Below are 60,948 nucleotides of genomic sequence, written 5' to 3' on the forward strand. Positions count from 1 at the left end.
ATTTCACCGGACAGACCAGGGTGTCATTTATTGTCCATACGTATGTATTATTGTAAATTGATGTGAGAATTCACAGATGTATGTTGTTTGTATATTGAACAGTTGATGAAATTTTCACTCATCAGTTGTATATTGTAAGCACTTGCACTTTATTACATTTTCCACAATATAATTTACCTTCCCTGGAGACTAGTGAGTCTCTCTTTTTCTCAGGTATCTTCTGAGATCTGACAAGATCAGGCTTGCCTGGGCTATCCTGGTCAGGGCACTCATTAGACCACCATCTGCTAATTCTCCTGTCAGGATCTGACAAGAGGACAACAGAAATTGTGGCTAAACGTATCTTATGGGCCCTGAAATTGATTAAGTCCTAAAACCAACTCGACTGATCAGATTCTGTGGACCTCAAGTCTAGAACTGAAGCAGAGAGTAGGAGTTTGCAGAGAAGGGAACCAACTTCTCCAGACGTAGGCAAAGAAAACCATTCATAATCTCAGCTTCCAAATGATCTAAAAACAAATTTTGGATGCAACAGATGGAGTTTTGTCTACAGATGATATGATGGGCATTCTTGGTTGGAATACTCTGCTTCAAATGACAGAGCTTTCTCTTTCCCATGAAAAAAATTTCTAAGGATACAGGAAGAGAGGTTATATTTACAGTTTTTGGTTTCCATTACTGGAGGGCTGTTTCCGGTGTGTGGTGTGTGTGTGTGTGCTTCTAGAGCATTACTTATATAAAACTCACTTAATGGCAAAGTCTCAGTGGTAAGAACAAATGACTCAGAACTAGAAAAGAGATTCATGCTATGTTGAAGCCAAAAGCAGCTAATGAAAAATAGGCATTCTATCTGCAGTATTTCAGAAATTATCCAGTTCCTAGCTGTCAATGAGCTGTCTTTTGTGATCATGGCGCCATCAATAAAAAAGTAGAAAATTACAAAGCAAGCCCTCTCTCTTTCATTATACCATACTAGTAACAATTGTGGGAAAATATACAACGGGCTCTAGAAAGGGGAGGGCAGGCAAGCAGGCATTGCCTCCTCCTCTGTGACTGATCCCGGACGGGTGAAGAGGGAGGCGGGCATTGCCTCATGCTCTGCTCCTAATCCCGACCAATGAAGGGAGGTGAGCGTTGCCTCCTGCTCCACGCATGATTCCAGCAGGGTGAAGGCAGGGAATGGGCACTGCTGCCTGCTCTGCTCCTGATCATGGACAGGTGAAGATGGGTTGGACATTGCCACCTGCTCCACTGCTGATCCCAGCTGATTGAAGGGGAGCAGGAACTGCCACTTGCTCCAGTCTTGATTCTAGCTGGGGAAGGGGTGGGTGGGCATTGTCCCCTGCTCTGTTCGTGATCCCTGCTGGGTGAAAGTGGCAGGCAGGCATCACCACCTGCTTCCCTCCTGATCACAGCTGGGTGAAGGTGGCAGGCGGGCATTGCCACCTTCTCCGGCCCTGATCCCTGCTAGGAGAAGGCAGGGGAGGGCATTGCCACCTGCTCTGTGCCTGATCTCAGCTGGGTGAAGGTGGCGGTGGGCATTGCCACCTTCTCCTCTCCTGATCCCAGCTGGGTGAAGGGGGGTGGGCATTACTAGCTGCTGTGCCTCTGATCCCAGCTGGGTGAAAGCAAGGGGTGGGTATTGCCCCCTGCTCTGCTCCTGATCCCAGCTTGGTGAAGGTGGGGGCAGGCATTTCCATCTACTCCATTCTTGGTCACTGCTAGGTGAAGGCACGGGGAGGGTATCGCCACCTGCTCCATGCCTGGTCCCTGCTGAGTGAAGAGGGGTGGGCATTACCAGCTGCTCCACTCCTGATCCCACCTGGGTGAATGGGGCGGGCATTGCCAACTGCTCAGCTCCTGATTCCAGCTGGGTGAAGGCGGGGGGAGGCATTGCCACCTGATACGCTCCTGATCCCAGCTGGGTGAAGGTAATTGGATGGCATTGCCACCTGCTCTGGTCCTGATCCCTGCTGGGAGAAGGAGGGGAGGGCATTACTACCTGCTCTGTGCCTGATCTCAGCTGGGTGAAGGTGGCAGCGGGCATTCCCACCTGCTCCTCTTCTGATTTCAGCTGGGTGAAGGGGGGTGGGCATTACTGGCTAATGCACCTCTGATCCTGGCTGGGTGAAGGCAGGGGGTGGGTATTGCTACCTGCTCCGCTCCTGATCCCAGCTTGGTGAAAGTGTAGGTAGGCATTGCCATCTACTCCATTCCTGATCCCTGCTGGGTGAAGGCAGGGGGAGGGTATTGCCACGTGCTCTGTGCCTGATCACAGTTGGGGGGAAAGGGGCAGGTATTGTCTCCTGCTCCATGCCTGATTCTGGCCAGGTGAAGGGGGCAAGCATTGCTGCCTGCTTCGCTCCTAATCCCGACCAGTGAAGGGGGCGGGCGTTGCATCCTCCTCTGCACCTGATTCCAGAAAGATGAAGGCGGGGAATGGGCACTGCCACCTGCTCCACTCCTGATCATGGACGGGTGAAGAGGGGTTGGACATTGCATCCTGTTCCATGCCTGATCCCAGCAAGGTGAAGGTGGGAGGCAAGCATTGCCACCTGCTCCATGCCTGGTTCCTGCTGAGTGAAGAGGGGCGGGCATTGCCACCTGCTCCTCTCCTGATCCCAGCTCAGTGAAGGGGGTGGGTGGGCATTACTGGCTGCTGCGCCTCTGATCCTGGCTGGGTGAAAGCAGGGGGTGGGTATTGCCACCTGCTCCACTCCTGATTCCGGCTGGGTGAAGGCGGTTTGCTGGCATTGTCACCTGCTTTGCTCCTGATCCCAGCTGGCTGAAGGTGTGCGGCAGGCATTGCCACCTGCTCCCCTCCTGATCCCAGCTGGGAGAGGAGGGTGGGCATTGCCACCTGCTCCGCTCCTTATCCCAGCTGGGTGAAGGTGATTGGACGGCATTGCCACCTGCTCTGAATCTGATCCCAGCCTGAGCTTCCCACCACAGCGCACTTTCTGGATGGACAGGCTGCTTTGCCTGGTCTTCCCTCCACAGCAGTGCCTTCTGGTGGCACTGTGTTCTCTGGAACACGCTTAACCTTTAATATAATAGGATAGAAAGATGCCAAAGTGACAGAACGTTTCCGAGTATACCTGCCAAAGCATATTTTACAGCCCCAGATACACCAAATTGAAGTAATTTCTATTCTGCAGTCAATGGTTATTGAAGAAATTGCTTTCCTTTGCAGAAACAGTAAAGTAGATTTCTACTGATGAGTGGTGATGGAAATCTATCAGTTGCAATCAGATTTGTAAAACACTGCAGACCAGTTGAATATCTTTTGTGGTTGCATACACTTTCGAATTTAATAACAAACTCTGTACCTGATCTTCTGGTTCAAGTTCTTTCTCTCTGTGGGTTTAATCCTGAGCAGCTCATAGCACAATTCTATGATAGTGAAAGCATCATGTTTGGCAACTCAGGTAGAGTTCAAAGAAGATTCCAAGATAAACTTGGTGAGACTATCACCTGTTTGTAAAGTGCTGTCAAGTAACAGCTGACTTATGGCAACCCTGCTGGGGTTTTCAAGGCAAGAGACATTCAGAGGTGGTTTGCCACTGCCTACCTCTGCATAGTAACTGTGGATTTTCTTGGTTATCTCTCAGCCAAGTACTAACCAGGGCCAACCGTGCCTAAGCTTCCAAGATGTAGCTAGCCTGGGGCATTCATACATACACTGTTACAATCACCAATTACATCTTGTGGTTCTTAAAGACTGCTCAAAAATACTACTTGTGAAACAGTATTTGAGATGTGTAAAAACTTGTACAACTTTACCATAAATCTTTGGATTAGCCCATTATATTCAAGTACTCAACTAGATCACAGGTGGACTGGACACTTAGCCACTGCAAGGACCATAAATGATAACTTTAGTGAGGAGCTTATTGCTCTCAGGCAATTTGCATATCCTGAACGGAAAGCAGAAGTTCCTCAGACTTGTGTGTGATCCCTCCCTTTTTGCCTTTTATATTAATGACCTGATCAGCCACCTGGGGTTAGTGGATACCCACCCTCCCTCTTTAGCGGACTGTCACCTGACCGCCTTACTTTACCGTTCCTGCTGTCCAGGACACCAGTTGGCCTGAAAAGGGCACTAAAGCAATTTGGCTCATATTGCGATTCAAATCACCTGGAGATTAATGACCACAAAACAAAAATAATGGCCTTTGGCCCAAAACCTAAGGTTAGGAAAGGAAGCATAAAATGTCATTGTCTTCAACAAGTAACATAAATATCTTGGGGTCATAGTTAAATCCTCGGAGAGAAAAAGGCCCACCGTGAGTATGCCACAAACTCAGGCCATAAATCTACTCATGGTTTTATTAGATTCTTCCATGTAAAAGTGGGGGCAATATATACCAGTGACCCTCAAACTGTTTCTTGCCAAGACTTTACCACAACTCCTGTATGGGGTGACGTTGGGTCCAGGTCCATCAAATTTCTCCTCTATTGAAAGAATCCAGTCCAAATTCCTGCGAGCCATATTCCAGTTCCCAAAAAGAGTTTCCAATGCACTTCTGCGCTGGGAAACGTTACTGATAAGAATAGAGGTGAGAATAACTCTTGCCTCAATTATTACATGGCTTAGACTTAGCCACTGTCCAGCGGACATCACTTCTTTAATTTTGAAGGATGAGTACAATTCATGCTGGATTAGGGCTACACATCAGCAGCTGTCTATGCTTGGCTTCTCTCCCAAGTCTTTACAGATAAAAGCCGTGAACCAAGCCAGGGCCTTAGTTAAACAGAGGCTACTAGATGTAGAGAGGCAGAATGATATTTCCAAGGCTTCGAATTTTCTAGCCCCCCTCCAAAAATATATATATATATAGTCTCTGAAGCTCCATAATTATCGAATGTGGAAATCCCATCCCACCGAAGGGTCTTTTCATTGGCCCATTGTAACATTTTCCCCTCAGAGGTTGTAGCAGGCCGTTAGAGAAAGGTACCAATGGCAGAATGACTTTGTCCGTGCAGTACCAGTGAAGTAGAAATGATCAAACATATTTTACTTGGCTGTGGGTTTTATCACCAAATACAAGCTAGATTTATCTGCCCCATACAGGAAAGACTATCAGGTCTCTCAGATTCTGATATAAGTAAGATATATTGTCGAAGGCTTTCACGGCCGGAGAACGATGGTTGTTGTGGGTTTTCCGGGCTGTATTGCCATGGTCTTGGCATTGTAGTTCCTGACGTTTCGCCAGCAGCTGTGGCTGGCATCTTCAGAGGTGTAGCATCAAAAGTCTTTTGGTGCTACACCTCTGAAGATGCCAGCCACAGCTGCTGGCGAAACGTCAGGAACTACAATGCCAAGACCACAGCAATACAGCCCGGAAAACCCACAACAACCATAAGTAAGATACTTCTACTTGATTCTAATCCCCAGGTTACATTGGCTTGCACCAAATTTTTGGCAGCAGCCTTTAGGATATGCAGAGAATATGTAAAGACATGACATGCATGACTCTCAAGTTAATCTGTCCTATGTTAACATTTTGGGAATGATTCAGCTTCTGGTTTTAGACTGGAACCTAAATATTTATATTACCATGGTTGTATTTCTGTCTGCTTTGTGCTGGTTTACGAACAGAGATGGGCACGAACAGCAATACAAACAAAAAAAAAAGCCATGAATGGCCCAATCTGCTGTTTGCGAACAAGCTGTTCGTGAGGCCCCATTCTAAATGAACAGGTGGTCGTTGCAAGCCTCGTTTATTGCTGTTTGTCAAGCCAGACAGTCTGGCACCTGCAATCAATTCCCTTGGCTACTTAGGCAGGGATTGTCTGAACTCTGAACTCCTGCTGTTGCCCTGGAAACCCAAATCTAAGCCCAATTTAGCTTGATAGGCAGGTCTTCCTTTCAAGTCTGGAGTTCCAAATTTGTTACAAGGGAGCAAAGATCAGGGGGGAGGGGGGCTCCCAGCTCTGGCTTTGCAGACAGTGGAGAGGTAGAGACAGCGGCTGTTGGCATTTTGATAGAGAGAGTGCATTGGAGCTTGAATTTTCTTTGTGTGTGGTGGGATAGGGATCTGTCAGGGCTTGCAGCGGCCGCCACTGGGCGGGGCGCTGGGCGGTCTGCTCCTGACATCAAAGCGGGGCCAGGGATTCTGCAGGACCCTGCTCTGTGGAAGGAGGGGCAGTATACATCACCCAGACTCCCTCTCAATCCACTCACTGGCCTGCTCAACCTGTGCCACTCACCCTCTTTGGCCTCTGCCATCTCCTCCTCCTCCTTCATCCACTCTCCTCCTTGCCTTTGCTCGCGCACTGCTCTGCTCTCACTCTACGCCATCACTCCTTACTCACACCCACCACCTCAGAGCTCTTCCTAGCCACCTTATATAGGGTTTCCTTTCCCCGCCCCGCCCTCCTTCTAGGCTTGGTCCCTCTCCTGACTTGGCCCAGCTGTGCCTCCCCTCAGGTGTTTCCCTCTTACCACTAATCCCTTCTTGGCTTCCTTGCTTTGCTGGCAGGGTGGGGTTGGATGTGAGCCATCCCCAGCTGAGGTCTCCTTGGCCTTGCTCACAAGGAGCTGCCCCAGTAGGCCTTTGAACTGCTGAGCTTGCCTGGCCTTGCTCACGAGGAACTGCCCCAGCCAGCTTCTGTGCTGCTGAGCATGCATGGCCTTGCTCGCAAGGAGCTGCCCCAGCCGGCTTCTGTGCTGCTGAGCTTGCCTGGCCTTGCTCGCGAGGAATTGCCCTGGCCAGCTTCTGGACTGCCTGCTCATTGATGCTGGGTGGGGCTGCCCATCTCCTCCCCCAGAATGCCTGTACCAGCTCCACCTGGAGGGGCTTGGATCCTAGCAACTCCTGAGCCAGACTACTGTCCTCTAGCCCGGGTGTGGCTCTGGGCTGTAGTGGCAGCTTCTCCTCCTTGGCTGGTAAGGGCTTTGTTTGGGCTGCTGCTGGGTCCCTATTCCCCCTGCCTTGGCCCTTTTCCTCTGTCCTGCTTAGCTCCCTCTCTTCCCCCTGGAGGGTGGGACTGGCTGGTCCCTCCCTGCTCCCTCCAGCCCTCTGAGGCTTTGGCCTTTCGCTCCTTCCCCCTGGAGTGGGCAGGTTCTGGACCTGGTTGCTGGCTGGGGTGGTAGGGCCACTGCCTCCCGGTTGCCTCCCACTGCTCCCTCCTGGCAAGTCTGGGGGCTGGGACTCAGACCCCGGACAGGATCTACCCCTTCAGATTCCAGGGCTCCTGCCAGTCTCTGGGCCAAGCTATTATTTATTATTGGTACCTTTCCTGGTGCCTGCTCAGGTCAGGATTCTGGGAGTGGTGCAGTAGGGATCTTGACAAAACTTGGATGATGGCTGGAGGAGAGCCTGCTGCCCCCCCCCCCCCCCGAACATCCAACCACGAACATGTCCGTGAACAGGTCATGCTCGTAAACGTTTGTGAATCCCTGTTCGTGGATGGCAACGAACAATGAACATCATGTTCATTTTTTTTCGTGCCCATCTCTATTTACGAACTGCAATAAACTTTGACTGACTGACTTGTGTGTGGAGGCAAAAAATCTGCATGGCACATGTTCATATGTGAGGTTTGCATTGTTCGCACTCCCGATGAAAGAGGTGTTGTCTGTCTTTGAGCCAGGAAATGCAGCACTCCAGAGCAAAGCAATGCATTTGGGGAAAGCCGCTGAATGTGTGAATGTTTATTTCTGCCTTTAAAGAGAAAAGTAATGCAGGTCTGTTGCTTGCTGTCAGCCATGACAGCCCAAATCAGTCTGACATACTAACTGATGTAACACACTTGTTCATATGGTCCATGTATTTTCAGTATTAAAGCTTAAGGAAAGTGCCTATTAAAACCATTAAATTGAAACTCAATTGTAGAGGGGTGTGTGAAAACTTGTACTTTGGTATGATACTTTAGCTGTCAAATTGGTTTTATATTTTTATGATGTTTGAATTGTATATTTTCTGTTGTAAGCTGCCCTGAGGTTGTTCTCAGGGAGGGCGGGGTATAAATTGAATAAAATAAATAAATAAATATTTCTAAATATTAAAGTATGAAGTATTATAATTTATTACGATTTGACTTTTAACGTGATCTGTATTGAGGATGACTGGCATTGATTCTGAAAAGACACTCAAAAAACTGTCAAAAAACTGCAGGAGTATACCGTATACCCTGCAGCTGTGGACAAGTTTACATCAGGACCACAAAGCGTAGCATCCAGACAAGAATAAAAGAACATGAAAGACACTGCAGACTTGGACAACCTGAAAAATCAGCAGTGGCTGAACATAGCCTAACTCAAACAGGGCACAGTATCTTATTCCAGGACACCAAAATACTGGACAACACTTCCAACTACTTTGTCAGACTGCACAGGGAAGCCATTGAAATTCACCAGCATAAGCAAAACTTCAACAGGAAAGAAGAAACCTTAAGAATGAACAGAGCATGGTTTCCAGTTCTGAAAAACACCAGGCTAACAAAACACTCTACACCCGACAATAGCCCTGCAGAGAAGATTAGCACATCAAGCACCAATCCATATGCAAAAGAACCTCCTCAGGATACAGTGAAGCCTCCCGCCATTAGCATTCCACACCCTGGGAAACTCTTACAGGATGACTCAGCTCAACCCCACCCCTCCTGAGTAGATACAAATGACCTGCCAACATCTTTTCCACACTGTGACACTGAGAGATCTCTGTCTTTTGGTGCTACACCTCTGAAGATGCCAGCCACAGCTGCTGGCGAAACGTCAGGAACTACAATGCCAAGACCACGGCAATACAGCCCGGAAAACCCACAACAACCAACTGTCTTTTCACTACTCTGTCTCCACCCACGGGACGGAAAGTCTTTTCTCTGCTCTGAGACACTTTGATGCTGCTGCTGCAGATGGTATCCATGGGGGCCACCCTCATGAATACAGGCTGAGAATGAGACTTTCCTTACTGTTGCACCAAGCATAATGGTAAGTATGAACTTACAATTGTACAAAGGAGGAGAAGGTGGTCCATTTATCCTGAAGGAATGAACAGGATTAGCGTGTGACAATAAATTTCCCATAAGCTAATGTGAGACACATCTAACTTCTTTGGATCAACTGCCCTGACAGTTCAGGAAGATTATACCAGGAGGTACCCTGGAAATTCCTAATGCAGCACTGCAATGCCGACTAAGGATCCTGTATTCCTGGGACTCAGAGAATTATACCATGCGCATACAAGCAGGGCTTTTTTTCAGCAGGAACGCGGTGGAACAGAGTTCCGAAACCTCTTGAAAATGGTCACATGGCCGGTGGCCCCGCCCCCTGATCTCCAGTCAGGGGGGAGTTGAGATCGCTGAGTGGTGCGGAGGGCAATCTAAACTCCCCTCTGTTTGGAGATCAGGGGGCGGGGCCACCGGCCATGTGACCATTTTCTCCAAGGGCAACCCACTGAGTTCCACCACCTCTTTTCCCAGAAGAAAACCCCTGCATACAAGAATCCCTTTCTGGACTATTGTCCTTGGCTGCTGGGTTTGGCTATCCAGGGGTGTTCAGTGATGGAGCACGGGGCTCAGATTCCTTCAAAAGACATTAAAACCTCTTAGAGGCAATGGATCCGTAACACATGCAAATCGTGCTAGCTACCTTCTTTCTCCTAGGTGTGATGGACATAGACCAGGGCTCTGAAGATGCTGGTTTGAGCCTGGGGGAGGATGGCGAGCTGCATCTGCTTCTAGGGGAGCTACAGGAAGCAGGTCCTTCCATATATTCCAACAACCCCCTACAGGGCATGCTTGCCAACTGTCCCGCCAGCTCAGCCAGAGGGTGAATTCTTTGACAATTGAACGACACATTCCTCTTTTGCACTGTGTGATTGTACAGGACATATAGCACAACACTGCAAAATGCTGATACACTCTTTCCAGCAAACCCAAGAACCTGTGTGTAGTTTGCTGTGGACATGTTTTCCTACTTCTCGCAGTGACGAGCGTCTCCTACCTGAAGTTCTCTTTTGCATCGTGGCATCACTTTCATTCCACACACGAGCACTGCCATGACACTGCTGTTTCAGAGCTCAGTGCTGAGTGACTGACAGATACCTTCCATGGCAAAAAATGACAGATAAAGAAGAATTAGAATTCACCTGCTTTGCCAAGCAGGTAAGATAATTTGTGGTAATGCAAGGGCCCCCATAAGGCAGAGGCCATGGTGTTGTGTGGCATGCCAGATTTGCAAAAGCCACTGGAGCCCACACCAACTGCTAGTGCAGGGCCAGCACTATATATGGGCCAGCACTATATATGGGGTATGTTATCAACCCAAGCAAGGCCCAGGCCCAGGAGAGGATGTCAGGCCTCTCTCATACTTCTAGGATTGCCAGGTCTGAGCTTGGAAATTCCTGGCTATTTGAGGGTGGGATTTGGGAAAGGGCCTCAGCCTGCTCTAATTCCATAGAGCCCACCCTCCAACGCAGCCATTTTCTCCAGGGGAACTGACCTCTGTGGCCTGGAAATCAGTTGTAATTCTGGGACATCTCCCGGCCCCACATGGAGGGTGGCAACCCACATACTGCTCGAGGCCAGGACTGAGCCGAGGACCTGCGGTGCTTTGGCACGTTTCTCACTATGTGGCTCTCAAGCAGTCAATCAGGTGGCTTAATAACCAGCCCTGGCTAGACCAAGATTCACAAAGCAGATATATGGATTGGGGAGATATTAAGCTATAATGTTGACTTTTATATTTTATCTTCTCTTGTGACCCACCCTGAGCCCACTTGCGGGGAGAGCGGGATATAAATATAACAACAACAACAAAAAAAACAAAAATAAAAATAAAAGGGCTGATGTTATTCTGGTCTTATTATGCTCTTATGAAGGCAGCACGATATTGTACTAAAGGGAAGATATCAAAATGGGAACAAAACTTTTCTTAACAGTCACAAACTCCCCATCCTGGTCCCGGCAGCTCACCTGGTACTGAAAGCGAATCACTCCGTTTTGCAACTGTATTGCCATCACTTAAAGAGCCCTGCCTCTTCTGCATGCAGTTCTAACTGTAGATAAAGAATGAATGTTCCTTAAATGTCTCCTTCCTTTGCACTAGAAAAGCAATAGACCCACTTCCCTGTTAAAGACAGTCTCTGGAAGCAAAACCCTCCCTTTGGTGAATGAGCAGCAACATGCGCGCACACACACCACACACACAGAGACACCAACCACTGTTTTTCCTCCCCACATATGATTGGCCAGTTAGCAAAGCACTAGTTACAGAGAGCAGGTGTGGAATATGTTGGTGTTCTCGGGAAGAGCAAAGGGGATGGTTTGGTACGCAGAGCAGCTGCTACTTTTTAGGGAAGGAGAAGAAGAGCGATTCACATATTTCCTCTGATCACAAGATCACAATTGGGCAATTTCCGAAGCAGCCGGGATGATCAGCGAATGTCAATGCATTGCCTGGCAGCAGGTACGTAAAGAAACGAAATTCAACATAGAATTAATGTTATGTCTGTCATGGGACTGTTGTCAGCTGAGCTACAATTTTGCATAATGTCACGTTGAAGTGGTTGTAGAACTGATGGCACAAAGCTGAGGATGTCCCCAGAGCTTAGAAACACTAGATGCTCTTCTCCTGCGGCTTCTAGTACCGCATGAGACCCAGAACCCATGTATTGGTGTGCTGATTTCAGCCAATGAGAGTTTGCAATGGCCAAAAGTTCCTTAGACCTCTGGATGCATCTCCGTTCTGTACCATTTCTAGTTAGGGGTAATTTTGTTTTGATTGTGCAGGACTGGAATTTTGCCACTTTGCAAACTCTTGTTCAAAGGGTGTTTTTGAACCATTCAGCGTGATGCTGGCTGCTGTGTCTTGGGCTTCTGTGTCTGCTGCAGAAATGGGCTCGCCAGAGTGTGACAGCAGCATCCATGGGATTGGTCCGTGGTTTTAGGGATCTGCAAGAGAGATCTCAGAGTCTATTTGAGAGAGAGAGGGATATGAAACAGACTCTGAAAAAGAGTACTTTGGCCAGTTCCTAAAACTAAGAGGAGTTTGCAGATGTTGCTGTCGGTGTGAAGTTTTCTTTTGATTGGTTTATTGGACTTTTATCCTACCTTTCTTTCAAGGAGCTCAGGGACACATATGTTGCCCCCCTTCCTCCATTTTACCCTCACAACATCCCTGTGAGGCACATTAGCCGGAAAGATAGTGACTGGCCCAAGGTCACTCAGTAAATTTAACAGTGAGGGGCAATTTTAACCCAGTCTCCCCAGTTCCCACCCCACACTCTAACACAGTCAGGAAGCTCAGGAGTCTCCAACAAGGTGCCCACTGACACTTTTCCTGATGCCCACCCAAGTGTTTTCAGAAAGTGGATGCGGGCAAGTGGGCACCTGCGTCTGGTTTGCTACTGGAGATCCACTTGGCTGGGCCAATGAAAATAACAGTGGCAACTGCCACCAGATGTTGGTTTTCTTCTCTCTCTCTCTCTCCTCTTTCCCAGTATATTTTTTTAAAAATTACCTCCCTGCACCTGGGCTTCCTCTCTGTGCATGGCTCTGCCTCCTGTGGCAGCCATTTTTTGTTTATGCCCACCAAGCAGTGCCAGAATTCCAAGGGTACCCACAGGCTCAAAAAGATGGATGGACCCCCTGCTCCTGTACAACACTGGGACAGGCTTTTCTTCTGGGGATATAAACCAAATGATAATCCTTAACCACAAATCTTTGGAAGGCAAACTTTATGGTACTTGGAAGTCCGACACAAACATGTCCAAATGGCCACTGTGGCTGTGTGTACATAAAGCTCAACTGAGTATGTGGCCAGAAAAGTGTGGGTCACCCCACCTGCTATCCGTATGATTAGAGCTGCCACAGGAGAAGTATGAACAAAAAGTACACACTATAAAGAGGGTCTTCTAGCCACACTCCATGTGATTTGCTCCCAATTTATTCTCATAGATCAGTGGTTTCAGACCATGCCGAAGGAGAGCCCCAAGGCTCTGCAGAAACTGCTTCTCAATGGCAGGCAAGCTCCTCTCTGCTTCCCAAGCACAGTTGTAGGAGACTGCAGGACGAAATGCAGGTGCCTTTCTACTTGAGCAGGGCCAGTGTTAAAATCTAGCAGTGTAGAGTGAGAGAAGTTCCCAAGAGCTTTCCATTAACACCCAGGAGTTCTTGGCAGATGCATCCACCTTGCAAAGAAAAGTAAGGGGGAAAGTGAAAATAAAAATAAACAGGAAATTACAAACAAATCAAGAGAGGCTAAGGAGTTGGAAAACTGCTGACCTAGATAATTAGCTTGTCTATGCATAATTTAGCTTTAATAATTCTGCACTTAATGTAGAATTTCATTACCTTAGTTCAAGGCTGACAAGAACAGAGAGGAAGCATAATTTGGGTACAGAATCACAAGAGTTGGAAGGGGCCATACAGACCTTCTAGTCCAACCCCCTGCCCAATGCAGGATGAGCCTAAAGCATCCCTGACAAAGATTCATCCAGCCTCTTCTTGAAAACTGCCAGGGAAGGGGAGCTCACCACCTCCTTAGGTGAAGTTCCAAGAATTGCCCTTTTCTGTATGCAAGCTGCAACATGTGCACAAATGTGTGTGTTTCTTTGCAGGGTCACATCAGTCCTTGCCATATTTTAACTCTATGACTGCCTGAACTGTGCAAGTCACAAGGCAGCACAATGGGAGTCACCCATGAGAAACCTAACAAAGTCTACACTCATTCTGACGAGGCAGCACAACATGACTGTAAAGGAACATAAAGAAAAGGATAGGGCTCAAAAACCCAGCCGGTTGAGGACTGAGCACAGAATAGCTGAGAACAGCTGAGAATCAGTTCAAGGAGAAAGAGGGGGGGATTATCATTCTCAAGCCCCTGCAATCTACTTGAGGAGACAGAGCAGATTTCCAAATCGTTTTCACCTTTTTTTGCATCTCCATGCAGGCCTCCAGCTTCCAATCACAAACACCCATCCCATCCCATCTCAAATTTAACTTTGAATGCTCCCCAGTACGGCCTTTGCCCATTCCCTTCTAAAATGGGTCCTCTGCTGGTCACCCAACTGTGAAAACAAGAGTTGAAAGAACTATTCCCTCTGTACTATACTGAAGGAGAGAATGAATGCAGGAAGCAAACAGGGGAATAAATGGACATGTGCCAGTTAAGATTTCCAGTTCAAGCAGCCTGAAGATACTTGTGGATTAATTAATACCAATATTTATGCATCTTGTGGCTTGCTTGCCTTAATGTCTTCACACAGAAATCTCTGCTGCATAGAAAGATAAGTGCTGACATAAATTCAGTTACCATGGCCAGGGAGAGATTTTGCAAATATAATATTCTTGTACAGTCCACCTCACAATCCAGTGCGCTCTCTCTCTCTCTCTCTCTCTCTGAGTGTGTGTGTGTGTGTGTGAGAGAGAGAGAGAGAGAGAGAGAGAGAGAGAGAATGCTCAGTGTGGTCATTTGAGAAGAACTTTCCAAAATAACAGCACATTTCATGGCAAATAAGAGTAAATGGCTCGAGAAAGAAAAAGACGATGGCGCATAACTGCAGCAAAACGCCTGCATCATAGGACATTCCCCAAAGAGGAAAGCCTAGAAGGGCAAAGGACAACAAAACAGAATTCAAAACGGGGACAAGTTAAAACTCAGTGTTATGTGAACATGTGAGCTTGCTTAGGTTCCTTTGTGCAGGTAGTATTATCCAATGTTATTAACGTTCTTTTTTCCTTTTGTGCATACCCTCCCATTATCTTTCAGCATGCAATATGAACTGCCTGGCATCTCCCAGTCAAGAGCTTTCCTGGCTGTGTCGCAAAAATATTTATTGCCCCTCCAGGCTTCTTTCTACTTGGATATTCAAAGGCTGCTGCACAGTGTGCTGACTGTATCCCCTCTGAGTTCCCTCTGGGGCAATCCATCCATCTCACTTGCTGGAACAAACAGCCACTGGCCACTGTGCTTGTATCCATCCATGCAAAGTATAATTTGGCCGGAAGCTACAACATCTCCTACGCTCCTGTCACTGCTGCCATATTCCCCTTCCTTCTTAGGCACTCTGGAGGAGCTGAACCACAATAGTTCTTTGGCCAAGCTCCTGTTACTCTACCAGGCTAGCAACGGGACATCATTCAACTGGACAGACAGCCGGATTGTTGAGTGGGAGAAGTTTGCTGAACTGGCGAAGTACGAGCCAGAGTCACAGAAACCCACCGTGAAGGCTCTCCTCATTGTGGCCTACACAGTCATCATTGTTCTCTCTCTCTTTGGGAACTTGCTGGTCTGCCACGTGGTGATCAAGAACAAGAGGATGCACTCAGTCACCAGCCTCTTCATCGTTAATTTGGCCGTGTCAGACCTCATGATCACCCTGCTTAACACGCCCTTCACATTGGTAAGTACTAAGCCACACTTACCTAAGCCACTCCCAGCACAGCAAGAGAGGCCACGACGTGGGCTGTGTGGCTAATTTCTTTGAGGAAATGGCTTGTTTCTTCTAACTGTAGGTGATCAGGAGCCCAGACATTACCAATCCAGGTTCAGAAGATTCAGAAAGCAATGAGGTGAAAGAGAAATGTGATAGTGGACAAGCAGAGGACTTCATGGGCAGGGAAAGGAGAGGGGACAAGTTTAACTGTAGATATTGATAATGGTTTAGTGGCAGTAGCTCCTATGGATGGAGATAAAGGAATAAGAGTGAGCGGGAAGACAGCCAGTATGAGTGGGATGCAGCAAGAAATAGTTATGGCCTTACAGTGCCTTGCTCCGGGCTACTGACTTTTATAAGCATACACAATAGCCCGAATGTGCCTGGCTCACATGGGAGCTCTCTGGAAGATGGATGAGGCCTTGTATGCAAAGAATAAATTCTCATTAGCTCTGGCTTGACAGCTATGATTCTTTTTGCCTTGTTGATGGCCCCATTGGTTTTCCACAGGTTCGATTTGTTAACAGCACATGGGTCTTCGGGAAAACTATGTGTCATCTCAGCCGCTTTGTGCAGTACTGCTCCCTCCATGTATCCACACTGACCTTGACAGCCATAGCTCTGGACCGACATCAGGTATGGTATCCCTACATCATTCCAGGAAGACTTGGGGGACGGGTGCTCTGAAATCAGCAGGGTTTTCACTGGAAGGTGGTAGGGAAATGCAGCTCTCAAAGGCAGAAGGTCTTTGCTTAAGGCTTCATCCTGTAGACTGGAGCTGTGCTCAGACTCATCTGTGCACTCATCTGTATTTGTTCCATGGCCAGTGTCAGACTGTGGGATCCCAGTTATCTAGAGTTCGTCTCCCCCCTTCTGCAAGAAGCACAAGGTCTCTTGGTTTCAAAAGGTTTATTGGAAGATTATGCTCAGGATACAGGGGTCCACGATCCAAGGACTTGAGGCCCTTGGCTGAACCAAAGCTTTGTTGAGAATGACACATAAAACGAAAGTAACAACACTTCAGACACCCATTCCCAGCCTCCCCCATTAGTCCTGTCTAGAGAGCCTGGGAAGGCGAGGACGTCAAGGTCGGCCAGAACTGGGTGATAAGAGAAGTCTTCGCTCCCATGGATATAGGCGGCCTGGACAGCACCTGGGCCTGGAGGGAGAGAACTAAACAGCTACAGATTATAACATGAGAACATGGCGTAGCTATGGCTCGAGAACTGAACAGCAAACTGACACTCTGACAGCCAGTTCATATGACCTCTCTGGCCCAAGGGCAGCTGCCTTTGAAAATCCACACATGACAGATCTTCAGTCCTCATGAATAGAAGGCCTGCACAAATTATGATCTAGCAAGCATTCATAAATTCACAAATAAATATGCATATTTTGTTTAAAAGCTCACAGAAACACCAACTGTTTGGGATCAAATTTTTAATAAAGTTGGAAGCAGGATTTGTGGTTAATGGTTAGAATCTTTAGTGGTTAGAATTAACTGATGGAATTCTAAAGTCAGCTCAGCATGGAAAATGGTTAAAGGAGGTTTGTGGTAGCAGAGAGAAATTACAGAATTAACAAATTAAATCTGGACCATTTGCTTGAGAGCACATGAAATTGACTTAAAAGTGGTCTTTTTATGAAAAAGACTGGTAATGCATATGCCTTCTCTCTAATAACCTGAGCTTTTACATATACAGGTAATTTTCTTAAAAGCTTCCCTCGTGGGGAGCCATTAAAGAGCCAACAAAGAATCACTTTGGAGCCCCATTTCTTTCAGGTCATCCTGAACCCACTTAAGCCAAAGCTCTCCCTGACTAAAGGAGCACTGAGCATTTCTGGGATCTGGGGACTGGCGGCCTGCTTTTCCCTGCCCCATGCCATCTACCAAAAGCTTTTCCAGTATAATTATAGGTGAGTTTTAATCCTTTTTCTTTCCATTAGATTGTACGTTATGCTTTTAAAAAATTCCTTTGCCTGCTCTTGAAATGTGGCATAAATGAATATTTGGTGCAATGGTAGTTTTTTTGATGAATCATGTGTTGGTTTTTATTTGTAACTATAAAAATCAAAAACAGTAAATTGATAAAATCAAAATAAACTAATAAAATGGCAGGAAAAAACCAGCAAACCGCCTCTTAAATACAAGGTGGCCAGTTATGTCTAATCCCTCCATACTGTCATCTTGCCATCCAAGATATAGTGCCAGCTCAGATCAGGAATATGCATAAAGGATGTGGGGGAACCTACCTGGTGTAAAGCAACATCTCCACAGCTCTTTTTCTTTTCTTCAGTTTTACATTTCCTTATCCTAAGATCCTAGAAAGGGTATGTGTGTATACTGAAAGAGCCTTCTACACATATTCAGTATAGTAGACACATATTTACATCAGCTTCACAAACACTCATTCAGACCCCATTAGATTTTTTTTAAGTGGATGTGTATTTTTTCACAAAGACGCCAGCTGCATGAAAGTAGAACTGGGCAGGGAAAGTTCTCCAGCCAAGCCAAGTGAGCAGATAGATGCACAATAAGAAGGGTGTCCCAGTGCCCCTTAGGGGCTCAAGTCACTCCCAGCCATCAACTTTGTGGGAAGTGACCAGCATTCCCTGCTGAGCCCATGCTGCCTTGGACCCAGGAGGGGATGGGCGCAGTGTACTGAGAGGAGGGGCATGGCAAAATATCCGGAACTGACCTGAAAGTGGATCAGTGGAATCACGTATATGGGCAGGCAAAGAAATGACAAAATACACCACAGCTTTTTGGTGCCTCTTCTTGTCCTCAAGCGAAGGAAGGCCAAGCCCGATCACGAGACGCTCTTCTGTTGCAGGACCCAAGTTGTCACCCACTCCTGTCTGGAACATGCTACTAACACTCGTACAATTTGTCTACACTAACCAACCATACCTAAATATTATCTATGCAAATGCAAAGTTCAGCATCCAGGTTATAACTGTGTAACTTTAAACATAATGCAAAACCTTTACACTTCTTTACAATGTCTCTCCTAGCACTGTAAGCTAGCCCTCTAATATTCCAGTGCTGGAGATTAAAGAACTGAACCTGACAGATTAGTATTATCAGTACAGCTAAACTGGATTTGGAACTCAGGGTACTGAGTGAAAGACCAACACTCTCTTCACTCTGTCCCTTAATGCAGATACTGTCTCCTCACCTTTATCTTTTCTGCTAGGTTTTCACCTTTTCAGTACCAGTGTTTGCTCTTCTTCCTTTATTTAAGTTATTGTTTTTAACTGTTAATGTGCAATAAAAATGCCCACACATGGCATGTTGTTACATTTCATTCTTCTTTGTGATTCGCTTTTAATGCTTGCGCTATCTTACTGATGCATGTCAGTTACAAAAGTATGGAGGTGCTGTTCAGAACTTTCCACTTGCAATTTCTTTTAGCATCTCTCTTCACATAAGCGATATGTTTCTATTCATTCCTATCCCAGCTCACTGGGGAAAATACATTTCTCCTGATCTCATCAGCTGGCTCACAATGGCCAGCGCACAAAGCCACAGCGCCAACGTTTCAATTTCTGAGAGCAGCCTGCTCTCTCGGCTCAGAGGTTGCAATTGTCACCCAGCCACAACAAACACCCATTGTATTTTTACAGGTATAGCAGGAACATTTGTAACTGAATTTTCTGGCAGGCAAGCTGTAGCATAGTGGTTAAGTGGTTGAACTGCAAATCAGCACTCTGCTAGTTTGACTCCCACCACTGCCATGAGCTCAGCAGGTGGCCATGGGCAAACCCCTCCTCTCAGCCCATCCCCTCAGCTGTATTGTGGGGATAAGAACACTGCTTTTGTTCACTGCTCTGAGTGGGGTACCCTTTTTGTCCAGAAGAGCAGTATATAAGTGCACTGTTGTTGTTTTTTAATTATTATTATTACTACTACTACATTACAGCTACAGCCCCACATCTACCAATGCCGAACAACTATAAAGCTGCAGCCAGATGCTTAAGTGCCTCCCTCTCCCCCAGTCCACAGCTTTCTCTTCACAGCCCCGCCTCAGGTTACTCCCCTCTAAACAAGCTCTTTTCCAGCCTTGGTGCCTGGCTGGAATAACTAGTGATAATGAGAGGGGGCGGGGGAGAGATGGCAGGCAGAGAATGGGACCAGTGTCCCCTCACATCCAGCACTTTTCCACTTCAAAAAGTCCCTCTAAAATATATTTTTTAAAAAATCACCTCCAACTCTTACTTTTTGGGTTTGTTTGCAAGCAAAACCTGCTCCTCTGCTCTCATCCTGGAAGAGGTGAAGAGGCTAAAGTAATAGACAGAAGAGATTAGGATAGCTGATGGAAGCAGAAACGCCATTACGTTAAAATCCTTCCCCCTTGTTCTCCTCATTGCCACTGATTAATTTCACAGTTTGATTAATATCTTTAATATCCTGTTTTCAGCTTCCTGCACTGCATCAACAGTGCGGCAAATATGACACTGCCCACTCTAGCTGTTGGCGACGGGGGACACAAAAGCTTACGTATGGAATGGCTGAATTATTAGCTCAGTTGGTTCCCCGAACAGCTACAGATGAATACCAACTATTCATTTAAGAAGAGTGGTGGTTGATCTCAAGGAAATGAATTTTCTGGGGGCACTTGTAAAGTTAATAAGTAATAAGCTAACAGTCATGGATAAATTATGTAAATGGCATTGTGCCCACTGAAATTAGACAAAGGTGAGACAGTAGGGTTTCTAAAAACAACAACAAAGGGCCTTTTAGGCTGGGGGCTGCAGAAGTGTGCTGCCAAGAGATGGCAGCTCCTCACCACTCCAAACAGCAATCCTGAAACCTTGCAATTTCCCTGCTGCAACAATTGCGAGCAGTGTTCAAGAGTGTCACGGGGGTCTTTCGTAAGATGATCTGACAGTGCCATTTCCAGTTTTCTCCCAAACCTATTGAAAGCTACAGTAGCTGAAACAGCAGAGTTTCAAGATAGACAGGTCAAAGACAAGATCCATTAAACCTAGGGTTCATGAGAGATGAAGAGGCAGAAAAGCAGCCGGAGAGAGCCGGGACAGATGAGAACATCGTGCACGCCTGAGAAACAGAGAGGACAGGGAGGAAGCCAGGCCAGGATGCTACCAGAAAGGCACTTGTGGCTTCCACTCATAAAAGACAAGGACTTGGCACAACCTACTCCCAAAGTGGCAGAGCCACCAGGGGAAAGACTATGAGAGCAGCATCCTTGGGGTCTGGGAGCCAGACAAGTTGCCTAAGCCATTTAGGAGCAGTTGCCTCCAGCATCATCACTGCCTGTCTGCCCGCTGGCTAGGGTTGCCAGGTCCAGGTTAGAAAATTCCTGGAGATTTGGGGGGTGGAGCCTAGAGAGGGCAGGGTTTGGGGAGGGGGGCCTCAGTGGGGTATAATGCCATAGAGTTCACCCTCCAGAGCAGCCATTTTCTCTAGGGGAACTGGTCTCTGTTGCCTGGAGGTGAGTTGTAATACTGGGAGGCCTTTGGCTACCACCTGGAGGCAGGCAATTCTACCACTGGCACATCCTCTTCTTGCCCTCTTGCTCCTCCTCTTGAGACCCTTCCAAGAAGCTGCTGCATAACAGCCTGCATGCACAGCCATGCTTGCAAGAAGTTGCAGGCTGTTCCTGCGAGGAAAGGGACAGACTCCGGGAGGGAAGCAGCACATCCTGTGCTCAGCCTCTCTTGGCGGGCGGGCAGTGCTGTTTCCTGCTGCCCTGCAAGCAGCTAAAGGGGCACATGCTGGAGCCAAGGCTCATCAAAAGGCTCTATGAATGATTTGCAGGAGAGGAGAGGAGGAGGCGGCCCAAAGGGGCTTTTGCAGATCTCCATCATCTCCCCCTTTCCCTATAAAGCAAACAGAAAAGGGATAAAGAGGTCCTCTCCTCATAGTGTAGTTGGAGCACCTGCACAAGACCTCCTTTTTGTCACCCACCTCACCCTACAGCCATGCCTCACATGCCCATGCTTGTGAAAAACTTCAGCCTGTGGGACCACAGGCAGCGGAAACTGGCCCTGGAGTACAATTGTGATTTCAGTGGCCCTTTTACTGAGATGAACAGAAGATGGAAAGTGTCACCCTGAGATAGTCATACTGTCTCACCATAGCACACCTCACATGGTTTGGGGGAAAGATAAAATGGGGATATCATTTTCAGAACTCCTTGGGAAAAGGGTGGGCTATAAATGAAAGGAAATGTATAGTACACAGAGAGCCCAGTCCTTTTTTGCCTATCCACATGAAGGACAAGTGCTTTCATGGGATATGTCAGTGTGGTGTGATGAGGTGGCAAGTGTATATCTTTGTTGGGGGTCTGTGATGGCTCTCAGCAGTCCTGCAAAGTCGCAGCAGCATACTCAAGGAACTGCTGATTACTCAGACCTGTCTTTAATAAACCTAACAACAAATAAATTGACAATAAATCTCAAGCACAGAATTTACTTAAGGGGATTAAGGGTACTAAAAAAGTATTTGCAAGTCACACTAGAGGCATTACGAGGTTAATTGCATTCAGGTTTTCTGACCACGTAATGATGGCTGTATTTCTTTGCCTTTGAAGGGAAGCCACCGTTCGGCGTTTGTGCCTCCCTAATTTTCCAGAGCCAGCAGAGCTGGTGTGGAAATACCTGGATCTTTCTACCTTCCTCCTCCTCTACCTCTTGCCTCTCCTCATCATAACAGTAACTTATGCACGGCTGGCCAAGAAGCTGTGGTTGCGCAATGCCATTGGGGACATCACTACACCACAGTACATTGCCCATCGCAAGAGCAAGAAGAAGAGCATCAAAATGCTGGTCCTGGTGGTGGTGGTCTTTGCTGTCTGTTGGTTTCCACTCCATTGTTATGTGCTTCTCATTTCCAGTCTGGGTATCAAAACCAAGAACTCCCTTTATTTCGCTCTGCACTGCTTCGCCATGAGCAGCACCTGTTACAACCCTTTCATCTACTGCTGGTTGAACGAAGGCTTCCGCTCAGAGCTTAAGTCCTTGCTTGCCATGTGCTGGAAGGCACCTCAGACACAGGACAACCTGATCCCAGGGATGACTCTGCCTTACCGTGAAGCATGGATGCAGCAAGCCCAGTACAAGCAGAGAGTTTCTTTACAGAGCATTCGATCCACCACAAATGTGCAGACGCTGAACACGGATTTGTGAAATGAGCTGGTCAAAGAGAGTTGACAAGCTTTTCTTGGTAAAAGTTTTCATTAAAATGATCAACCAAATACTTCTTTGCCAAAAGATACTCACCATGGATTCCCAGTGCCTTCCCTGTCTTTTAGTTATTACCATTGTAACAATTATTTAACTTTATCCAAAAATTGTTACTTCATTCCATCTGTCAAGCTATGGATGACAGGATATGGTAGACAGGTCCGTGCACCATTGCAACAAGAAGCTCTTGATTAAATGGTTTTATTCAGAAATCCAATCATTTCCATATATATTTCCATAGAGTTACTCAGAGGCAAGAAAGCATCTCAGCAGTACATACTTCCTTGATAGGAATAAAGACTTGAGGAAAGTACAACTCTAAATACCCACTCATTTTCCCCCTTCCCAGCTAGACCACAGGTTTGTGCGGTAAAGGGTCTGGGAATGCATGAAAGTAAACTGTAACATTTCAGACAGTACAAGGTCACTCCAGTGAGCCTCAAAGAAACGAGAGAACACAGCTGGGTTCTCAGGCTGTTACAGAAACAAGTGTTAGAGCATTTGTAAAATGCAAACAAGGTACAGCATTAGCAATAGTTCAACACACAGAGCAATGTTATGGATGTAGGGGTACAGACATGACACTATCCTCCAGAAGGTCTAGCGTTATGGCATAATGATGCAGGTCCAATAGCTGAGATGCCCCGTGTACACACCCAGAGCTCCAGCACACCCACTCAGAGGAGCAGAAGCATCCAAATACAGAGGCTTTCGGAAAAGCCGGGAATTTCCCCACTGTTTATCAAGGTTTCTTAACTAAGATGTTTAAGTGGGTGAATTTCTCTGAAATGCAGCTGGCCCATCGCTGCAACGTGCAGGGGTGGGAGAGTTCTAGGGTGCACACAGGGCAACGCTGAAACCCAACAGACCTGACCAGCATTCTCATGACTTGAGTACATCCCCTGTAATCCAACCCTTGACTTTGGGCAAGGAAAGAGGTGAATAATAGAGCATAGCTATGAAAGCAGAACCAGAGTATAGTGTCCAGAAGGGGGGAAAGAAGCAGGTCTCTGGAGTGGAGGCATAAATATAAATTTTCTAAATAAATAAGCAAGCAGCTTGGACTCACCAGCTGGCAGAATTGGATTTCAGGGCACTGCTGCTGCTCTGAGACCAATGCCTCATAGTGTGTGCAAGTTTCTGTAATGCCTACTCAGCCTCTCATGCACTCCCCCTCTCCTAAAAGAAAACCATGGAAAAGGCTGCCCTAGCCTTTCAAAAGGGGAGAGCAGGAAAGAAATATTAGATCAATACAGGACTTACGGGCTGAGCACAGAAGGACACAGGTATGTTCTTGGAGGCCACCTCTAAAGATCCTCAAAAACAAAAGCCAAAACTGTAATATATATAGCTTTCTCAGAGGGAAGCAAACTTCCCTCACAATCCTGCAAGAGAGAGCTGCATGTGTGAGAGACCGTCCAAGGACACTGCTGGGGAGAGGGGAGTGGGTGACACAGCTAGATCTATATCCCATTCCCATCTCCATTGCAGTGCTAATCTCAGTTCTACTGGATAGGTTGGATGTGCCCCTTTGATGCAATACATATCCACATAAATAAATATGCAGTTAGGAATGAGTACCCAGGTTTAAAATCATCTGTTGTAATAATAATAACAACATTCGATTTATATACCGCCCTTCAGGACAACTTAATGCCCACTCAGAGTGGTTTACAAAGTATGTCATTATTATCCCCACAACAAAACACCCTGTGAGGTGGGTGGGGCTGAGAGAGCTCTGAGAGAGCTGTGACCCAAGGTCACCCAGCTGGCTTCACGTGGAAGAGTGGGGAATCAAACCCAGCTCTCCAGATTAGAGTCCCGCTGTCATAGCCCAGTCTGAGAGTGAGGTCTCCTCTGGAGGAGAGGAGCCTCGTGTAGCCAGCCAGGACTCCTCAGGAGAAGAAGAGTTCTGTGTAGCCAGCCCTAGCCCTGACTCAGCAGAAGCCAGCAATCATGAGCAGCAGCTGCTGGCTGATCAAGGCTCACAGCTAGCAGCTGAGACACCAGCACCCTCTAGCCCCAATACCACAGGGGAAGCTCAGCCAGGAACTTCCACAGGGGAGGCTCAGTCAGGGACTGCCAGCACCACAGGGGAAGCCCAGCCAGGGGCTTCCACCCCCCCAGGGTCACCCACGCCTAGAGAGCACCGCAGGCAGCGCCAGAGACTGGAACTGCAGGAGAGACGGCGCAGTGCTCGTCTCCTGAGCCAACGCCAGCTGCTGGAGAGTGATGATGAGTAGCATCAGGATGGAGCCCCAGCAGCTGGCTGAAAATCACGCCTGGCTATAAAAGCCAGTCAGGAGCAACTGCCAGGCGTGGAAGCAACGTGTCAACTACCTGCAACCACTCCCTGGTACCTTGTGTCTTGCTCTTGCCTGCACCTTGACTTGATACCCTCGTGCTCTGACTTACGGACTGGACTTGGCTTGGCTTTTTGGATCCTGGAGGCAACCCTGGCATTAACCTTGTGCTCTGACTACGGACTGGACCTGGCTTGTGACTTTTGAACACCCCTTGGCTTCGTGCTAGTACCTGGACTCCCAGCTTGGGCGGGCCCAGCCCATGACAGATTGCTTCCACCACAAAACTTCCCAGCATGGACACGGCGATGCCCACCCTGGGGAGCCTGGCTCTGCTGCAGGATCAGGTACTGCAATTGACTCAAGCACTGGTGACTTTGCAGCAGCAGATTGCCACCCTACTTGCTGCCCCTGCTGCACTGCCGCCTGCTAAATGCCCAGTGAAGCTTCCTGACAGTTTTGAGGGCGATGTGGAGGAATTCCCAGCATTTCTTGCCCGCTGCCAGCTATATATTGAACTCCGGGCCAGAGACTTTCCCACAGATAAAAGCAAGGTCGGCTTTATCCTCAGCCTGTTAAAGGGGCAGGCGGCAAGATGGGCCACACCCTTGTTACTGGCCAAATCCCCACTGCTAGGGGATTTCCCAAACTTTGTGGCCCACATTTCTGCCGCCTTTGCGAACCCCCTGAAGGCCATCAAAGCAAACCAAAGAATACGTGCCCTCACCCAGGGGAATGGGACTGTGGCCCAATACACCACTGAATTCCAGTTACTGGCCCAGGACCTGGGCTGGAACGAAGCTGCCCTCGCCGACCAGTACCTGGAGGGCCTATCTGAGGAGGTATTGGATGAAGTGGCCCGATCCGAACGACCGAGAGAACTACAAGCGCTCATCCTCCTATGCTTGCGAATCGATGGGCGGCTAGAGAACCGGAGACAAGCCCGTGTGCTAAGCTGTCCTCCGCCCCAGGCCTCACCTGCCAAGGCAGCAGAACTAGCACCCTCGAGCATGCCTTTCACCCATTTGCCTCCTGAGGAGAAGGAGCGGCGTCACACCCACAACCTCTGCTGGTACTGTGGTGGGGTGGGCCACTACGCCAATGACTGCCCTGCAAAAAGGAGGGCCCCAGCTTTAGCTCTGGAGCGGACTCCTGCTAAACAACTTGTTGGAACAGCCAATGCCTCCTGTGACCATCCCGAACCATTCCTGGTGCCTGTAAAGCTGTGCCTGCCCGACGGCCGATGCCTATTTGTGTATGCCATGATAGATTCAGGGGCATCCCGCTGCTTCATGGATATCAAGTTTGCCGCACAGCACAGGATTCCCTTGCGGGCAAAGAAGACCCCCACCGTAGTGGAGGCCATTGATGGGCGGCCTCTGCGTTCTGGGCCAGTGGTCAAGGAAACCCAGGACCTTCTCTTGCAGATCCAGCATCACCGTGAGCAGCTCTGCTTCGATGTTGTGGGCATCCCCCACTTTCCGCTGGTCCTGGGGCTCTCCTGGCTCTGTTGCCATGATCCGGTTATTCGGTGGGGCCAGCAGGACCTTCGCTTCCGGACACCCTGCCCACATGAAAATAAACGCACGGGTCCAATCGCAGCCGCTGCACAAGGGGCCTTTGCACTACCGGAGATATATGCAGATTTTGCAGATGTGTTTGAGGAAAAAGGGGCAGACCAACTCCCCCCGCATCGGCCGTATGACTGTGCTATTGACTTAATCCCCGGCGCCCCCCTGCCAGTGGGACGCCTGTACTCGTTATCAGAGCCTGAGCTGGCCGCACTCCGGGACTTCCTCACAACCAATCTGCGTCGAGGATTCATCCGCCCCTCCACCTCGCCCACCTCTGCCCCAGTCCTCTTTGTTAAAAAGAAAAGTGGAGAACTCTGGCTCTGCAATGACTACCGGGCCCTGAACAAAATCTCTGTCCGAGACCGGTATCCACTGCCACTGATCTCCGACCTCCTGGAGCAAGTTAAGGGAGCCCAGATCTACACCAAGCTGGATCTTCGGGGAGCCTACAACCTGGTGCGCATCCGGGAAGGCGATGAGTGGAAAACTGCCTTTAGTACCAGGTATGGACAATACGAGTACATGGTGATGCCCTTTGGCCTGACTAACGCGCCCTCGGTGTTTCAGAGGTTTATGAATGATATCTTTCGTGACCTGCTGGATCAGTTCGTCATCATTTACTTGGATGATATATTAATTTATTCCCGGAACCCGGCTCGACACCCCCAGCACGTGCGCATGGTGCTGCAAAGACTCCGGCAGCACGGCCTGTTTGCCAAGCTGGAAAAATGTGCATTCCACCTGCCTGCCGTAGAATTCCTCGGCCATGTGATCTCGCCCCGGGGTATCCAAATGGACCCAGCTAAGGTCGAAGCGGTACAGACCTGGCAACACCCCCCGCTCACGGAAGGATGTGCAACGATTTCTGGGGTTTGCCAACTACTATCGGCAGTTCATCCCCCAGTTTGCATCCATAGCTGTTCCCCTTACCCGGCTTCTCCGGCCTCGAGAACCCTTCCATTGGACACCGGAAGCCAATGAGGCATTCCAGACCTTGAAGGCACGCTTCATCACACAACCAGTACTCCGATACCCAGATCCCCAGCTACCCTTCGTAGTTGAGGCAGACGCCTCCAGCACTGCCATCGGAGCGGTGCTCTCACAACGCGCAACCTCCTCCAGCGTCCCCCAACCCTGTGCCTACTACTCTCGCCAGCTTACCCCTGCAGAAAGGAACTATACCATCTGGGAGCGGGAGCTGCTGGCAATAAAGGCAGCCTTCGAGGTTTGGCGGCACCATCTGGAGGGGGCTCAACACCCTCTCCGAGTGCTCACTGATCACCGGAACCTTGAACATCTCCAAACCGCCCGCCGCCTCAACCAGAGGCAGATCCGCTGGTCATTGTTCTTCTCCCGCTTTGACTTCAGGATCACGTATGTCCCCAGTTCCCAGAATAAGAAAGCCGATGCTCTGTCCCGGAAACCAGAGTACAACTTATCCCCAGGCTGGGAAGAGCCTCTAACTACTATCCTGGCTCCCGAAACATTCGCTGCCGCGCAACCCTCCCAGGGGCTGGTTGAGGAGATACTGGCTCAACAGGTACTGGACCCAGTTGCCCAGAAATACCTCCAGAAGGTCCGGGAGCCGCACCAGCTCCAGGCGGATGGCTTCGCAGAGGAAGAGGGGCTACTGACCCATCGAGGCCGAATTTATGTACCACCTGGCCCGCTGCGAACAAAAGTCCTGCAACTGGTCCATGATTCCAGACCCGCTGGGCACTTCGGTCGCCACAAGACAACCCATCTCTTGACCCGTGACTTCTGGTGGCCCCGGGTGCAATCAGATGTGGCCCGGTACGTGGCAGCCTGTGAGACGTGTAGGCGGGCCAAGGATTCCCCTGGCAAACCCTCCGGCCTTCTGCATCCGCTACCCACACCCACCGGGCCATGGAGGACTATTTCCATGGACTTCATTACAGATCTGCCCTGCTCCAAAGGCCATACCTGCATCCTGGTGGTGGTGGACTTATTCACAAAAATGGCCCATTTCATTCCCTGTTCTGGACCCCCCACCGCTCAGGACACTGCACACCTGTACCTTCAGCATGTCTTTCGACTTCACGGGCGACCGGACCATGTAATTTCCGATCGGGGAGTTCAATTCACCTCTAGGTTTTGGCGGGCACTGCACTCCCTTCTTGGCACCCAAGTCCACTTATCCTCAGCACACCATCCCCAGTCCGACGGGCAAACGGAACGCACCAATGCAACCCTGGAGCAGTATCTGAGATGCTATACAAACCATCAACAGGATGACTGGCTAGCCCTACTGCCTTTGGCCGAGTTCGCATATAACAATGCAGTGCACTCCTCCACCCAACAGACCCCCTTTATGGCTAACTATGGCCATCACCCTCGCTTCTTTCCTAGCACCGCACCCTCGTCAGGAATCCCAGCTGCGGACGATCGCCTCCAGGAACTTCAATCCATGCATGAGCTGTTGCGGGAGCAACTCCAGCTTGCCAAGGAAAACTACAAGGGAGCTGCGGATCGGAAACGGCAACCTGGTGTTCCCCTGTCCGTAGGTGACCAGGTCTGGTTATCCACCCGCCATATCCGCAGCCAACGGCCCTCCAAAAAGCTGGATGCTCGGTTCCTTGGACCCTTCGTGATCACCGACCAGGTGAACCCCGTAGCCTACCGCCTGCAACTACCACCGACCCTCCCGATCCATCCCGTGTTTCATCGGTCCCTTCTAGTCCCGGCGTCACCCCCAGACCTGCACCATCCCGGGCCACCACCTCCTCCGCCTCCGATTACCATTGAGGGGCAAGAAGAATATGAGGTCGCCCAGATCCTGGACTCCCGTCGCCGGCGGGGGCAAGTGCAGTACTTGGTGGACTGGAAGGGGTATGGACCGGAAGACCGCTCATGGGAGCCGGCTGTGAACATTCATGCCCCCCGTCTAGTCCGACAATTCCATCGGGCCTATCCTCAGAAACCGGGGGCGCCCGGGCCACAGAGGAGGGGGGGCCTTGGGAGGGGGGATGGTGTCATAGCCCAGTCTGAGAGTGAGGTCTCCTCTGGAGGAGAGGAGCCTCGTGTAGCCAGCCAGGACTCCTCAGGAGAAGAAGAGTTCTGTGTAGCCAGCCCTAGCCCTGACTCAGCAGAAGCCAGCAATCATGAGCAGCAGCTGCTGGCTGATCAAGGCTCACAGCTAGCAGCTGAGACACCAGCACCCTCTAGCCCCAATACCACAGGGGAAGCTCAGCCAGGAACTTCCACAGGGGAGGCTCAGTCAGGGACTGCCAGCACCACAGGGGAAGCCCAGCCAGGGGCTTCCACCCCCCCAGGGTCACCCACGCCTAGAGAGCGCCGCAGGCAGCGCCAGAGACTGGAACTGCAGGAGAGACGGCGCAGTGCTCGTCTCCTGAGCCAACGCCAGCTGCTGGAGAGTGATGATGAGTAGCATCAGGATGGAGCCCCAGCAGCTGGCTGAAAATCACGCCTGGCTATAAAAGCCAGTCAGGAGCAACTGCCAGGCGTGGAAGCAACGTGTCAACTACCTGCAACCACTCCCTGGTACCTTGTGTCTTGCTCTTGCCTGCACCTTGACTTGATACCCTCGTGCTCTGACTTACGGACTGGACTTGGCTTGGCTTTTTGGATCCTGGAGGCAACCCTGGCATTAACCTTGTGCTCTGACTACGGACTGGACCTGGCTTGTGACTTTTGAACACCCCTTGGCTTCGTGCTAGTACCTGGACTCCCAGCTTGGGCGGGCCCAGCCCATGACACCCGCACTCTTAACCACTACACCAAACTGGCTCTCGCCAGTTTGTTAACATATGACTTGTTGTAAGTTAACATATGACTAGTTGATTTTCATTACAGTTGGATCAGAGCCATTACAGTCAGCAGCACTCCTAGAATTGTCTCGGAAACGGATGCATGTTTTCCAGTTTGCATTTAGAGATCTTTTGTTAACCAATGTGAGAATAGTACCCATGTAAAGTGGCTCTCTCAGATGTATGTTGTGGTCAAGCAGTTCTGTAGTATTCAACAAAGATCTCCTGCTGCACGTCCATTAGGCTCCATCTTTACAATTGCTCACTAATAAGCCTCGCAAATAGTCCATTAGCAGCAAAAGCTACAACTTTCTCCACCTGTTCCTCCAGCTTCACCAATAAAAAAATGCTGCCAGTGCTGAAAGATAAGCAGACAATTAAACTGCATGCACATTATCCTGAAGCCAGTGGGATCAGTGCGGAGAGAGGCATCTGAAGACTGTTTACGCAAAATGAAACCCAGGCTCTAAGCAAAGGTCCTTTGCTGTAATTACTGAGATAGCAGCTAGAAAAATTCAGTGTACAAAACAAATCCATTTGAGATGCTGCCACGCAATGACAGAGTTAGATAAATGGCAGCAACTAAGTACAGAGAGAATATGAGAGGCAGGGGACATAGCCTTTGGTAAGTTATACTGTGAAACAAGACTTCGCATAATTCAAAAGGAACGTCTCCAACATCCTCTCTACACAGCTCTGAATCCTGATTATTTCTGTTTAAGGATGGATGACACCAAGAGTAACTTTCTCACAGCTACTGCATGAATATTTGAACTCATATTAATAACTAGCAACAAAGCCCGTTGTGGGGAAAAATACAACGGGCTCTAGAAAGGGCAGGGCAGGCAGGTGGGCATTCCCTCCTCCTCTATTACTAATAACAGCCAGATGAAGGTGGGGGGGGCAGGCATGGCCACTTCCTCTGTGCCTGATCCCGGCCGAGTGAAGGGGGGGCAGGCATTGCTGCCTGCTCTGTGCCTGACCATGACCAAGTGAAGGTAGGGTGGGCATTGCCACCTGCTCCATTCCTGATCCTGGCCGGGTGAAGGGGCGGGCCTTGCTGCCTGCTCTGCATCTGATCCCAGCTGGGTTAAACAGTGGTGGGCATTACCTTCTACTCTGTGACTGATTCCAGCTGGGTGAAGTGAAGGGGGCATTGCCGTCTGCTCCGCGACTGATGGTTGTTGTGGGTTTTCCGGGCTGTATTGCCGTGGTCTTGGCATTGTAGTTCCTGACGTTTCGCCAGCAGCTGTGGCTGGCATCTTCAGAGGTGTGGCACCAAAAGACAGAGATCTCTCCGTGACACAGCCCGGAGAATCCACAACAACCATCGTTCTCCGGCCGTGAAAGCCTTCGACAATACGTCAAATTTTAAATTTCTTCTGCGTTGTCTATCATTCATCTGGGCGATCCTTTTTATCAAAATCTCAATCTGATCTTCATTCGCCTCAGCTAATTCTTTAGCTTGCTCTGCTGTTTTCTTGACCTTTTCCACAGCCGTCATCATTTGTCTCATCTCTGGCTTTAAATCCTGCATGTCAGCCCTTACATTAGCTTCTGAGCGCTGGATCATCTCCCCCAGCTCCTTCATGGACTTCGCCATCTTGTTAGGCATTCGTAAATCAACAGGAGCTTTTGCACATTGAAAGGATATTACTCACCCCAGTCCCAGGGTTAAAAGCAGCTCCTACAGTCTAATTAACTTCTGGGAGGGTATCTTTCGTTATCAGTTTACTTTATGTTCATCTTGTTTAGGCTTTTAATTTACGAGTTCCAAGAGTGACGCGAGTGAGCGTCTACCCAATTCGAAACATGCATAGTTCCCCCAGGCCGCTCTCTGAGTGAGTGAAGCGTGGAGCCACCGGAGTGGAAGGAAGATGAAAGGCTGGCCATGAGCGAATAGACAAACATGGCTACCCTTCTGACTCAGTCTGAGATTCTGGAAACCTTCAGCCAGTCTTCATAGCCGTTGTCAGACTTGGTATAAGAAAATGAGTGACACAGATGATGATGTACCTCAGCTTTCATCCTAAGCCTTAGCTGCTCTACAGGAGTTCTACACTGAACAGCAGCAGAGAAATGACATTAAGACAACAGAAAGATGTACTGACTATTCTCTGGGATCAATAGAAGAGAACTGGCAATTGAGCCAATTTTGGTTTGATTCTGAAACTGCACTTTGTTTGGCTAATGAGGCTATACAAACAGTTGGAAAGGGTAGCAGGATAGCATGTGTCAGTGCACACAGCATTTATCAAAAACTGAAAGAGCAGGATAGAAAAGATTTTTCAACATGTTTATTGGAATATGACCAAAAATTTTATGTATATGGAGATGAATGTTTTCTGATTACAACAATCCTTTGAAACTTCCAGAAAATCTCACAGCACACAGTTTTGACATAGTTGTAGCAGTTCCACCCTACTTGTCCAAAGAATGCCTCAGAAAAACAGCAGATACTGTCAACTAAAGGAAAGATTCTGCTTTGTACAGATGCAATCATGGAGGAACAAGCAGCAAAATACCTTGGTGTGAAGATGTGCAAATTTATTCCAAAATATACTCGAAACTTAGCCAATGAGTTTCGATGCTATACAAATTATGATTCTAGACTAAATTCTGTGTATTGACATTAAAAAACTGGTAAATTTAAAAAAAAGTTAGTAGGCAACACAGCTTGATCATCTGTTCCACATGCACCAAAGTGTTACATTCTGGACAGTTTGGGGGTATTAGTTCCCCAATCCCATTATGATGGAAACTATCATAGTTCAGTGGTAGAACACACACTTACTTCTTAGACCATCTCAGGTAACACAGATATGAAAGATGATTTCCGAAGTCTCTGCTACTTATAAGCAATATGGGAATACAAGGACAAATGATCTTATTCATTACAAAATGGAAGTATGATGAGCTGCAAGCTGCCATTTGTTCTTGGCATTCCAGAATTCTAGCACCAATAACATCATCATGATTACCTCCAAACTGGGGAGAGGCAGTTGTTTACTTCAACCCATTAATCTTTCAGACCATTTCACCTATTTGTTTGAGACATTTGTCTACTGGAAAGTGAGGCCTTTTATTTCTGTTCCAGAATGCTATTTACAACGTATCTCTAAAGTCTGCAACAGAACAAGAAACCTGTTTGTTCCTGCCTGCACAGCAGGTCAGTTACTCAAATCGTTCCCTTTGTTCCCCAAAGGGCTGGCAAGGAACATAAGAGTTTCAGTGGGATGATAACAATAATATATATTTGACGGATGGCAGCAACTATCAACACTTATTTCTTTCTCTAGAGGACAATTTTTGTTTTTAATGAGTATGCCTTCGTAATCCAATATTGCAATTTTGTTCATTTCACCCTTAAAATTTTTTGTCATACAGTCCTCTCCCTGCATTACATTTAATCAATCTCTTCTCACATACCACTCTACCAAATACTTTTGAGGGCACAGCAACAACACAGTCAGTCAAATACTGAAGTAAATCAAGGACTCCCTGGGTTTATTTCAGTAAAGGACCAGCACTCACTTATGTTCATGCATGTTGCCCTGAATGCACGCAGGCCTTCATAAAGCTCCTCCAAGGATGTTCCCATCACCTCACTGTACGCTCCAGTGGAGGACTGCAGTCCTGAGGGCTCTGCTGGGGGAACAGATATCAATTAAGTATTCACGCTTTCTGATACAGGCAGTGTCCAGCTGCTGTAGATTGATGCTGGGGCCCCTAAACCAGAAACATCTCTTACCTGACAATGAAGGTGTATCTACTAGGGGAATATTGGCCTCCTCCCCCTCTTCCTCTTCCTTCTGCAACCTGGCTTGGGACATTTTTGGTTGTACATCACCTACATGAGGCGGGAGAGGATGCAAATCACATAATGCCCCTTCATGTTGCCAGCACAGAAAGCGATTCTGGCCTGTCTCCCACACCACTAACCTTCAACTCCAAAGTGCCCCCCCTGCCCCCCGCAGAGGTAGAGTGCATCTCCTTGACTGGACTCCCCTCAGCGTCTCAGGCCCACTCTGGTCAAATGCATTTTCTGAAGCAACTGACTGACAGGACAGAAGATTGGCCTGAGGAGAAGTCTTTAATAGGGAATTTTAATAGAACCCAAATTCTAAAAGCAGTTTTTCAGTGGCTTGCACACAAAGACAAAGAACCAATGCACGAGGGAGAGAGTGAACAACAAAAAAGGAAGAACAAGAGATTTGTTCCACAAGATCCAGGAAATCAAAGGGAAATTCAAACCATGAAAAACTATACAGAAGATGACAGATTACTTCAAAAAAGAATTTTTTTATGAAGAACTTGCAATTTTAGAAAGTGAAGTGGAAGCTACACACAATGGAATTGGGTGTAGCTTCACAAATCACATTGGAAGCTACACTCAATGGAATTGGGTGTAGCTTCACAAATCACCACAAATAGATAGAATACCAATGCAGTTACTTCAAGATACAGAAATTGAGACCATCAAAATCTTAAGAATACGGCAACAAAATAATGGCCTAGAGAGTGGACACACTTGATCTACATTCTCATTCCCAAAAAAGGATATGTCAAAGACTGTGGCAACTATCAGACCACTGCATTTATTTCCCATGCAAGCAAAGTGATGCTCAAAGTTTTACAGCAAAGACTCTTATCATATATAGAATAAAAAATGCCAGCTGTTCAAGCAAGATTCAGAAAAGGAAGCGGTACCAGAGAACATGTTGCAAATTTATGATGGTTATTGGAACGTGTCCTGATCTGAATAGCTCAGGTGAGCCCAATCTTGTCAGATCTCAGAAGCTAAGCAGGGTTAGCCTTGGTTAGTAATTAGATGGGAAACCTCCAAAGAAGACCAGGGTTTCAGAAGCACACAATGGCTAACTACCTCAGTCTCTTGCCTTGAAAACCCCAACAAGGGTCACCACAAATCAACTATGACTTGACAGTACTTTCCTCCACCACCACTGGAACATACCAGAGGACGTTAAAAGAAAATCAGTTTTCATTTTATAGATTATAACAAAGCTTTTGACTGTGAGGTTCCTGAAAAGCTATGGACTGTTTTAAAAGAAATAGGTGCGCCATAGCATTTAATTGTTTTGATGCATGACCTGTACTCTGAGAAAGAAGCTATTAGATTAAAATATGGGGGAACAGAATGGTTTGGCAGACAGTTCAGACAAGGATGTCTGTTCAGTCTACGTGACGAACATATTAAGAAAAAATGGATTAGATTTAGATGAAGATGGAGCAAAAATTGGAGGAAGTAACTCTAACTATGTGATATATGCTGATGAAGCAGGCCGCAGCCTAAAGAGAGTGGAAAATTACCAGAGGGAGCCAGTTTGAGGCTCATACATGTATCAAAGTTATCTAGCATGATGTTAGTTTACCAATGACAAGTCTGTAACTATGGCATGTGATTTAGTTATGTATTCTGCCTGACAAGAATGTATTTAGGCAAGTTGCTGTCTGTGTTAGGGGGCTCAGTTTGTTTTGAGTGGCAGAAGTCACACTGAGCCTTAGCCGGCTAATAAAGCACGCTTTCCTTCCTGAATCCTTGTTGGTCTCATTCCTGCACGACTCTTGAAGCTGCTACATTTTGGGGGCTCGTCCGGGATTTGAGGGGGCTTTTGGGGTCCCCCTTGACCCTCAAGTCGGTGCAGGCCGGCCCCAGAGAGAGAGGGACTCCGTGGGCGCCACCCGACTGTTTTCGGGATCGGATACCATCTCTCTCTGCTGTCGGTGGCACCCCTTGCGGCGTCAACGACCCGGTTAACAAGGCAGGAACGATTGCCCTGAGGGAGTCCCGGGACTGGTGAGTATAGTAACTGAGGGACCGTTCCTCTTTTAGGGACGAAGAGGGGCCTGATCACCCCCTAGCACAGCCCAAGTAGGAGAGTCAGAAGGACTCATCTGAACCCACTGGTGCTGTAGGTTTGGGTTGGAAACTCGTCGTGTGTGTGATGTGAGTGGAACGCCGCAAGGCGATCAGTGCGTGAAGCACGTGCGTAGGGACTCCTGAGGAGCAGACCCCTTACTGCCTCCTTGCCGTTTACTTTCCCTAGACTGTCTTGTCTTGTCTCTGTGTATTATGGGTGGTTCATCTTCTAAGCCAACTCCGCTAGAGTTGGTACTGAAACATTTCCAGGAGGTTTATGGGAATTGGATAAAGTCAGAGGAAAATGTAACTCCTGAAACGTTGGAAACCCTGTGTATGGTAGAATGGCCTACTTTTGATTTAGGATGGCCATTGGAGGGCACATTTGAAGAGTCTATTGCTCTTGATGTATATCATTTTGTTCTCAAACATCATGAAGATCAGATAGTATATGCCCAGGCTTGGCATTATATTTGTATGCACCCCCCACCCTGGGTTAAAAAGCGACAGAGAGGCAGGGCTAAGAAAATGGAGGCGCAGCTCCTGGTCCTTGATAGGGGGAGGAAAGCAGGCCCACGACCGGGAAGGCTACAGCCACAGGAGAGTCTATATCCAGTTCTGCCCGCTAGGGGAGCCCCAGTCAGCCCCGCAGTGCCACTCGATGCTGGCCTCCGCTCAAAGACGAAGTTAGTGCAACAGGCCCCGGAAGACGAAATGTCTCCCCCACCCTATGTGCCCAAGGAAGAAAGTGGAAGGACGACCCCGCCAGTGACACGGTCACAGGCGCAGAAAAAGCAGGCTGAGGGAGAAGGTGCAGGAGAGGAGGAGATTCAGACGCCGCCGTTAGAAGGAGAGGCCACTAATACTTGTCCCTTAAGGGAGACTGTGGACCCTAGAACCGGAGCCACCCGGCTAATTTACCAACCACTTACCACCACTGATTTATACAATTGGAAGACCCAGACCCCTTCATTTTCGGAACAGCCTGAGCCAGTGACCACTTTATTTGGGTCAATCATTAATAGCCACCAGCCAACCTGGCAGGAATGCAATCAGCTCCTGATCACATTCTTTAATACTGAGGAGCGTAAGCGTATAATTCAGGGGGCAAAGAAATGGTTGTTAACTTTGAAAAAGGATGGTGAAGATGATGAAACAATATTAAAGGCTGCTTTCCCAGTGGAAGATCCAGGGTGGGACCCCAATTACAAGGACCATAAGGATAGATTGGCTATATATCAACAGGCTATACTGAAAGGAATACAGGCGGCAGGGAAGAAAGTGACAGATATGCGAAAGATACAGGAGCGCCATCAAAAACCTGATGAGCCCCCTGGGGCATTTTTAGAGAGAATTTACGAAACTTACCAGCAATACACGCCATTTGACCAGAGGCAGAGGAGAATAAACGGATGGTTCTTACCACCTTTGTCAGCCAGGCGGCCAGGGACATAAGGAGGAAACTACAGAAACAAGATGGCTTCTTAGGCATGAATATAGAGCAGATTCTGGAGATAGCACATAAGACTTTTATTAACAGGGAACAGGAAGAAAGGAGGCAAAATGCGAGGAAGATGAAGAAGAAAGCAGAGTTGTTAGCCGTGGCCCTGACGCAATTTCCACAGCACGGGGCACCCCAAGGAACGGGAAGGGGAGCCGGGATTGGAAGAAGGGTTCGGAGGCCCCTGGGCCCCAATCAATGCGCCTACTGCCACCTAAAGGGCCATTGGAAGAACGAGTGTAGAGAAAGGTTGCAGAATGTCAGAGGACGTGGAAGGGGACGAGGTGATTACAGAGGGAGAAGAGATGGATACAGGAGTCAGGGAGTAGTAAGTGAAGGATTGTATGAGAGACGTGGGCCAACCGTAGCGGCAGCCCTAAATGAGGATGGATACAGATGGGAAGTTGAAGACGAAGAGGAGTGGGAGACATAGGACAGACCAGGCACCTTCAGTCTTGGCCCCAGGAGCCCATGGTCAAAATTTCTATAGGGGGGCAAAATATATCTTTCCTAGTAGATGCAGGGGCCAAACATTCAGTTGTAACTCAGCCAGTGACTCCAGTCACAGAAAAAACAATAGTTGTAAGGGGGGGCAACAGGGGCTTGCCAGAGACAACTCCAGAAGGATTTGGTGAATTTACCCTTGGAACACAAGAAAGGGCAAACTTTAGAAGAACCCAAAGAAATAACAATACTGGCACCACTCAGACAGGTGCCCTTGGAAGGACAGAATGGAGGATTTGGTTATGGAGAATCACCAATTACAGGAACAGAAATAAGAGTATTAAGGAAAGAACTACCTTTATTGGTAGAAGGCCCCAAGGGGTGGCAAAACAGTTGAGTCAGCTTTTGGGGCCAGGTATCAATACTTGGTCTAAAATGTATGTTTTGACCCTCTTCGCAGGGGAAGAGTGAAACACAAATTAAGGTAGCAACTATGCTAGAGTGGGAAAAAGACCACCCACCTAGAGATGGAGTGGTGGCCACCGATGTTAAATTACCTATAAGTAATCCAAATTGGGATTCAAATACAGCAGCACAGAGTTTTTCAGGGGCATTTCAGGATCCATAGGGAAAAATGAAACTTCAAATGAGTATGTAAAAAGGTTAAAAGGGAATATGAGGAAACACATAGACATGGACCCAGATGGCCAGGAAGCATAAATGCTTCTAAAAGTCCAATTTGTCACCAAGGTATGGCCAGACATTAAGAGGATTGAGAAAAGAACTTGGTGAAGGAAGCATAAGAAAGTTTATGTGAGGCAAAAAGAAGAGAAGGTGAAGAGTAAAGTCAGAATGAAGGCCCAAATAACTCAGCCTGTGTGAGGGGAAGCAGGTTGAGGAGAAGAGGACACGGTCGTGGATTAAAAGGCAGAAGGCTAGGAAGCCAGATGGAAAAAGGTAGGGGTAAACCAGGCCTGAGCTAAGTTCAACCTGGAACTTGTCTAGGAAAAGGAAGGTGTTTTGGTTGGGGAAAGAAAAGGCATTGGAAGGTAGAGAAACACAATGAGATCATGAACTTGATGGAGTTGGAGGATTAAGAAAGTTAAGGGCTAATTTACTCAGGCCCTTTGTTAGCAAAACCCTTAATAAAGTTAAAAGGTAGGGCCTGAGGAAGAAAAAATTACCTTCCTAGTGAGCACTGGGGTTGCCTGGTCTACACAGGGAAAGATTCTATAGGGAAGGGAGATTATCATCAGCCTCTTTATTTTTCCTTCTGGGAAAAATTGAGTATTCGAGTTCCGGATTCTTCTTCCACTAGGGTGACCATGTGTTCACTCAGAGCAGAAGAAGGAAACTGGGGAGGGCTACGAGTAGAGCCCCTTCTCATACAGCGGTGGCTCAAGCAATCATTCATCTGTTAACCTTTTTAAAAGTGAAAAGGGGGGGCGTCAGAGATTAGATCCTGGAAAGGTTCAAGCAATAAAAGAGGTCCACCTCCCCAGGACCAAAAGGGTGAATAGAAGGGTATGCCAGCGAAACAAAGCCCTTGTTTAAGAAGTTAGTCATGTCAGAACCAGAGGTTTTGGTTTGGACACCTGAAGAGAAAATTGCCTTTGAACAAGTGAAACAGGCATTAACAAGAGCCACGCCCTGGCCTTGCTGACCCCAGAAAAGCCTTTCCATGTGTTTGTGGAAACTAGAAATGGCACGTCTCACTTTGGGTGGAGCTCTAAGAGTAATTGCCCCCCCCCATCAAGTGAAAGCAATTTTAGCTCAGAGGGCAGGGCTGTGGCTAATGGAATAACTAACTATATAAGGTATAAAATATACTTGTGGGTAATGGGAGATGTAAACAGGGGCGGATTGGTAGGCGGATCGGGAAGGCTGTACCTCCTTAGTATTCCAGTAATGGGAGAACGGGAGAGGGGCGTGTGCGGACGGGGTAGGATGTACTTTTCAATTGTATTAAGCTTGAATCCCCAAGGGGCAAAGTTCTTCAATATTTTGCACCTGAAAGATGCATTCTTTTGTTTGCTACTGGCTTCTGCCAGTCAGCCTAGTTTTTGCCTTCCAGTGGGAAGAAAAGGTCTCAGGTCACAAGTTACAGTATAATTGGACCAGACTGTCACAAGGGTTCAAAATTTGTTCAACCCTTTTCAGTACTGCCCTAAACCATGATCTAGCATACTCTCCATCTGTATCAGGAGAATGTTTTGTTGCAATATGAGAATGACCTGATGGTGGCAGCACATACCCTGTCTCAGTGCAATGAAGCTACACTGTTAGAAATCCTCTATGAAGCAGGCTGTAGAGTTTCTAGGAAGAAAGCACAATTGTGCCAGGTTCAAGGAAAATATTTTGGCTTCGAGATTTCTCAAGACACCTGAGCTTTAGGGCAGAGGCGGAAAGAGGCAGTATGTACAATCCCCGCACCAACAACCAGGCCACAAGTCCAGGAATTTTTGGAAGCGGCGGGGTTTTGCTGCCTTTGGACTCCTAATTTGGCAGAGACTGCCCGACTCCGCTATTAAGGGGGAAGAACGGGGACCCCTGTCAGCTAGGAAACCTAATACTCAGGGAGCAGGTTGTAGCATTGGGTAAATCTTTGTAGCAGATCCGAAGGTATGTAGGGGAACAGTAACCCCTCCCTGTGTTTAACCCAGTGCATGAGTATCAGCCAGGGTGAAAGACTGGCATGTAACTCATATTTGGGTGAAAGACTGGCATGTAACTCCCCTGGGGCCTAAATGGAGGAGTCCGTATGTTGTTTTATTGGCCACCCCCACAGCAGTTAAGGTAGAAGGCATTGCAGGATGGGTTCACTGGACTAATGTTAAACCAGCTGCTGCGCCTTGGGTTTCAGAGGCGCACCCAGATGATCCCCTTCACCTCCGCCTGGAGAGAATACCCTCCGGATCCAGGCCTACCGGGAACAGCTAGATTTGCAGGCTCCAGTTCCAGTAACTCTGTACCCGCGTACACCAGATGCTGCCAGGTCCATAGCAGGAGCAGGCTCTGGTCTAGTCACCCCGGAAGCTGACTAGTCTACCCACAGCTGAAGCTTAGATCGTCGGTGGATCCTGTCCATAAAGTGATATCCTTTATAATATTTTGTACTCGTTGTATGTTGTTGCAGGTTGCTTACCTGGCCTCTGGTCCACTCTTATTTTCTACTGTTCCCTTACATAGACACAGGTTGTGCAGCTGGTCAGTTATTGAGATTTGTCCTACTTGCAATTATCAGCATTATGGATATACGCCCTGTCTTAATTGTATGTAGCTTACTCCTTTTACCCACCCACTCTAATTTATGTTCACATTGTTATGGCCATAAGCGAGGGAATCGAGTGTTCTATTCTCTTGCCACTATTAATGAGCTATGTTATCAACATCTCAGTGCAGCTCCGTGTCAGAGATGGGGGAAATGGTATATTGTGGCCCGTTCACAGAATAGAGTTGGTTGCGCTCATCCCACGTGGGTCTGTTTCCTGCCCACTGCACATTGGGCCCCAATTATAAAGAAGGCCAGAACAACAGCTTCTAAGGCTCCTAAAGCACCTCTGCCTGCAGTCATTGCTGAACCTTCATTGGTGGTATATTCTTCTTTGTATCAGGAGGTGGCGCAAGAAGTACCAGTCCCAATTTCTGGACGGAATCTCTTTCTAACCCTGGCAGGATAGCTGCTTCCCTAAATGTTACTGATTGTTGGGAATGTGGGGGACCTCTTATGAGCGAGCAATGGCCTTGGGTGGCAATAGAAGTTACTCCTGAAATGTTAATTCAATGGAATCATACTGTAAGGACTGCTTATCACAGTCAGCCACATAGTTGGGCTTTAGCCTCCCCTGTTATTGGCACCTTTTGTCTTACCCCACCCCAGGTTGCCAATTATACGATCTGAGTTGGTGAAACCCCTTGCCGAACTGCCTTGGTAGTTAACGCAAGTGGCACGGAGGCTACCTGGTGGACTGATGGGCAGGTGCCCCTGACAGGTAATCCCTGGGTGAATCATACCCTCCTAAAGTCCTAAAGCCTGTCTCATACTTGGGATGCCCCTGAGGGTCTATACTGGGTATGTGGGTCCACTGCTTATTCCCGACTCCCCAGGAGATGGACAGGTTCTTGCACAATAGGAACTATACGACCGGGGTTTTTCCTTTTACCCAACCAGCTGGGTCAGACTCTGGGAATCCCTTTGTTCGATGATTTACAACACTCTAAGCAGTCAATAGACATCGGGGGGACTCAATGGGGAGACGAGTGGCCTCCACAGAGAATTATAGCGTATTATGGCCCCGCTACGTGGGCTCAAGATGGGTCCTGGGGCTATCGAACTCCAGTTTATATGTTAAACCGCATAATCCGGCTTCAAGCAGTCCTTGAAATAATAACAAACCAGACTGCTTCAGCCCTAGAGCTTCTGGCCCGGCAGCAGACTCAAATGAGAGCTGCTATCTATCAAAATAGATTGGCTTTAGACTACTTGCTGGCAGAGGAAGGAGGTGTATGTGGGAAATTTAACTGATTGCTGCCTTCGTATTGATGACAATGGGCAAGCGGTCACAGATATAGCTTCTAACATCCGTAAGATATCCCATGTACCTATATAAACGTGGAAATCAGCCTGGGATGCCGGATGGAGGTGGTTGGTGGAGACAACTTCTGCTCCTTGTGGGATGTGCTTTACTTGGAGTTATCATACTCCCGTTGTATTCCCTGCATTATACGCCTTATACAGACTACTGTTTCGAATATGACAATGTTGGCGACCCCAGTGCCAACTCCGCCCACAAGGGAATTTACCCCTAGTGCACACTTAATGACATTCACCTCACTGTCCTTGGAACGGGTTCGCTTAATAAAAAACCTAAACAAAATGTGGCCTACCCCGGAGGAGGGGCAGTGGGAGGAAAACTTATAGACCAGAACCAGAGAAGTAGCTGCGGCTCTATGTTTGTAATTCGGCCCACTTCCGCTCTGCTGCAGGGGCCGAAAGGGGGGAAATGAAGCAGGCCGCAGCCTAAAGAGAGTGGAAAATTACCAGAGGGAGCCAGTTTGAGGCTCATACATGTATCAAAGTTATGTAGCATGATGTTAGTTTACCAATGACAAGTCTGTAACTATGGCATGTGATTTAGTTATGTATTCTGCCTGACAAGAATGTATTTACGCAAGTTGCTGTCTGTGTTAGGGGGCTGAGTTTGTTTTGAGTGGCAGAAGTCACGCTGAGCCTTAGCCGGCTAATAAAGCACACTTTCCTTCCTGAATCCTTGTTCTCATTCCTGCATGACTCTTGAAGCTGCTACACTGAGAGCCAAAACACACGTTAAGAAATACCTGGGTTCAGCACGTGTTCTCTTACCTCAAGGTTTGCCGGGATCTGTAGGAGTCCTGGAAGCTTAAAGTTTAGCATTTACAGAGCAGCAGGAAGGGAAAGGGAAATACAAGCGCCTGTATTTTAAGCTTTAAGCTTCCAGGACGCCTTTAAGCTTCCAGGACTCCTACAGATCCTTTAAGCTTCCAGGACTTTAAGCTTCCAGGACGCCTACAGATCTTTAAGCTTCCAGGACGCCTACAGATCCCAGCAAACCTTGAGGTAAGAGAACACGTGCTAAACCTGGGTATTTCTTAACGTGTGTTTTGGCTCTGATACTACCACATTACTGACAGGAAACAGTGAAGCCTTAAAAAGACAACAGATGAAGGTTAAAGGATAAAGTGCCAAAGCAGGATTACAGCTGCACGCCAAGAAGACTGAAAAATTACAAGCTTAAGGTTGACAATGAAAAAAACGAGATTGTTAAAAAGGTTTTCTATTTGATATATTGTTGAAGGCTTTCACAGCCGGAGAACGTTAGTTGTTGTAGATCTTCTGGGCTGTATGGCCGTGGTCTTGGCATTGTAGTTCCTGATGTTTCGCCAGCAGCTGTGACTGGCATCTTCAGAGGCGTGGCACCAAAAGACAGAGATCTCTGTCATCCCAAACCCACCTTCCTGAGTAGATATAAATTACTGGCTAACATCTTCTCCACACATTGACACTAAGAGATCTCTACAACTAAGATTTTCTATTCCTTAGCTCAGCCAGCCAGAAGGAGACTGAGATTTGGAAGGACATCCATGAAAGAACTAGAAAATATCATTAAGTGTAAGGAAATATTGCTGGAGACCAAGATCAAGATAATTCATACTGTGGTTGTTCCCCATTATTATGTATGGATGTGAAAGCTGGACAACAAAGAAAGCTGAAATAAACAGATTTCTTTGAAATACATTGGAGGAGTTTTAGACAGGACAGCCAAAATGACGAGAGGGTTGAAGATCAAATCAAACCTGAATTCTCTTTAGGAGTGATTTAACTGTGACTATCATACTTTAGTCACATCCCACAAATGCCAAGAAAAGTGCTACACCCAAGATGGAATAAGTACAAAAAAGAAATTGTGCTGTGGGAAACGGAGTTGTTTTATTCAGCTCTGCTGTTAAGGTTACCAGCCTCCAGGAGGTGGCTGGAGATCTTCTGGAATTATAACTGATCTCCAGGAGACAGGCTAACAGTTCTCTGCGCCTGCTCAAAACCATCCCCCCACGCCTCAGGATCGAGCTTTTCGGGATTTAAAGCCAGACTCGCGGCCTCAACCAAGGCGGCCTAAGAACGCTCTGCGAGGGAAGGGCGCGGAACCCCCAACAGATAAGGCGGCGCACCCCAATCCCTCCCGAGGGAATCAGCCGTTTTTCAAAATAAAAGCGGAAGCCCCCAGAAAAGAACCGATCATTTCCCTCGGGCAGCCCCCAAATGCCTCAGCCCGACGGTTTCCAGGCAAAAGGGGGGGGAAACAAGAGTCGGCGCGACGTCTTTGACGCGGCTCCGGCGAGCACCAACAGCCGCCTCCCCCCAACGCTCCGAGTGGGCGAAGGCCGAAGCGGCGCCGGCTCCGTGCGCGACGTGACCACCCCCGAGGCGAGGCCCCGCCCCACCCCGCCCCTTCGAGATTGACAGGCCTCTGCCGGCAACCGGAGGCGGTCCTCCCCGCAGGCCGGCCAATGAGAGCGCGGCGGGAGGCGGGCGGCGAAGGTGACCCTCGGCGCGCGCCCTCTTCCGCTTCAGCTGCCGCCGCTCGCCCGCCCGCGCTGCCTCCAGGGATCCCGCCACGATGTCTCTCTCCAACAAGCTCACCCTCGACAAGGTGGACGTGAAGGGCAAGCGGGTGGTCATGAGGTGAGTGCGGGCCCGCCCCGCCCCGCCCCGCCCCGGAGCGCGGGAACCAGCCGTGCGCCGTTCACACGTTCCCGGCTTCCTGCGGGTCCCCTGCCCTCACACGGGGCGTAGCGAGGCAGACACGTGTTCAGAGGGAAGCGCGCCTTGGGAGGCTCGAGAACCGGGCCCGCTCGTTGCTGGGCGCCGGGCTCCGTCGCTTCTGAACGGGCGGAAGGCCTCGGAAGTTGGTCCGGGTAGAGCGAGCGGGCCGGGCGCTGCGGGGAGGCCTGCAGATGGCGGGAGTTTAGCACGTCTGATGAGAATAGCGCTCACGCCCGCCTTCCTGGCCTGATGTGACTGAGGACGGCTTCACTTTAGGGCCGCAGTAAGGAGGTCTTCCGGCCCTCTGGTGGTGCTTGGCCAGTCGCGGAGGAACAGCGCTGTGGGGTGTCTGCGGCGCTTCTCCTTTAGGCTGGGATAACAGGAACCCGAACCTGAAGGCAGGGCAAACATGCCAGTTCCTTAGTTAATTATAAACCGCGGACATGATCCAGACTCCAAATCCATGGCCTGTGATGCGGCAGCAGCGGTGGGGGGGGGCGGTCCTGCCAGTGCTCGGCCCCCCCACCTCAAAACCAGAGTGGCTGATACAGGCAGGAATGGCTTCGGGGAGGTGTTCCGTGTGTTGCCACACGCCCTTATTCGGGGGCCTGCTGGCTCGTGTTGCGGATTTAACCCCGCAATAAGTAGTAGGGGCCGGGAGCCGCCTCAGCTCTGGTTCTGGCGCAAGAGAGGAAGGGCCTACCAGGATCAGTTCAGCTCCAGATGAGGCCTTAAATTTTCCCTTCTCATAGCCCCTGGGATGTCTTCATTGCATGGAGAGTCAGGGTGGTGTGATGTTTAAAACGGAGGTCCCAGACGCGGTGCCCACCAAGTGTTTTCAGAAAGGGGGGGGTCCACTTCGGACTGGCTATTGGAGATTTAATTGGCTGTGCAGAGTAAAATAAAGTTACTTCAGCAGTAGCTGCTACCACAGTATTAATTTTATTCTGTCCTTCTTCTTCCCCAGTGTATTTTTAAAAATCCCCCCTCTTTTCCTCTGCACCCGGACTTCCTCTAGGTGTGTGGTTGGCCTCCCATGGCAGCCATTTTGTGGTTGACGCCACATCCTGTGGCAGCCATTTTGTGATGGTGCCCACCACCCAGTGTCAGAATTCCAAAGTTCCCACAAGCTCAAAAATGTTGGTGACTCATGACTTGAAGTATCAGACTAGCCTCTGGGAAGTGGTGGAAAGTACCATCAAGTCATAGCTGACTTGTGGCAACCCCTATTGGGGTCTTCAAGACAAGAAACTAACAGCGGTGGTTTGCCATTGGCTGCCTCTGCGACTCTGGTTGTCTTTGGAGATCTCCCATCCAATTACTAACCAAGGCCAACCTTGCTTAGCTTCCAACATGACTGAGTTTACATGGGCTATCCTTTAGGAGACCCAGGTTCAAATCTCTGTACTACCATGAGCCAGTCTCTGTCTCAGCTTTGCCTACCTCACAGGGTTGCTGTGAAGATAAAACAGAGGAGGGGAGAAGTATGTTGTAAGATGCTTTGTGTCCCCACTGGGAGAAAGCAAAATGTAAATAATATGTATACTGTAATATAATTGAAATTTGAGGTTGGCAAGTGTCTTTTAAACTACATTTTAATTAACCCAGAGTTCCCTGTGACAATTGTTTTAACTCATTTAATGAGATACGTTTTTTTTTTCTCACGCTACTGTGAATAAAAAGGACTTGCCTTTTTACCAGTATTTGATTGACAGGAAAGGGTGTCAGTGTAGACCTTCTCTAGCCCTGGTAGAGATGTTGGGTTAAGTTGCTGCCAGAGTCTAAAATACATGCACAAGAGGGAGTAGAAAGAGAGGCTTGTTACCATAAATTAAAAAGTATTGTAGTGGTGCTTAATCAACTTCAGAAGTTAGAAGGACTGACTGACCAATCTAATTGCATACTTTCATTTCTAGGCTTGAGAAAACTATTAAACCTAGTAAAATTGTGATTTAACTCTAGTGATATATAAAATGCCATATAGTGTATGGATGAAGTTTTGGTTCTTTATGTATATAAACATTGCTTTAGACTTTTTTGTGAATACAAAAGATTTTCTCAGGGTCACTGAACATTAACAAGTATGTTTTATTACTAAAATATCTCCTTGTGCATGAAAACAGTTCACCTGACTTTATTTTTTTACAATGAAATTTCTGTCTTGTTAGCTATAAATCCCTCTCCATTTCTTTGTCATGTTGCAAAAGCTTCCTACCACCATAAAAACACTTTTCTTTTTTACTTCAAAAGCATTGATTTTTGTTATTCATTTCCATCTCAGTTGATCTCTCCTGATCTTACATAGAGCGGAACACTTGTATGTTGAATGCCCTGCTTAAAGCCAATATGACTGTACACACTTAACATCATTTGACTTGAAGCTTTGCAGGCCTCATTGTAGAACACTGTAGCATTCCTAACTGCTGGCAACTTCATGGGCATTCCTATTTTTATTTTTCAACTCATATCCTGCTTTTATTGCTTAGGTAGCTTCACAGCTGTTAATGAAACCCTAGGCTTCATAATCTCTTTGTCTGAACTCCTTCATTGTTACGGTGCCAGATTTTTAAAGCGAAAATTACCATCTGGTTTATAATTTCTGCTAAATACAAAAGTAATAACTGCCCTAAACAAAATAAGGCCCTACGTGAATAAACCTTGCATTATAATTATATGCTCACAGCAGAGAGAGAATGACTGATTTCTTTCCATTCCAACTGCAAAAATTTTGCATGTGGTTTCTGAATTTCTGTTTCTGTAATTAAAATTGCTTAAACTTAACTTGTCTCTCTAAGTTTTGCAGTTTGACTAAGGGAGCTCTGACTCTCGAAAGCTCATACCCTGGAAATCTAGTTGGTCTTTAAGGTCTACTGGACTCAAATCTTTGTCTCCATTCCGCCATTGTGCATTTTCCTGTGCTACACATTACAAGACCCCATCTCCTTCAGTTACACCCACAAGGCATGGCTTGCAAGAGTAGCTTCTGGAACTCCTCTCCCATGAATCTGGCATGCTGTAGTATGTTAATAGACTGCTGAGTAATTTCCTTCCATAACCATACAAGATGAGAGTCTGGGAAAGCTCCCATTGCTGTTATATGGAATATATTCTTCACAGGGTACTGCTAGAGACCGGCAAATTCTACTTTGCAAATAGTTGATACAGTAAAACCCAAAAGTTGTGTGTCTGTTAAGGGCTTGCTCAGAAGTGCTTATTGATGGGGGGGGGGCCCTCTAGCAAAAGGCAGGCCCATGGCTAGGTCAACATGGTTATGTTTAACAAGTTGATCATAAGCTTCCAGGACAGGGAAATTTAAGATTTTTTTAAAAAATGTATAAAATATATTTGGTTTGTTAAAATGCAATATATGGGAAAGCAGAGAGCAAAAATTAAATCATTAATCTCCACAACATCCCAGTTGGGTAGCTTGGGCAAAGAGCTAACCCTGAATATTGTGTGCGTAAGTTCAGTGCATGCTTGCACCTCCTTCAATTGGGTGGTGGAGAGAGAGAGTATCTTAAGCAACTTGTAGGGGGGTGGGGAGGCAAAGCTTTAAAATAGTGGTATCCAAAACACAACTGTATTTTATTAATTTGCAGTTACCTTGATTGTAAAAGTTGAGTCTTTTCACTCAGATTATCCTGTTCTTCATTTGGGAAGACGTTTTGAAACAGTTTGCGCTCGGTATTTGCCTTTCTGTCTGAACTGGGCACATGCTTTCTTGTCCTTAGTCTTGTCTTGGTCCCTTTTCCTTCTAGGGTTTCCCCCCTCAGTAGGGTTCTGGCAGCCTACAGCATGAAATCTTCCTTAGTCTTGCTCATGAACCTTTCCTCCAAGTAGGTTCTGAAAGTGATAATTGGATGATCTTTACCAATGGGTACAACTATTGGATCCAGTGTAATTGGGTTTCATTGGTCCCTAACTGGAGGGATGGAGCCTTGCTGGGCAGGCCTTCCTGCAGCAGAAGAAGCCTTCTGAGGGCTGTACCACCCCAGCAGTGGATGACGGTGGCGTGATAATCATGCAACACACAACATTTTCTTCTTGGCTCCCCCTCTCATACCCATAAAAGTGAAGAAACTGAAAATCTTACTACAAGTTTTTAATAGTAGTTCCCAACAGAGTGGGCAGAAAAGGGGTATTTTTTTAGTTGCTTGTGTACTAAAATAATTTTTTTTTTGGTAGGGTTGATTTCAATGTCCCAATGAAGAACAACCAAATAACCAACAACCAAAGGTAAGAACTGTTGTTAAACTCTGAGCTGGAGTTCAGATTATCGCATTTTCACCAGTGGGTTTAAATTTAGTAGAAGAAAATTTTGGTTTTGTAAAGTATTTGAACTGACTCTTAAATCTCCAGCAAAAATCTGAAATACTATGGCTAGATTATGCTTTCGAGGTGTCATGTCAAATTGATTTAAAGCTTACTTCCAGTCAGGGTTGCTATAACACCGCTTTCTATGTCTTCTTGCCATGTTTCCTGCTAATGATAGTTTAGCTGTAACTGTGATAGCCATCCTACTACTGCAGAGTGACTTTCGTAGCATAACCGTATTTTAGAGAAAGTTAAGTGAACTGTCTGCCTAGTAGATTTTTATCTCACTCCTCCTGCCTTTGACCAGTTTGGTGTAGTGGTTAAGAGTGGCAGGACTCTAATCTGGAGGGCTGGGTTTGATTCCCCACTCCTCCACTTGAAGCCAGCTGGGTGACCTTGGGCTAGTCACAGTTCTCTGGAGCTCTCTCAGCCCTACTCACCTCGCAGGGTGATTATTGTTGTGGGGATAATAATGGCATGCTTTGTGAACCGCTCTGAGTAGGCATTAAGTTGTCCTGAAGGGCGGTATATAAATCGAACATTATTATTATATTATTATTAAAGTGAGAATGAAGATGTTATGATTGGGATTCATAATCTCTTAATTTAATAACTAACTTTGTAGTCAGTGTGGGCATAACATTCGGAGTCCTTGCTTCGGATGCCCTTGCTATCTGAGACTAGACAGCTGGCAACCTGAGAGAGGGTCTTCTCAGTCATGGCACTGAAACTTTGGGATTCCTCCCCAGGGGGATTTGCGTGTCTCCCTCTCTTATTCTCTTCAGCCAACAGGTGACGTTTTTTTGTTTTGTTGGCATACCCCCAGTAAAATCTTACTGGCCCACCTCCTCCCTGGGTGTATGTGTGCGTGTTGATTGTCTATATGTCTGTTTTTATTCTACTTATAAATACAGTTTAAATATTATAAATATTTTAATGTTAGCTGGAACTGATGTGAGAACTTGCTGTACATGGCCGTAACTCCCTCCACCCCAGGTTTCCAGCATGTGCCTTTGCTTATGTTGCAGAATCAAGGCAGCTATTCCAACCATCAAGCACTGTTTGGACCATGGAGCCAAGTCTGTGGTACTAATGAGTCACCTTGGGCGACCTGATGGAGTTCCTATGCCTGACAAGTTCTCTCTGGAGCCAGTGGTAGCAGAACTCAAAACATTACTAGGCAGGTATGGCATTGCGGTTGTTGGTGTTGGGCAATGTTTACTGCAAATTAGTGTGCGCTGACGTGCCCTTAACATTGACATATGGAAGCTTTAGAACTTGGATTGAAGGTTTTGAATCCAGCAGCACCCTAGAGAGTCTCAAGATTTTTCAGGCTACCAAGAGTCAAAGCTCACTTCTTCAGATACAGGAAGGGGGCTCTGATTCTCAAAAGCTTATACTCTGGAATTCTTGTTGGTCTCTAAGGTGCTGCTGGACTAAAATCCTGCTGTCCTACTGCAGACCAACACAGCTACCTACCTGAAAATATCTTGGATTGTGTCTCCAGGGACATCTTGTTTCTAAAAGACTGCGTAGGTCCAGAGGTGGAAAAGGCTTGTGCTAATCCTCCAGCTGGTTCAGTTATTCTCCTGGAGAACCTCAGGTTTCATGTAGAAGAGGAAGGAAAAGGGAAGGATGCTTCAGGGAATAAGGTGAGGTATTTTTTGCCTTGTGTTACATTTTCTTTGTTGCATTTCTGCAAAGTATGCTTGTATAGCAAGAAGCAAGTTACCAATGGTTCATAGTTTCTAATACTACTAGAAATCTATATTTATTAGAGTGGTTTTGTAAAGGATGTTAAGAACAGCCCATGTTGTCAAATGTAGCACAGTACTAAATCACTCTTGCAGATAGTCACTGTCTCAGGACAAGCAACCACAGCTATTGGGTGAACTGCCATGTGACCTATATAAGGTAGAGTGATAACATTAACTCTTTGGAGCTGAATGTGCTTCAGTTCAGCTGAGAGGAAGAAATAAATGAATGCAGTAATTGCTTATTTGCTTGAAGTAGAAAATCAATTTTACTTCCCAGTTTCGGGGAAAGCAGTGTTTTTCTAGTTCCACCATTCTTCTATCAGCTGCTGCGCTTTACACACCCTCCTTTCAGAGCCTGTGGACACCTTTGGTATTCTGACACAGGGTGATGGGTGCAACCACAAAATGGCTGCCATAAAAGGCACATGCCACACATAGGAAGCCCAAGTGCAGGGTAGAAAGGGGATAATTTAAAAGATACACCCGAAGAAAGGCGTGAAAGAGAATAAAACCAACACAGTCGTGGTAATTGCTGCCAAAACACTATTCTAATCCGTGCAGCTGATTGGATCTCCAATGGCTGTTTGAACCCCTGCCTTAAAATTAATGGCAAGTCATTGCAACACTTGCAGCGGTGTTGCTTGGGAGCTTTATGTGCCGATATTTTGCATGAATTTAACACAATCTAGATATTGCAGGTAAACTCGGGTCAAGGTACACCATGGTGTGTCCTCTCACAGAAGGGAGTTTGGAGCAGTGCAGAGAAGGGGGGAAGAATGAGGTTTCTCAGTGGAAATTCACTGCTGTCTACAACATTCCAGTAGAAAACTTACTTGGGGAGAGAAGTTTTTTCCTTTGGGACGTTTGTTATGATTGGCTTAATGTAGTGTATGCTGGTGGGATGTTCACATTCTGCACTGATTTCTAAAACTTTATACACACAAGTCATTTGCACTTGAGGCAATCATATGGTGTCCATACCATCTTTTACCTCTGACATTTCCTTGAAGGTCAGCAACAGCACTTGGCCCCTGCTGGTTTCTTTTCTTAGCATCTGTGACCCCATTAAGCCTGAGACTTTGGCTCCCTTAAATACAGCCACAGTGAAACGTTGATATACAGTATGATGCCCTTTCACAGGCTGACACAGAACACCACACAGTGCTATAAAAATACAGCAAACCATGTAAATGAACTTCTGAAGGAGGAGTGTTTGAATTCACAAGTTCCAGTGTTAACCTTTTGCCATAATGCATTACTAATTATCCCAGTTGAAAAGAAGCCAGCATATGTGTGTAACTCATATTTGTCTATTTAATGTTCGCTTACCTTTTTTCCTGCCTGTTGGTTGGGGCGCGCACTTTTGCAATTCTGGAACTGCCTTTGGGAGGGGAGGAAGAATTATTGTTCATAGCATAATACATAGGAAGTTGAAAACTGGCAATTAAGGATGCAACTCATATAGCTTGAGTAGAGAGGCCCAGGAAAAATGGAGGGATGTTCTCCTAAGTTTTTTCAGCATATATGCTTATATATGTTCCAGTTACATTAGACATTTATGAAAAGAAACTGTCAGAAACATTCTCTTGGCAGAGCTCTCCCCTTATTGCAAGTCCCTATTCTTGGTCTTCACCTCCTGTAGCCCCAAATTTTAAGAGTTAAGTAATGTTGGAGATTGGTATAACAGGGGGAGCACAAGACAGAATTCTGCCAAAGTCTCTGTAGGAGGGCATTTGGGGAGGGGGTGCATTCAGATGTGCCAAACAACCCATTGCCAGAGTCTAGACCTAGTATGTGCGACTGGTCCAAGATTACCCAACAAGCTTCTGTGGCACAGTAGGGGTTTGAAATTGGATCTCTCAGATCTTAGTCCAACATTAACTAGTATACTACATTGGCTCTACCTACCGTAGAAAACAGAGTTACTGCTGCTTTACAAAGTGGACAGATCATTGAATGACTTCACTGAACATTTGTATAGAGATGTAAAATGTTCCCTACGCTGTACAAACATAAGGCATGCCTTCCACAGTAATCCCTGTAGAAGTTAAGGCTGAGACTATTTAGACAGTATTACAGCCTAAAAACCAGCTGCTTTTTCCTCACTTTCCTGCACATCAGATTCAGTTTCCGTTCCTTGATACTGTTGTTCAGATCAAGTAGAACACGAGTTGGAAGGTTTGAGTAGAGGCTTTCTTATTCCTGGGGTATCAAGTGGAGTGTTTTGGTGGGTAGAAATGTTTCTTATTCTGAACAGTTTAGTTTACACACAAGCTGATTTCGTGACTTTAATGCCTCTTGATATAATGAAGTGGCTGTGACCAACTTGTTATCTTATTTCTTCCTTGCTGTCCAGATCAAGGCTGATCCTGCAAAAGTGGATACTTTCAGGGCCTCGCTTTCAAAACTAGGAGATGTTTATGTCAATGATGCTTTTGGAACTGCACACAGAGCTCACAGGTGTGTAGCAGCTATCCTTACGTTGTCATGGCAAGACTTCTTTGTGCCTATGAGTAATCTTGATATATACAACAAGACAACCTTTGTGCCTTATGCCAGGAGAGTGTCCTCCAAAGGGAAATGGGAGATCACTGCCCTGGGAAATGCAAAAAGACCTGCGTCAGAATTTGTAATAAGTTACTGTGATTGTCTTCTTGGAGCACTTCTGAGCCTTAGAAAGGGAATCCTGGTGGTCAGTCACAATCCATGTCATCTTGAGTAGCAAGTAATGGGAAAGACTTTTCTATGCCTGAGACCTGAGGGAGCCTTTGTCTGTAAGAACACATAGTAAGAAGAAAGATGAGCTAATGCTCTGACTCAGAACACAACCACTCCATCTTTCAGCGTATGCATACACCTTCCCAAAGAATTAAATCTTCAAGCTAAGATGCTTGCTAATATTCTAGCCTTGTCTGTTTCGTAGGAAATAAAAGTACTCATATCTTTCATGTTTTAAATCATCTTTCATGTTGTGGGGATGCCTTTGAATTGATACGCCACAAAAACAATATCTTAATGAAGGAAAGCTCTCTGGAAACAAGTGCTGATTATGCCGTTGTGAGCTTCAAAGGGTTTGTGGCAATTGATGCCTGGTAGATTCAAATGAGCAGCCATGGGGATTTACAATCATTGTTGTCGTTGCTAATTTTTTTCTTCCTTCAATGCAACAGTTCCATGGTAGGTGTCAATCTACCTCAGAAAGCTGCCGGTTTTCTGATGAAGAAAGAGCTGGATTACTTTGCTAAAGCTCTTGAGAGTCCAGAACGCCCCTTTTTGGCAATCCTTGGAGGGTAGGAATCTTGTTGTTTTCTCTTTCGCTGCATCTTTTCTCAAATTATTTGAACTGTTTACTTGTTTAAATAACTAATTAGCCTGTGGTAGGAATTGTTGAGCTTCCTCTCTCTGTGCACAAATACTCCTTTCTAAATCTCCATTTTATTTTTTTAAAGCTCTCCCAAGCTTTGTTAATGCGTACAGGCCAGATCTATCTGAATAGTCATTTTCAACAGAGTACAAATATAATCTCTCCTCAGCAGTTGTCTGTAAACTAACACTGTCTGCTGTTATGCACCTTACCTAATGTGGCTGGATACACGTCAACTCCTGCAGCTTTCCTGGGAGATAGTTTTTTCCAAAGAGCAGATGCAGCCTTGTCCGGTACTAATCTGTTGGAGGAAGGGCCTGCTTTTATAAGTATTAAGCAGAATTGCTTTCTAGGCACATTGCACAGCTACTGGTATTGCTGCACAGCCTAATGCGTTAAATGGTTGTGGCCTGGAAAAGTATGTGACTAGTTCCATGCATCCAGAAAGGCTTTTATTGCAGAAGTATAAACTTGTCATTGCTCCCTCCTGTTTTAAAGCCGTGTCTTTTCTGTTTGCTGCAGTTCCATTGTTGGGATCTTTACTGGCTTGGTTATGCTGTTAGTACTGGAGCTTTAATCCAGTATTGATCAGACTTGTGGCTGTTCTGCCACAAATTATGAAAACATGCATAGTACAGTGGCTGCAAGTAACATAGTGTGGGCAGGAAACTTCCCAGTTCAAATATCTTCTCAGTCAGTGAGCATACTAGGTGACTTTAGGCAAGCTTTAAGTTTAGTAACCATCTGTAATATTGAGATAATGGCTCTATGTAGAGGAAAGAACTATGTTCCTACAAACAACTTGCTGGATCCATCTGGATTCCCCTCTCCAAACAATAGCAGTGCTTTCCCCGCAGCATTCTATTAAAACAGAATGTTAGAAAGCTCTGCTTACATTGTTGAAAAGACTATGCTAGAATCAGCCCAGCGATCTGTGACAGTTCTGGTCACCAGAATATCCCAGTCCTCATGCAGTGTTCCCTGCTTTCAAGCATTGTTGCACAATAGAATTTTTTAATCTTGTTGAGCATCGCTTCTTGTATTTAGCCATTGACACAGGTAGAGTGGCCCTCCATATGGTTTCAGTCAAATTACTGAGAAGCATATAGCCGAATTTCTTTGATGGCAGATGCTTTTTATCAAAGCCTGGTGTTAAGTAAGATGCCTCTCTACAAGGAAATTATGTAGTCATGTATGGTGGGAACGAGTGGCCTTGGGTCTTTGTAAAGTAATTTTCTCTTTTTGAGTTACTGCTTCACTGCTGCTGTCAGAGGAAAGTTAGGTTTTTTTCCCCAGTGGCACTGCTGTAGATTATTCCTGTGCATTACGCTTTTTTTTGCCTTGCATGAAATAGAGTATTCTTAGAAATTTCAGGCCTCCCTGCTTGTTCTACAGAAGCAGGCCTTCTGAGCTTCTGCCTTCAAGGAAAACAGAGGGGAGAAATGGCCCAAAAATGTTCCCTGTTGTGACTCATGACGTGTCTTCCCTGTATGTAAAGACTAACATTTTGTAATTAAGAAAAAAAGCAAAGGAACTAAAGTACTGATAGCAAGGCCAGCTTGCCTATGAAAACATTTTTTTTTTTTTTAGAAATTATCTATGAGCATGTATTTGTAGCCTGCTGCTTCCTGGCAAACAGGATCCCATGCTAATGACAATCTTAGCACCAATTTACACAAGCCATTAATCTCTCTGGCTTGTGGTGAACAGAGTGAATTAATTGTTTGCATGAACTGAAGTTGTTCATTTGGCCGACCCGCTGTTTGTATTAGGGGGCAACTTTGCAACCAATGTGAGCGTTGAAATACTGGAACAGCTTGTCTGTTTCGGACTTCTGGGCATTAGGGGGCAGCATGAGACACTGAATGCATTTGGAGCCTGGAATCGGTCTGAGTGTTCTGCCTGCCTGCTTCCTTTTTTGAGATAGTAAATCACTTCATACCAATAAAAAAAAAAAGGTTGGAGTCATATTAATGTTGGACAAGTTAAATGGATAGGATGTCGGCTTCTGGTTTTAGTTCACAGCGCGCTGTAATTGTAGTTGCTGCACAGGTAATGCTTTAGTGCTCCTTACATCACTAATAGTACAGTCCTATGCAGAGTTACTCCAGTCTAAGCCCATTGAAGTAAGTGAACTTAGACTGGAGTAACTCTGCATAGGATTTCATTGTAAAAAAAATTTCCGTTAGGGCTCTATAGCTGCCATTTCAAGTATTTGGTTCTCCTTGCCATTCTAAAGCATCCTAAAGCAAAACTTACCCATATATGAAATCACAAGTATTTGATTCATTGCAAAACCTAGAAGTTTATCACGAAAGCAAAAGGGGAAATGGCCATAACAATTATACATCAAGCACCAAATGAAGTAAAATTTAATATATAAATGCCTACATGTGCCTCAAAGCAAAAGAGAATCTAGTTTTTTGACAAGGGAGAGAAGATCATTTTATTAGACAACTCTACAATTCTGTCTCACATTCTGCTTTTAGTAAAGATTGGTACATTATCAAGATGTGTCTTCATAGTATGTGCTCTCCCTTTATAAGCCTGTAGAAATTATAAGGGGAAATACCATTCTACTTGGCAGGCCTGCATTTTATCTTACAACCATCTTTAGTTCTCTGTCTGTTTAAACAGTGATATGGTTATCTCTTGCTTTTCCATCCCCCCATCAGAGCTAAAGTTCAGGATAAGATTCAGCTGATCAATAACATGCTGGATCAGGTAAACGAGATGATTATTGGAGGCGGAATGGCTTTCACCTTCCTCAAAGTGCTCAACAACATGGAGGTAGGCAGCCTGCAATGTCCACTCTTTGGGTAAAGGTTAGATGGACACAAAAGATTTCCTTTATACACTGTCTGTCCTCTTAATGTTGATACATTTCAGTGTGGGCTATAAGTATATATGGATTCTAATAAAGCAAGTTTCCTACCTGAAAAGGTTGGGATGCAAGTTTAGGAATCATTGAAATTGTGGCATGTTCATGACTAATGAAATCTTTTTGTGTTTGAAGTAATCTGTAATTCCCTACTGTTTGGCTCTGACCAGACTGTTTTGAAATCAAGCTGACAGTAGATTTCTGTAGTCTTACACTTGTCATCTGCTCACAAGAAATCACCATTCATTTAAAAGGGAAGGGAATATATCTAATACATGTCTTTCTCTTGAAGCTTTGGCTTACTTAGTAATCTGAATAAGGAAATATCCAGTAGCTGCAATAATGTATTCTCTTTTGCTTTCAGATTGGCAATTCTCTGTTTGACGAAGAAGGGTCAAAAATAGTCAAGGACTTGATGTCCAAAGCAGAGAAAAATAAAGTGCGAATCACTTTGCCTGTGGATTTCGTCACTGCAGATAAATTTGATGAGAATGCCAGTACTGGAGAAGCCACAGTGTCCTCTGGGATTCCTGCTGGATGGATGGTATTACAGAGGGGGAAGCACCGTCTGGAAGGGAAGCTTCATGGGGCTTTCCTCTCTCAGTGTCTAAGTGAAATGGCTACACGGCATATTTCCCCCTTTTCTGTTGTTAGGGCTTGGATTGTGGTCCTGAGAGCATCAAGAAGTTTGTTGAAGCTGTGGGCAGAGCCAAGCAGATTGTGTGGAATGGTCCTGTTGGTGTGTTTGAGTGGGACAAGTTTGCCAAAGGAACCAAAGCCTTGATGGATAAGGTTGTTGAAGTTACAGGAAAAGGCTGTATCACCATCATTGGTAAGAACTGATGTGCTGCTTTCTGTCCCTTTGAGTTGAATAGCTTATTGGTCAGCTGAAAAAATCTTGGCTTTTTCAGATTTCAGATGCAAGTTCTTTCCTTTTGATAATAAGCTAGGGTTTTCTCCTCATCTGTTCCACAGAGCAATGTAGGGTCTTTAATGAATTTTTTGTTAATTATGTAACTACAAGTCTCCCAACAATATCTAACTGGTTTTGCTGAACAGGTGGGGGAGACACTGCTACCTGCTGTGCCAAATGGAACACTGAAGATAAAGTCAGTCATGTGAGCACTGGAGGTGGTGCCAGTCTGGAACTTCTAGAAGGTAACTTGTTTTCCTTGAGAGGTCCTGATCTGCATGTTTTTTTTTTCATAACCCACAGGTAGTTCATATTTAGAGCAGTCCTGGCACAAGTGCCTTGGGGCTGGAAACAGACAAGAATCGGTGCCTTCACATGGTGACTGTATCATTGAGTGTGCAGTGCTGTAATATTTGAAGTTTCCTCTGGCAGTCACTCTATTTTGTGTTTGTAAAGACTTGTATTTTAAGCAATTAGGATTTATAAATGGCTTTTCATGGGCTGTATTGTACTGGGAATGTCTTTTAGTTTTCTTGGGTAACTAGTTATTTCCCCACCTGTAAATCTTGCCATCCTATAACCTATTCTCTGAAAAAGAGGTTAAACTGAACTAGCCACAGCTCTTTCCAGGAGCTGTGAGCTAGACAGGGCCCTTTGTCTCCGTTGCCTAGGAAATAATGGTCAAAGGAAAGAATGAAAACTCCTAAAAGGAGGTTTGTGGTGTGTTCTGCATCCCAAAATGTAAACTATCCTCTCTTTCAGCTTGAGGAACTTTTCCCACTGTGCCTTTAGCAATTAGATTAAGCAAGTTTATTCAAGTCTAGCTTGTTTTGATTGTCCCCTGTTGCTGTTTGGTTAAGCTCTTTGCCTACTGAAGTTTGGTGACTTGAATTATCTCGGGTGGGGGAGTGGGTTACAAATTGAGCAGTTGTGATAAATTTGTAAACACAGTAATGCTAGCAGCTACAGTTTGAGATATTGCAAGATATGTTGAGATAAATGATAAAATAACTTGTGTGTGTTTTTAAACTGCCTACAGGTAAAGTTCTTCCTGGAGTAGCTGCTCTGAGCAATGTGTAACAGCTAGAACCTGCGATGGATAAGAACCTCCTCCCTAGTATGTTCCTGCACATCCAGTCCTTAAAGCAGTCGCTGCAGTGCTTCTGTCTCTGTGCACACGGCACATCCCAGATGTAAATTGGAAGTCAATGGAATGATGGAGATGGCTCCATTTGCAGTTTACATAATGTTGATTTGCCCACTGTTACCCCACTTGGAGCAACTGTAGTGCATTAAATAGTTCTTGTGAGTTAGTGTGTATATATATATATATATATTGCCTTTTAAGAAAGGTTATATGGTAGTTTCTGAAAACAAATTCCTCCGCTCATCTTCAACCCAGTGTTCATGGCTACTGCTGTTTCTCACATTGACACAGTCCAAATGCAAGAGGTGAAATTAGAAGTTCCAGATGTTTACTACAATATTGGCTTCTAAATAAATGTCTAAAATAAGAGGGGTTGGAGGTGTGCTTGATTCTATCTTTTATATTGTGTGCATTAATTCCAGATAGGTATGCCATGTTAATCTGCTGCAGCAAAAATAAGGAATCTAGTTTCATCAGTGATGACGTTTATTTATTCAGCTTATTTATAGCCTGCCTTTTTCACTGAGATTCAAGACAGATTATAGAGTACTGAAAGAGAAAAAAAATGTAATCATAGGACTAAGAATACAAACTTCACTGTCCGTCTTCTGTGCAGCCGCACATGGGACTGCGCCTGCGCAGGCCTGCCGACCGGATTTTTCTTTCTAGCAAACGTCCACTAGGGGGCGCACGTCCTTCCCAATGCGCATGCGCGGCCGTTTCCCGCCCGAGCGACATTGGGCGACGTCGCCCCCTTTCCCCTCAGTTTCTTCTTTGCCGCCGACCGGTAAAGACCTAGCTGTCCGCTTTTCTGAGGAAACTTTTTCTGAGGAAACTTTTTGCTAGTGAAGATGTCTGAGAAGTCGCTGTTCAAGCGCTGCTCCAACTGCTCCACTAAGATGACCAGGACGGACGGTCACGCCGTTTGCCTCGAGTGTCTCGGCGAGGGACACATCGTCGGAAAGTGTGAGCACTGTCAACGGTTCACCCCTAAGGCCAGGGCTGAGAGGGCTAATAGGCTGAACACCCTGCTATGGAGACGGGCGATGCGGGTTTCGGGGGCTCCCGTTACCCCGGAGGGACCGCCACCGGCTGGTGGGACGGGTGACACCCCCCCTGAGAAGGGGTCCCAGAAGACCGCGTCCACTTCGCGTTCCCGCTCCCCGGATCGTCGCCAAGCCCGGCA

The 60,948-nt window shown here is 46.8% G+C and overlaps 2 protein-coding genes and 1 pseudogene across 2 annotated transcripts; all 3 read left to right on the top strand.

Moving 5' to 3' along the window:
- Positions 1-11,380: 11,380 nt before the first annotated feature.
- Positions 11,381-22,538, top strand: LOC129341319 (G-protein coupled receptor 83-like). Its single transcript, XM_054996447.1, has 6 exons — positions 11,381-11,416; positions 11,778-11,883; positions 15,013-15,353; positions 15,897-16,022; positions 17,170-17,303; positions 21,944-22,538. Exons 1-6 carry the CDS (start codon positions 11,381-11,383, stop codon positions 22,536-22,538), a joined length of 1,338 nt encoding a protein of 445 aa, XP_054852422.1.
- A 9,713-nt stretch (positions 22,539-32,251) lies between these two features.
- LOC129341320 (EEF1A lysine methyltransferase 1-like) lies at positions 32,252-32,890 on the top strand (annotated as a pseudogene).
- Positions 32,891-45,172: 12,282 nt separating this feature from the next.
- PGK1 (phosphoglycerate kinase 1) lies at positions 45,173-60,131 on the top strand. Its single transcript, XM_054996624.1, has 11 exons — positions 45,173-45,305; positions 49,572-49,622; positions 50,729-50,884; positions 51,208-51,352; positions 53,814-53,917; positions 54,628-54,747; positions 57,497-57,611; positions 58,067-58,246; positions 58,357-58,534; positions 58,762-58,860; positions 59,655-60,131. The coding sequence occupies exons 1-11, from the start codon at positions 45,241-45,243 to the stop codon at positions 59,693-59,695; spliced, it is 1,254 nt and encodes a 417-aa protein (XP_054852599.1). The 5' UTR covers positions 45,173-45,240; the 3' UTR covers positions 59,696-60,131.
- Positions 60,132-60,948: the final 817 nt, after the last annotated feature.

The sequence above is a fragment of the Eublepharis macularius genome, chromosome 13 (genome assembly GCF_028583425.1).
Source record: "Eublepharis macularius isolate TG4126 chromosome 13, MPM_Emac_v1.0, whole genome shotgun sequence".
Lineage (NCBI taxonomy): Eukaryota > Metazoa > Chordata > Lepidosauria > Squamata > Eublepharidae > Eublepharis > Eublepharis macularius.

What these genes read in the sequence shown, in the direction of transcription:
- LOC129341319 (XM_054996447.1), top strand. Translation starts at nt 11,381, where the DNA reads ATGATCAGCGAATGTCAATGCATTGCCTGGCAGCAG. An exon ending in AATGCATTGCCTGGCAGCAG is followed by an intron (nt 11,417 to 11,777) that starts GTACGTAAAGAA and finishes TCTTGTTCAAAG; the next exon opens with GGTGTTTTTGAACCATTCAG. An exon ending in CTTTTCCAGTATAATTATAG is followed by an intron (nt 17,304 to 21,943) that starts GTGAGTTTTAAT and finishes TTGCCTTTGAAG; the next exon opens with GGAAGCCACCGTTCGGCGTT.
- PGK1 (XM_054996624.1), top strand. Translation starts at nt 45,241, where the DNA reads ATGTCTCTCTCCAACAAGCTCACCCTCGACAAGGTGGACGTGAAGGGC. An exon ending in ACTGCACACAGAGCTCACAG is followed by an intron (nt 53,918 to 54,627) that starts GTGTGTAGCAGC and finishes TCAATGCAACAG; the next exon opens with TTCCATGGTAGGTGTCAATC. An exon ending in TTTTTGGCAATCCTTGGAGG is followed by an intron (nt 54,748 to 57,496) that starts GTAGGAATCTTG and finishes TCCCCCCATCAG; the next exon opens with AGCTAAAGTTCAGGATAAGA.